Source organism: Toxorhynchites rutilus, chromosome 1 (assembly GCF_029784135.1).
Source record: "Toxorhynchites rutilus septentrionalis strain SRP chromosome 1, ASM2978413v1, whole genome shotgun sequence".
NCBI classification, from domain to species: Eukaryota; Metazoa; Arthropoda; class Insecta; order Diptera; family Culicidae; genus Toxorhynchites; species Toxorhynchites rutilus.
Genome location: NC_073744.1, coordinates 707,200 through 779,288, shown reverse-complemented (window position 1 = coordinate 779,288; position 72,089 = coordinate 707,200). Strand labels below are relative to the sequence as shown.

The 72,089-nt window shown below is 37.0% G+C and overlaps 1 protein-coding gene across 4 annotated transcripts; it reads left to right on the top strand.

Annotated features, from left to right (window-relative positions):
• The first annotated feature begins 12,672 nt into the window (after positions 1–12,672).
• LOC129763476 (homeobox protein abdominal-A homolog) lies at positions 12,673–52,692 on the top strand. 4 transcript variants are annotated; one of them, XM_055762575.1, is made up of 8 exons: positions 12,685–14,071; positions 14,385–14,553; positions 14,656–14,876; positions 19,469–19,504; positions 30,254–30,301; positions 48,958–49,181; positions 49,250–49,537; positions 50,430–52,692. In XM_055762575.1, coding segments are annotated over exons 1-8 (1,005 nt in total). In that variant the 5' UTR covers positions 12,685–14,070; the 3' UTR covers positions 50,448–52,692. The 4 variants fall into 4 exon arrangements, with proteins under 4 accessions (XP_055618552.1, XP_055618550.1, XP_055618551.1 ...); XM_055762576.1 differs by having other exon boundaries at positions 12,690–14,071; positions 14,659–14,876; XM_055762578.1 differs by having other exon boundaries at positions 12,695–14,071; positions 49,250–49,499.
• Positions 52,693–72,089: the final 19,397 nt, after the last annotated feature.

Below are 72,089 nucleotides of genomic sequence, written 5' to 3'. Positions count from 1 at the left end.
TTATAGCTGTTAATATACCAAATATATTGATAATATTTGGCAAAACTATATGCATCACATGTAGCCAAAGTGTTATAAGGATTTGGCAAATTCTCTGTCTCTGTTGATTATTCAATCTCGATTATTTCAGGCAAATGTTTATAGCAGCATTCGTTGATACTATTATTATCTAGTTGCCACTTTTCACAAGATTTCGTCATTTTGTTTTCATTTCTGTATCTCATTCTCGTTTTCCACTGTATGCCTTTAGTGCTTTTGAATGACTGACATAAACTTTTTTACAGTTTTTAAATTGTTTTATGGGCCTATTAATAGTTTCTCGTCATCAGATACTGCCTCGTGACCCACTGCCGTACAAATGTGACGGGTATTCGTGAGGCTACATATCGTTTATAATCTGATTATAATTTACAATCAATGTTGGTCGTAAAACTATACGATTGTTCGGCGTGTGCTTATTGGAAGTATCATCATCACCTTTAATCATTATCATAGTGCATTTGGAAAAAAAATAACCATTACGAACCGATGCGCCATACACCGCGAACACTTTATGGATTACCTGTGGAGAATAATGCAGCATTCAAAGGACCATAATTTGCGATAGCATTTTTTTAAAATTTCTTTGTTCCATGAACCTTCTGATAAAGTTATTCCACAAGTAAGGAAATCATTTCCCATCTTCCTAATAGACAATAGCGCTACCGAATTCTTCCCGTCATCTAACAAAAATCAGCACTTTCGAATATATAGACAAGTGGTATTTAAAAAAAATGCATCTCATTTACTTTCGGCGCGACTTCGGAGTACATAAAGCGGAATCGTTACGAGCTGCAATAAGTGTGAATGAAACGATTATATCTTCGCTATAAAACGAAGTACCCATACAATCGCATACACTATGTTCGCTGAGGTGCTCAGTCTCATCAACAGTCGCGAATCCCAAGAGAAACAGGTTCCTGGACGCGATGCTTACTATGTGTTACACCGTTTCGAACGCGGTGAGGATGCGGAAAATGAAACAGCAATCACTATAGAAAAGAGAAAACTGTATATCATCATGGAGTTCTCTCCGGATCCGTACATTCCGGGAGAGGTTTTCACATCCGACGTTCGACCTGGTGGCGTCGGAAATAAGCATTCATCCTTCCCCGAAGGAGATGGGTTCAGATAAAATAGAATACGAACGGTTTGTTTTCCTTTTCCTACACGATGCTACTAGACGCTTTTATATGGTATTTGGGTCCACTCTCCAGATATGTGCAGGTCTGGTGAAATGGGAAACAAATCAAGAGTCAGTAACATCCAACCGAAAAAAATATGGGAAGAGAGAAAAAAAACTACACGCAAGCAAAAACCACGACACCACATTTCCTTCCTGTAATATTTGATTCAAAATTCAAAACACGACTGAGACGACTGCGGAGGTATTTACAGTTGCTACAATGTAATATTTTGCCTCTAGTGGATCAACTCTGCTTTATTGGCAAAATATTAATAGATTTCATAAAAAAAAGTCTGCCATGTATGCGAAAAGAGCGAATGAAGGAACTTTGAAAACTAATAAACAGTTGTTCAAACGGCTGCGACTCGACCATTGGTTTCAGCTTTCGGGCAATGATTGCTCTCAGTGATTAGCGAAACCATAGCGGCACTGAGTCATCGAAGGTTTGTGGAAACGCTATTGAATCCGTAATGAATGTTCTGCTCTATGAGCTGTTTTCATAAAATATTTACGCGGATTTATGAATTATGCTTTCGTTTCGTTCAATTAGCGATATGTATTGTTTCTGCCGCTAATTGAGGCTTGGATTTCAACAACAAATGATTTACGAGGATCAATCACTCAGTAAATTAATTTCATGTAACACTTCTGAATGGCGATAGTTACTAAACACTTGCGAATGGTTTGATTCTGTGCGCTACATTTGAGAGTGCTTTTTCACTAAGCGCAACCGATTCAACCCACTGTCCATTCTCTGCGTAATAAAAAAAACACAAAACAAAAATATAAGTCATAACACACACCCGCACCACAGATAGACATAACGTTTTAAGTAAGTTTTAAGCATAGTAACTATCTCAACCTCGATAGATAACAAAAATTAAATAGCTATCCAAATAACCAAATAATCATTCAATTTATACTTAAGAACTAATGAATAAAATTTTAATTTCCACAAGGAAACCATATTCAAAACTATGAATTTAAGCATAATATAACATTTCTCATGCTCCGCTATTTACATCTCGTTGGAACTAAATCTCAGAAAGGTGTGAAATATTTGAATGATGATTTAATGAATACTAAACATGATGTTTATAAAAATATTTAGTATGTATTCTAAGCAGAATAACATTCTACAATAAGGTTTCACAATAAAGGGTGTGTCACATCAAATTGCATCACGGAAAAAACGCTGTAGAAATTTAATTTTTAGGAATTATATCTTCAGCTTTCGCTTATAATCAGATAAGAGTGTATAGATCACGTTGGCCATGCTTCACTGTAAATTTTTCGTAAATTTGGAAAAATGTCGTCGAACGAAAAAGAGCGTCGTGAATTAATCCTGTGCACTCATTTCGAGAATCCGGAGTTGTCACATCGGGACATCGGTAAGATGCTGAGAATCGTCCAATCCACGGTCAGCAGAGTACTAAAACGATACTTCGAGAACCTAACCATCGACCGGAAGGTGAAGAACGGCAAAAATGGATGCTCCGTCAGTGAAAAAGATCACAAGCGCGTAGTTAAGCAGTTTAGACGTGATCCGAGAAGTTCGGTCCGGGATGTCGCCAATAAGCTGAATTTGTCAAGTTCATTCGTCCAGCGGACCAAGCAGCGGGAGGGCCTGCGTACATACAAGGTTCAGAAGTCTCCTAACCGCGACGAAAGGCAAAACATGGTGGGGAAGACGCGAGCCCGGAAGCTGTACACCGAAATGCTGACGAAGCCGCATTGCCTGGTAATGGACGACGGAACCTACGTCAAAGCGGACTTTCGTCAGCTGCCGGGCCTGTTGTTCTTCTCCGCAGAGGACAAACTCAGCGTTCCGGAGGAGATTCGCGAGCAGAAACTATCCAAGTTTGCCAAAAAGTACATGGTGTGGCAAGCGATCTGCTCTTGCGGAAAGCGGAGCGCCCCCTTCGTGATGACCGGCACGGTAAACGGGCAGGTTTACCTTAAGGAGTGCCTACAGAAGCGCTTACTACCACTATTGAAGCAGCACGAGGGCCCGACCATCTTCTGGCCGGATCTCGCTTCGTGCCACTATTCAAAGAACGTGTTGGAGTGGTACGAAGCCAACGGGGTCACCTTCGTGCCAAAGGAAATGAACCCGCCTAACGCGCCGGAGCTTCGCCCAATAGAGAAAAATAGGGCGATTATGAAGCAGGCCCTCCGGAAGAACCCAAAAGTTGTCAAATCGGAGGCGGACTTCAAGAGAAAATGGATTTCTGTTCAAAAAAAACTACAACCTGACGTTGTACAGAACCTTATGGACGGGGTAAAGAGGAAGGTGCGAGCATACGGGCTTGGGCTCGAAGTATGAATAAAAAGAAAATGCCAAAAGTTGTTTAATTGTTTCTATTTTACTGTCTAAAATTTTCAAAAGGATCGGTCTGCTGGGCGAATTTCTACAGCGTTTTTTCCGTGATGCAATTTGATGTGACACACCCTTTATGAAGAACGAAACGACATGCGCACCATTCCAGGTTGACTGCAAGGAAATGGTACACGAAAAAAATGAGAAAAAATCGCATGCAAACAAAATAAACTAAATTAAAATGATTGTGACTTGTGAGTAATTATGAATCAAAATTTCAGTATATTTAAAATAATGCAGAAAATATTCTATTCCAAAACACGGAAAATATTTGATTTTTTCAAAATTTATGAGCAAACTAGCTGTACTCTGCCACGCTTTGCTGTGGCACATTGTGATTGCATGGTTAAGTTGAATTTTTCATTTCTATGTTGTAACAAATTATATATATATATATATATATATATATATATATATATATATATATATATATATATATATATATATATATATATATATATATAAATATATATATATATATATATAAATCACTTCGAAACACAATTTTAGTTCATGATTTTGTCAAACACGTGGGAAAAAGATGTTTCCTTCACATAGAAAACATATTCATTACTAAATAGTCGATTTTCATTAAAAGCTCTATTTCAGAAACGCACTCTGGGCATATATAAAATCATTTTTCTTCCAATTTTCCAATTTTTATGCCGTAACAACACTTCTTGAAGTGGATTGTATATTGTGTACAACTTTGAGCTCAATCGGTTCCGTACTTTTCGAGTTTTTGAAGCGTACACAAACGAACAGAACATTTTTATATATATTTTGAGATTGAATCAGTTTCAGTAGAAAATTAATAGTTTTAACATTTAAATATAATGTTGGGGTAGCCATGAGAAGGGCAGATGGTTTATACTGCTTTCTTTTTACGTAACTTCTACGTGATTTTCTTGAAATTAGGCGATTTGTTCAAAATTACTCTTTTTTTTACGCGATTTTCCTGAAACTAAGTGATTTGGCACTGTATATTGTCGCATCGTGGAGATGAGGAATCCTGTGAGTGTGGTTGTGACGAGCGCGCGCCGATGACGGAACAATCTTTTTCTACGCGATTTTCTTCAAATTATGCATGCATCATTTGCGTATAAATATTTCAATTCCAAATTAAATTGACCCAATAAAGCAGATTTTAAAAACATGTATTTTTGATTCAAATGAATGTTTTTAATATGAGTTTTCCACAGCAATTAGGAATATTTTCACTTAAGTGTAATTTTTCAATAGGGCGTATCGATTTTAGTAAGAGAAATATTTGATAATTTATATCTCGAAAACTATGAGTCGTATCGAAACAGTGTCTTAGAAGGAGTTATATTGGATCGATGTTCAAACGTGAAAAAATATACACTGAGGAAAAAAATAGTACTCTTTTTTTATTTACTATAAAATAACTTTAATTTGCAAATTTTTAAAATATGAATTTAATAATTTAAAAAAAATCCAAATAAAATAGAAGTCATATACAAAATTCAAAAAATGAGTCCAAAATGGTATAACTATTTTTGACAAACTTTGTGGAACATCGAATTTTATATGAATCTTCGAAACTTCGAATTTTTGTATGTTTACAAAAATTTTTAGCCACAATTTATAATTCTCGAGATATTTTAAAATATATTTTTAATAAAAAAACATTTGAGGTAAAGTGGTCACCTAGTGGGGGCAAAGTGGTCATTCGCACATATCATGCAAAATGGGATAGATTTATGCGTTTTTGTTTAAATCATAGTTGATATAGTAGGTACATGTATGAAATAAGCTTGGCCTATTCAGCTAGAGTCTCAATTTAATTTTTTTTCATGCATACAAAAACGTAGTAAGAAACACATAACGTCCGCATAATGAGGCTTGGTTTAGTTGGAGTGGCATATTTATCCAGGGTCAAAGCCACAAAAGGATCTTCTTCAAGAGCAGAATGTGATACGGTATATCAGCTTTAGTAAACAGAACATTGTAAGGCGTTATTCACCTATGACCACTTTGCCCCAAAACACCAAAATAATTTATATGCCAATTGACGAAATTTCCATCATCTAAAATTATATAGTATTTCATGGAGAATTATCCATTCTCTTTTTCGAATGGCTACGATGTCGCAATGTATTTAAATTTCAACGATATTTAAAAATTCATATCTCAATTTTGGGGAATTCGCCACAGCACCACTATGCATCAAACTTCGTAAATGAAAACGTTATTTTCATAAGAATGAATGAAAAAAATAATTGTTTTAAGACAAACCAATTTTTGTATTAACACGTTCGTCGCCCCGTCAGGCATATATTAGTGACACTTTTTTCGTTCGATTTAAAACCGATTGTAGAGGAATCAAAATCAAAACTATAAAAATATAATGCTTATCCTTTTTATCAATTTACATTACGGATAGTTTGTACTACTGTTTCATACGAAATCCAAATTATATTATATTGGCATGTGTTATTGTTGTCAATTCGCCTACAAATTGAAAAAAAAAATATTGCGAGATCTGGTAGAGGTTATATACAAACAATGTTTGATCATCATTTCATACTTTATACGCAAGTTAGATCCCGCACAGGGTTGCCAACCATAATTTTCAAAAGTCTGGAAGAATGAAAATAAAAATCGGGAATAAATCAGAATAGCTCATATTCGGCTCGATTTTTGGGAAAACCAAAGCCTCATTTTTTATAGCCAGACTTGCATTTACTCAATTTCTTGTGCACAGTTTTATTCTACAATCTTCCGCAATCTTTCAAGTAACTTAACGGATAATAAAGTGAAAAGTACAAAAATCAGGGTCATTTTTGAGAAATCAGGCAAAATGGTGTGTTTGTCATGATACCAGGGAACGTGCCAAAAAGGCTGGGAAATCCTGAAAAATCAGGAAGGTTGTCATCTCTGGTCCTGCAAGAAACTCAGCCGGATCGCGTTGGACGTTGGATGTTAAGGGGGTATTCTAGAGTAGGGACATGATATGTCGATTTTTTTTGAGCATGAGAATAAATAAAACAAATAATGCATTGTTTATATCCATGATTTTTTGTTTTGTTTATAAATATTGTTGGAACATAGAAATAAATCAACAAAAAATATATTTTTAACAACCATTATATCATTGTTTATTGATCTATCTTTTAACAATAAAACAAAAATTGAACGGAAAATAAATATTCGTAACTAGCTGACCCGGCGGACTTCGTCCCGCCTATAATTAATTTTTTGAATGAATTCTTTCGAACATTCGCATAATAAGGAAACGTACTATGCGAATGGGTTAACGTAGGACTCACCATGGATTGATTGATCTAATTGACCCTTTAAAATTTCATTTTATTATAAGTTTCCTATTATTTCTACCAAAACTCATCATCAATTTATATTATATTCATTTTCAGACACGATTCTCGCGCAAGATTCTTGATTCACTTGCAAATAACATGTCCGTTACATGGAATACATGTTTGATACATTCTTATTTTATATTTTCAAGGCGCTTTATTCCATCTGAGAATTTAATGCCATTCTTTAATACAACTTTTCTGCCATTCTTTAATACAACAATGAAACACGAAGCTTAACAAACGCGAAATACAACTGGGCTAACAAAGATGTCGTTTAGAACACATGAGAATTATTTTTTCCGAACTTTCTCTCAAAGCTTAATAAAGATTTCAACATTTTAACCATAACATAACATCGACCTACGGGAAAAGACGAATACAACAAAATAAAGACGGCTCAAATCGGATCATTCCTTCCTCGGGTTTCCCGCTTACCAACACATTTGGCCTTCCATTTTTATTTATATAGATAGAAGATATAGAAGTGCATTATTTTGCCTGAAAATCCATTTCCACTTTCAAACAAAGATCAATTTCGTTAGTGCAAACATCGAATAGACTAACAAGAACATAGGAGAACATATAGAACATATGGGAATTAAATTTTCCGAATTCTCCGACTTTCCTTCAGAGATTTCTGAAAATTCCGATTATTCTCTCCGCTATATTGATTTACGGGAAGGAACGAATAAAGCAAAATAAGGATGGCTCAAATCGGACTATTCCTTCCTCATGTTTTCCGCTTTTCAACACATTTGGCCGTTCATTTTTATTTATATAGATAGCGGCCCAATTCTATGTTTTAATAAGTTTACCGCAAAGTAATTGGAATAGTTTTGCTGTTACACTCAAACAGACTCTCGCAACTTATTTTCTTTTCTTTTATTCAATGTTTCTTTTTTAGTCCAAATATCTCTATGTCTCGAACATCTACTCTATCTCTGCGATCAATTGTTGCTCTTCCAATTTTTACCTTGAAATTCAACTCTCTACTCTTCATTTCCTACTATCTACTCTGTACTTTGTTCTCTCTTCTCTCCACTCTCTGCTCTTTATTTTAAACTTTCCACTTTCTCTCCACTCTCACTACTCTCTACTCTCTACTTTTTCTACTCTCTATTTTCTCTAATCTCTTTACTCTCTACTCTCTCTATTATCTACTCTCTACTTTCTACTCTCTCTACTCTATCTAATCTATCTACTGTATACTCTATCTACTTTCTACTCTCTCTACTCTCTCTATTCTCTACTCTCTCTACTCTCCCTACTCTCTACTATCTCTACTCTCTCTATTCTCTACTCAGTACTCTCTCTACTCTGTACTCTCTCTACTCTCCCTCTACTCTCTCTCTACTCTCTACTCTCTACTCTCTACTCTCTACTCCCTACTCTCTACTCTCTACTCTCTACTCTTCCTACCCTCTACTCTCTCTACTCTCTACTCTCTCTACTCTCCCTACTTTCTACTCTCTCTACTCTTTACTATCTCTATTCTCTACTCTGTACTCTCTCTACTCTCTACTCTCTCCGCTCTCTCTACTCTCTCTTCACTCCTCATACTCTCCTTACTCTCTACTCTCTCTACTCTCTACTCTCTACTCTCTCTACTCTCTACTCTCTTTACTTTCTACTCTCTACTATCTCTACTCTCTACTCTGTGCTCTCTCTACTCTCCCTACTCTCTCATCTCTCTACTCTCTCTACTCTCCCTATTTTATACTCTCTCTACTCTCTATTCTCTCTACTTTCTACTCATTCTACTCTCCTTACTCTCTACTCTCTCCACTCTCTCTACTCTCTCTTCACTCCTCATACTCTCCCTACTCTCTACTCTCTCTACTCTCTATACTCTCTACTCTCTACTCTCTACTCTCTCTACTCTCTACTCTCTACTCTCTCTACTCTCTACTCTCTACTCTCTCTACTCTTTACTCTCTTTACTCTCTTTACTTTCTACTCTCTACTATCTCTACTCTCGACTCTCTTTACTTTCTACTCTCTACTATCTCTACTCTCTACTCTGTGCTCTCTCTACTCTCCCTACTCTCTCATCTCTCTACTCTCTCTACTCTCCCTATTTTCTACTCTCTCTACTCTCTATTCTCTCTACTTTCTACTCATTCTACTCTCCTTACTCTCTACTCTCTCCACTCTCTCTACTCTCTCTTCACTCCTCATACTCTCCCTAGTCTCTACTCTCTCTACTTTCTCTACTCTCTACTCTCTCTACTCTCTACTCTCTACTCTCTACTCTCTACTCTCTCTACTCTCTACTCTCTCTACTCTCCACTCTATCTACTCTCTTTACTTTCTACTCTCTACTATCTCTACTCTCTACTCTGTGCTCTCTCTACTCTCCCTACTCTCTAATCTCTCTACTCTCTCTACTCTCCCTATTTTCTACTCTCTCTACTCTCTATTCTCTCTACTTTCTACTCATTCTACTCTCCTTACTCTCTACTCTCTCTTCACTCCTCATACTCTCCCTACTCTCTACTCTCTCTACTCTCTACTCTCTACTCTCTACTCTCTACTCTCTACTCTCTACTCTCTAATCTCTCCTCCCTACTCTCTCTACTCTCTACTCTCTCTACTCTCTCTACTCTCTCTACTCTCTACTCTCTCTACTCTCTCCTCTCTCCTTTCTACTCTCTCCTTTCCACTCTCTCTACTCTCTACTCGCTGCTCTAAAAAAACGCACACACAAACACATACACGTACACGTACGTACTTACGTACTTACGTCATACGTACGTACGTATGAGAGAGCACGCACAAATGAACACATGTACACACGCAGACGCGCACAGTCTCACACACAAAAAAACGCATCGCAGCGGCTGACTGCTCACTCTCTCACACTGTTTTTGATTACATCAACCAACCAACTAACCAAAACACACACTCCCGCAAACGCACACGCCCACGTACACGCAAACACACACACGCACACACAAACACATACACGCAAATGTACACGCAAACGAACACACGCAGACGCACACACTCTCTCACACAAAAAACGCATCGCAGCTGCTCACTGCTCACTCTCTCACTATGTTTGTGTTTACGTCAAGAATACGAACATTTACGACCGTTTACGACTGTTCACGACGACCGCGCTTTATTTTTTAGCGATTTTATTTATAGTAAGATTAGAGTAGTATTTTTACGTTTCCACATTTTTAAAAAAATGAAAAATTAAAATATATATATTTTTTTTATTGGTTCATGCGATAGAGAGATGTATACAGGCTGTATTCATATAAATTTGACATGAATCTGTTAAGTTTCGAGAAAAATGCGTTTGAGTTTTGTATCAAGGTCATACTAGATTAGAGCCGCATCACTAAAATGGCTATAATTCTATAAATAATGGGGTTTTCGAAAATTCCTTTCTAGGGTATATTCTTCAACGCCTAAACTTCAGAAATATGGAGAAAAAAAAATGATTTTTTTCAAATTTTTATTTATTTATTCATTAATTTATACTTTCTGGACTAGAATACTCCCTTAAAAGATTTGATTCAATGACATACTAGATTAGACACCGCATCACTAAAATGGGTATACAGTAAACATTCACTAACTGGGAGAAAAGGGAAGACCAGTTATCGACATTCGCGTTTTCACTGGTCCGGCATGTTAAACGTCAAATAAAATCGAGTGGAACTTCAATGAATTGTTTGATTCGCTTTGAAATTGGATAAACAAAAGAATTCCAATGGATGTTTCGCATTGAGTGCGACAACATGTATGAAATATAATTTGAGGAAATTATTTTTCTGTAATTTAATCAATGTTTTTGTCATGCGAAAATAATGTCAATTTTCATAACATTTCAAATTACATTCGAATGCCCCTCACAGCAAATCTTCCATTTGAATATGGCGTCGATTGTTTACGAAATTCTGCTTTTTAACTGGTCTAAGGACCAGTTAACGTTCACCTAGTTAAAAAGCAGACCAGTTAAACCAGGACCAGTTAGCGAACGATTACTGTACCTCAGAAATAATGGGAATCTCGAAAAATCGTATCAAGGGCACATTCTTGAACGTCTTAACTTCAGAAAGAATTTCAACATTTAATTAAAAATGTTATTTTTCCATAGAATTTCATTGATTTAAGAAAAACTGTAAACAAAATGTTAATTGATACATTTAAATTGTGATTTTGGTTAGGTTACGCACAAATTGTGGATATAAATGTGGAATATTGACGATCAAATTTTTTAGTGCACACCACACCACAGGGTGAACGGAAAACATTTCACATGAATGCGTTAGACTTTTTTCTTCCTATTGGATTCACAATGGATGTTAGGGTTATGTTTATTTCTGTAAATAGTTTAACGTACAAATATGATTCCATGTAGTTCCATGGTGTTATATTCATTTATCGACCTTGATGAACCACTTGACATCAACTTGGTATTTGAAAAATGTATATTTAAAACTGATTTTCTGGTATTCACATTCACTATTCAATAAATGAAATAATTTAATAGTTCAATCAAGTGGGGCTCTATTTAAAATATCCCTGCTGATTGTGTGCTTGTTTTATATTATTCTCTGTTTCGATTTGAACAATGATAAAATCTAGAGCGAAACATAAGAAAATATCATAACATATCATAACATAGCTGTTTAGAAAACAACACTGACTTTTATTGATAGTATCGAAACAAATATATATTCAGAATTTTAGACCATGCATGTTATCAAAATAATTACTTAACAATATATGAGCTTAAATATTTATTGAAATAGTAGAGTTAATAATATTGTTCTTTAAAGTTTGTTAGTATCAACAACTTATCAGAGTATTACAAAATTTCAAGGTGGGTTGCGAGAAACTAGTATCAAATTGAATGATTTCCTTTATCTTCCTGAAACGAACTGTTAATTTGGATCAATAAAAAATGGGATTTTCGAAGTTATTGAATTTTTGGAATACAATGTCAAATCTCAGTGCAATAGCAGGAATCAATGTTGCAAATAACACATCATGAGATCAGTAATTGAAGAGAGCTGTGCGAAGTGAACCAAATTATTGTCATTATCATGGTGCTATTTACAGGAATGTTAATCGGAAGCAAAACGAATCAGATGACAGAAGTGAAACAAGTAAATTTATTTCCGATTCCAAAGCAAATCAAATATTAATTCTTTCGTGAACGAATTCTAACTCGATTGCCTGCAGCGCGCATAGTATTCCAGTGGCACTTTTTTCGCATAAGAATTTCAGCACAACCATCTTGCGTTGCATACAGATGATACGAAAATGTTTAGAAACATTCCCATTTGCGAAAGTATTCCTACCCAGCTGAGGACATTCGTTTGAAATGCTTCTTACGTATATATCTCTGTGGTATCTCTCCTGCTGTGGTTTTTCTTCACTCCACACTGCGTTGACTTTTGCTTTTGGTGAACGTTCTGCTCGTACGGTGTGTTCTTATGAGAACACGTACTCCGATGCGTTGTGCAACAGCAGACCACAACACCATGGATCAAGAGGTTGCAAGGGAGAAGGAAAACTCAAGACTCCCCGCTGGTTCCTATCTACAACTCTCAAGCCAAAAACAATCTCAATATAGTGGAACAGAGAGCATAATGATGCGTGATTCAGTGTTCGGTCCTGCTCTGGCACTCAGAAGATTCCTTCACAGCTTTCGGATGCATTGTGCTTTAGTGGAACAAGATCAACCGGTGCTACTCGAAACAAGAGCCAGCCCTCGAGTTGTCCGCAACAGTGGGGCGAGTGAGACGGATAGTTTTCCCCCTTATTGGTTGAACTTTGTGCGTTCGGCTCACTGAACGGAAAGCTGAGTTTTTCCTCGTTCATGGGTCTACTGGCGGTATTCCGCGTTGACGGCTCGCAGTGTGTGCGAAGAAGAGGTACAGCCACTATCACGGTCGTGACCGCGCTCGCGATATAAACGGTTTTACGAAAATCTCGAAATTTTACGAGTTCGATAACCAAATCGCTCGTCAACGCGAATCACGCATTGGAACCACAAATCGCCCGTACCGTCGGTCTAGAGCGGTCCATCAGCTCAGTGATCAAAATCATTAGTAGAATAGCCTACACAAATAATTCGGACTTGGCAGATCAGATGCATCGCAAGGCCCAAGAGTCATTTCGAGCAGTTTACGCGAAGGCTTGAACGTCGCGCGCGCTTCGCGTTGATATTCTCGGAAATCGCGGGTGAGAGCGAGATATTCACGAGCAAGTGAGAGGCCACTGGCCAAGACGAGAGAGAGAGAGAAAGAGATAGATGACACCAGAACGAGACGGTGATAGTGAGCAATACAGAGAGCTTCGGGGCTTTAATGTATATAAAATATAAAATAAACACACAAGGAATATCATTTTTCCTCTTGTATTGCTTGTTATATGCGAAACTTTTGTATTGTGTCATAAACGAACTACTTGTCATAACGTAAACAACTTCGGACTTCTACGATCGAATTTTTATTATTATAATATTAATAACAGTAAAAGTAAAAAAAAGCAAGAGAAGAAAATTCAAAATAATAACTATAAAAATAAAACGATAATAAAAATTAACATTAGTTGACAAGATAAAAAATGAATAAAATAATTTCATAGAGATTCGGCGGGGCTCAAACGAAAATCAACAAACAGTAATAATATCTGCCGCTGTTTTTGTTTTCTTTCGCTGTGGCGATACTTTGTTCATCGTGCCATCGAAGCCACGAGGACAATCGCAGGAGGAAAAGTTTTGCTTTTTGCGAAAGCCGAGCTCAGATTTCGATGTACGTGATAAGTGCTCCGACAAAGAGTGATTATTGTTGACCTGTCATGTCTCGTGTTTGTGAGCCGAAGACGTCGCTGTTTTGAGTGCTACTTAATTGGCGAGTGAAAATAAACATCTGTGAGAAGAATACTGAAACCGGAATCCAGCTTGTTTGTGGTTTGAAATTGTGATCGTAACGTTAGTGATAAGCGAGAAAGTCAAACTCAACTGGTGATAATTAGATGAATTGATCAGAATGGGTCTGTCAAGGTGGTAAAGTTACGATTAGCATAACAATTGTTTGCTCAAGCACTTGATTGAGTGGACACAAAAGTATTAGAAGAGTGGCATTAGGCATTGAAGTGAGTACCAAGTAGTTCTAGCTGTATTACTTCAACTAACCTTCACTAGACAAGAGACAGCTACTAACAAGCGAAAATCTGTGCGTTAAACCTTACAACTAACACAAAGCCCTTGGAAACTGTGCGAAAAATAGACAATTAAAAACTCAAAGTTCCTGTGACGATACTATCAGCTAACACCGTAAACAGGAAACCTGTGATGCGGCCATGTCCAAATTCATAATCGATAGTATGCTACCTAAATACGCACAGTTTCAGCCATTCATTAGCTCACAGATCTCATCACAGTCCATTTCCAATTCGAATTCAACAGTGTCACAGACCCCAAACTCTGAAGGTAGCCCATTAACGACAGGTAGTGAAGGTAGCCCAAACTCTCCACCCACCAGCAAAATGTATCCGTTCGTATCCAACCACCCAACGACACACAGCAGTTATTCGACGATGCCAGGTTTTTCTGGACTCGACGATAAATCGTGCAGGTAACTTGAATTCTCTATTTCGAATCCCCCGGCAAAGAATGTAACACAATTTACTAACACCTGAAACTGTCCCTTTTCGTACCTCTTTGGGAACCCAACCAGCAGCAGATATACCGACAGCGTAATGAACAGTTACCCACCGATGGGAGTTCCCGGAAGTGCCAGTATTGCACAGTTTTACCAGCAAGCGGCCGCAGTGTCCGCAGCATCCGCCGGCGTCGGCGTTGACTCGCTGGGATCCGCCTGCTCACAGCTGTCGTCCTCCGTCGGTGGAGGCCAGTCCGGCCTTCCCGATATCACCCGTCATCCTTGGCTTGTGACCGGTAAGTTGAACTAACTAAAAACGCAATACTTTCAAGAAACAGTCTTCAACAGTCAGTTTTCTTTTTGTGCGGAACGTAGACTCTGTCCCTTTAATTTTTTGTCCACCATTTAAACTACTATTTCTTTATTTTTTGCTTTTTAAAGATTAAGATTAACCTTATCTTACGTTAGAAAACACAAACGAAGCGGAAAGTTCTTATAGAGGGTCGCAACGGTTGCACAGTTTTCGAAATTAGTAACCAAATCGTTATAACGGGAAACCACGCAAGCCTATTCCTGTTAGCTGGCTTCGGATTTCAGAGTTTGGCAACTGGAAAACACTTCGTGGGTAATGAATAGTAAAACTTTTCAGCATCACGGCAAAATAGTGATATAATAATTACAACCTAAACGCATAGTAACAAAAAACGGATCTTTTCTGCAGCTCCTCTTATTTCGGGATTACTAAGAGGTTGAAATTCTCAAATTCAATAACAAATAATTTTAACCTTCCAATGTGGGTGGGTGGGTATGCATTTATGTTCATATTCATCCAGAAAATTTAGTTTTTATTGGTTTAGAGAGATTGGTTAGAGAGATATTCGAATCAGCATTCATTGTACTACTAGAAATAGAGATTGAATCTCAAATGAACCTTTCATCATCGAAGCTGTCTTTGACCACACAATTTACAATAATGTTTGATCCTTTTAGAAGCCTTTAGATAAGTTATAACGATATGAAATAAAGGTAGAACACAAGCACTTCTTCATCAATGGCGCTAACGTTCCTAGAGGAATTTATCCGGCTCAACATAGCCTCAGATACGTCTTTTTTATCAGTACCGTCATCCGGAGGCAAATTGATCACCGGGGTGAAATTGATCACGTACTAATGAAAACAAACTGATATTTTAGAAAGTATTGTGTATTCAAATTTAAAACTTTTTTATATGACACTTTCAATAATCATCTGTAGGATTCTTCGTCAGTGATTTTCATCGATTCTTTTTTATATTGCATAAAAAATTATATTTCTCTGAACAGCATTTTCGTTTCCATTTTTTAGCACGGTAAAGAAACACATTTTCAACACATCAAAACGATATCAATAGATGCTAAACATATTAATTCACACTCAGTTGAGTCTTTACAACTCACTTTAAAACAAGTGAGAAAAATCAATTTTACAGAAAAGCACCATGAAAGATATCATTTTCTAACCAGACAACCAATGTTACAGCTCATATTTCTCGGAAGCGATTGAACCGAATTGGCCACTAGGTTGATTTGAAACCCCAATCCGCTTCATTTGAGAACCCTTCAGAGTTTTATCGGACGGTCTCCGGACGACCTGCAGCTCAAACTTTAGTTCGAGGTATGGGAAAGACACTTTTAGGTGGTTTAAATCGGATTTGGTATCCTCAAACCCTTGAATTATCATTTATATTAACATAGGCAAAGAAATCAGTGAATTTGTATACATTTTTCACTATAATGTAACGAAAAAAAAAACAGATTGATCAATTTCACCTCGAAGGTAAGTTTTGAAATTTTCTGCTGAAAATTTTCCAAACTTTTGGGCAACAAAACATTAAAATATTTAGTGACCTTGGCACCAGTAATGGTTTTGAAAATAATTGTTTAATCTATAACAACAAGTTTCGGAGATATTTTCATTTTTCCGAAAATCGTGATCAATTTGCCCCCGGTTTACGGTATTTGGTTAAGATTTCTATGCCAAATAACACCCTCTGAATGTATTCTGAGTGAATCTATGTATAATCGAAATTTCTACAAATTTTAGCATATATATATTTCGAGTGATCATTAGAAACTCGTTCCTCATTCATTACGCAAAGCGTGACATTATACGCACATATGTTTTAGAACAGAATATCAAATTTCAGGTTTTTTCTATTTTTAAAATGTAGAAAAATATTTTTTTTTATATTTTGAATGGATATTACCGAATGATATAATATCTATAATCAATTTATTCCAACAAACAATTTTGACTCCATATTAAACACTGAAATTCATGTGGAAGAATTCGAGGTGTCACGTCAGTTACGCGAGAATAATTTGAATGACCGAGTTACCTTATACACAACTTCTGGGACTCATTGAGGTTTACAGAGTTTTGCTGGGAAACATAGTCACATCTAAAATACAAACTTTTTTTTTCAAGAAAAGAACTTAACCAAAAAGATAAAGAAATATATTAATACAGCCATTCCATGTCAAACCGATTTAATGATTCTCAGATTTTCAGTTTAGTTTTGTAGGTAGTTTTGTTCCTTGTTGCAAAATATAAGATCCGTGTTTTTTATGTTTTCATTAGGGTGCCCATTTCCATTTTAGGGTGGTTCAAAAAATTATTTTTTTCCCTTTTTTTTTTTTTTTTCCAAAAATGACTTTTTACAAAAATTCATAACTTTTGAACTACTCGACCGGTTCAGATGATCGACATATCAAATTAACGCCATTTAGCTATAAAAAAATAAAACTCTCAAAAAATTTGGAATTTGTATTTGTAATTAATGACTGTATTGTTTTTTTCTGTTTACATGGCTTTGGACTAGAGGGCGCTATATTTTTATATTTTTTCTTGAAAGCTGAGGATAAAAAATTACACAAACACGAAAGAAAAAACCTGTCTGGTTTCAGGATATATTATGTAAAAAAAAACTCAGCCTTCTTAAAAAAAATTAAAATATAGCGCCCTCTATCTTTAACCGAGTAAACTATAAAAAAAAACAAATACGATTTATATAATTACGAAAACAAAATTCATTTTTTTCGCTAGTTTGAATTTTTTTAAAGAAGACTATCTCATAGACTTTTATTTGATATGTCAATTATCTGAATCGGTCCACTAGTTCAAAAATTATGAATTCTTGTGTTGAACAAAGGAGAAAAAGGAAAAAAAGTATTTTTCGGACCATCGGTTAAATAATAAAAAAAAATAAAAAAAATCGGGTCTAATATTTTGCGATAGAGAACAAAACTACCACTTTTCACGAAAATCTGAGAACCACTATATCGGTTTGGCATGGAATGGCTGAATATACAAAACGTACGAATTGCTTTCATAAGAATGAAAATGAAATAATTTGAAATCATAAATAATGACGGAAGTTATTGTGTTACTTTTTTTTGTTCTATTCTAAAAAATGGTTAAACTTCCAGTTGAACTGACATAAAAACACATTTTTTCATACCATCCTCGACTACTTCAGGGCACTGTTAAATATAACAATTTACTCTCTGATTCATCCATTTGTACCAATTACAGAGCGAAGTGTTACTCCTATTCGAAACGAAACCTCGACGAATTACGAAGCCCGATTACTTTGCTAATCACTGTGCCACGCGAAACTGACTGTTCAATGTCGAGGCATGGTGCAATGAAAATTATTTTTTTTGTTTGGATTGTTGGTTTTGAGGAATAATTAATTGAAATTTTGATTTTTATTTGTTGTTTTGTTGGAACTGTTCAGAAGAAATCCACGTGCGATGCATTTGAATTCTAATTGACCTGATTTTTTACTCTTGTTAATTCATATTTGCTATCGCATTTGGTTATGTTTATGAAAACATTATGAAAACATTATGAAAACATTGTTGAAAGCTTTCAACTGTAAGATATATGATACGCGACGTTCACATTTTTCCAATGTATTTGATCGTATCAGAAAATTGTTTGAAAATCATTAAAATGAACTATTGAAAAATGCGTTATAATGCAAAAAACTGAGCTAAACATAATACATCACGTGAAACAACATGTTTTTGTAACACCGTCTGGAGCCAATTAATTTAATTTTAGACTATGTTTACACTCGTTAGGTGTGTACACTGCGATAATAATTCGTTGATGAAAAAAAAAGTTTTAATTAATCTAAATCAAATCGCCGTTCCCGTTCCGTTGGTGAGCGAAAAATTAAAACACGTTAATGAAACCAGTGCACTTTGAACGCGACCCGTCGGTTTTCCGTATCAGAGAGTCCGGGGAGCCTCGGAAGTCGAATTGCGTGTAGAAGCCTCGTAGATTCCACTTGCTGGGGCTCTATTGTGCGTGCAAATGTGATTCTTATGAATTATTGTTGATGGCGCTATAAACAATACACTGTCGTCTCTGGCAGTAGATAGAGAAAATCAGTACACGAAAGACTAGCTGTATTTTATGTAAATTCGCCACTGGTTTGCGAGGGGCATGAGTAACACGGGTCTAATAAGTGCAGACTTCTCACGCTTCGGTTGTTCCACGATGTGGATTCCAAAGCGAAACATGGTCAACTTCAACGGTCGAGCTATGGGGGAAATATGAACCACTTGTAACAGTTGCCCTACTAAATTCATGTTTTTTTCAAATTTTCTTCTAATTTTTAAACCTAGTTTTCCCATTTAAGTTGAGAAAGTAATATGTAGAAAATTTGCTCTCGAGTAGAGTAGAAAAATTTTTTTTTTGTTGATTTGTATTTTGATTAGTTCCATTTGCCATTTTAATTGATAACGTCATGTATACTATTCTAAATGAACTTCCTTTGTCTCTTCCTCCACATGCATTCGTAATGTAATTCCGCCGTCGAAACATTGTGCAATTGCAGCATCCCAATCCGCGCTACAGAAATTTGCCAGCACAGGTTAGTGTAACGTTTTTCAAGCATTTTTTTTTAAATCCTCTTTTAACTTCCAATGGTGTAAGGTGCTCTAAATATCTAACATTAAACTTTTGAAACAAATCGACACACAAAATGGTGTATTTCACCATCCGCCCGGGGTGGCTGCAGAGCAAGCTGGAACAATAAATTATGCGCATTTCTAATTTTTCTATATCGCCAACGCCAAGTGCGCCGGAGGGCTAGGACGAATCGCTCTCTGCCTGTGGCAGTTTTCAGCCAGGATGGGGTGATAACGACTGCAAAGTGAGAGCTTCGTATTTACCCTCAAGCGCAGGGGTGGTTACATTATCATATTGTGTATTCGCTTCGAGAGGGATGTGTTGAATATTACATGTGCTCTCGGTACCTTGGAACATGTTTTATTCCATTCACGTCGCCAAAGCAGCCACTATGTACCGTGTGTTCTATCTTTGATCCCCTTCCAAGATTTTGAATTCGGTTGACTCCCTCTGTTGGCCGCGGTACAGGAAGAAATACGCCACGGCCAGCCAAGATTGAAAGTTAAGCTTAATTTATTCAAATTTATTTCCTAAATTTCGCCCGACTGCTGGAGAATAGAATTTTAATTCCTTTATTTATGGTGATTTTGATTCTAATATTGGAATGGCTCTGCGGTGCGTGAAGGCAAGGATTCCCAGCACACGAGACCCATCCCTGAACGTAGAGATTAGAAAGCCAATATAAAGCTGTGAAAATTGAACGTTTTCCAAGTTTTTCTCCAACTAATCTAAAGGGAAAGAAAGGCCAATTTCTTAAAATTTCATTAGTTTTCATTCGGCAAACTCCCAGCAGCACTGGAGTGAACAAAGAGGCTTTCCAATCAGTAGCAGCCAACGGCTCTCAGTGTGGGTGAAACGACTCCGGTCGAAGGTTGCCATAGCAGCGCCGTAATGGGAAAAATCGCCCCCTATAAAAATCTTCTCGCAGAAATAAAACAAACGCCATCTGAGATGGCAGAACTGGATATCGTATCACCTTTTCACCGGGAAAAGATAAGCTGGGAAATCATGCTGCTGTCATTTTGCTGGCAGCATCAAAAGAGAAACGTTGCCTATTCAAATGAGAGTGGCCCACAAATGGCCTTGACTGTATCAAATTCCTAACCGCATTTATACGCTTTTTTATTTTTTCCTAACCGACTACGACGGCTACGTAACGAGCGACGGGTGCGTGTTTGTAAGAGGATATCTGTTCGTTTTTTTCCGGAGGTCGCCCTGAATGGCTGTCTATATAGACACTCCATAAAAATAATCATAACACCAGCTGAAAAAGGAGTACGCTACCCGGCGAGGGATTGGCTTTCCTATGCAATCGAGCGCCATTGTGGCTTTTCGTTGTGTTCCATTCAATCGGCGAACAAAACGAAACCACTCCGAACGAGAATACAACTTTTTTATATGTAATTACTCGTATTATATTTTTAGCTGTTTCCACCGTAAAGCATATTTTTAACCCGAACACAAACTCACACCACGCCATGCTCTCACATATGTACCACTTTTGGTTGTGGGTAGCGGGAAGTGCGGGAGCGAAATTTAATCATTATCATTTTAATTAGTCGTAGAAACGATACAAATATGCACATAAAAATAGACCGTTTTATTGAACAATAAAAAATGATGGCAAAAGCCCCGGTCAGAGCGCTCTCGGGTCTATGGATATGGTTTCGTTATGGTGCGATTTGTTGTGACTTCACGTTGTGAGCGTGAAGTTTAAAAATACTGTCAGAACAAAATGAAAAAGACGTTTTGTCTGTACATACTCTAAAAATTGTGATGAACATCGATAAATCTTGTACTAAAATTTATTTTTATATTCACACCATAATAAACATTAATCTATCATTTCTAGATAGTGTATTAATACATACCATTGAATAGGAACAACGACAAAAATGCATGTTAGAGACTAGTAAGAGAATTCCACAGGACCGGACAACAGTGGCACATTTTAATCACACTCGTGAGCTGAATAAATTATGATCAGCCGAAATTTTCAACGATGATTCTAAGTGGCCATTTGCAAGCATCAAGCATCCTACAACTTTGAGGCGCGTCGTCGGTCGTCGCGAGCTAACAAATGTTAATATCCTGACAGTGGCAGTAACAGTAAAGAAGTGATTTTGCACGAATTTTCACTTGAGTTATAACAAAGCGCTGTGCTGCAGTGCGAAAAATTATTGTTGGACTGTCGGTGTCCGGATTGCCGGGCAGAGTGCGTCCGTATGTGTGTGTGTATGTGTGTGTGTTTTGCCACGGTCTGTGATCGATCCTGATTTTAAACTCACCGATGGCGATGAAAACGTGGCGAGAAAGACGAAAAATTCGTAAACATCACGTTAAAGTTATCGCTTTTATTAATTCCGCGTACAATGTGTCTAGCTAATGGCCAACCGAGTGCAATAACAATTATCTTGATGAGAGTTTATGGCCTGATTCTGACTACCGATGAGAAAGAATATTAATGCGATCGTTTCACTTGCACTTCCTCTATCTCTAGGATTGAACTGAATAGATAGTGTGCATCGGTGACCAAGCGACTAAAAATTAATCTATCGTATGTGCATTGTAATATAATTGCGATCATCGTAAGCGCAGTACTTGTCAATCATCCTCGTGGTAGGTTGATAGAATCCGTCTTCGGCAAGAAACTGTTCTCATTCTGACACATTAACAATGCGAAATTCGAAAATCTTTCCTGTTCAAGGCAGCTTGTTTGTTGAACTTTTCCTGCGCGCCTGAATTATGTAACAATTGCTAAATTACCACATTTCTTTTGCATAAATGTTCTGCTCGTTCAAGCGTGGCGGCAGAATGCCATGTTATGCTAACGTCGTGGATCGTGTTTCAAATCATAATTCCCAGGTCTTGGCTAGCATGGATTGTGTTCCTCGAGAGCGGAGTTTTCTCGTGTTTTCAAAATAAGACAAAGTTTTCACGTACTTGCGGGAACTCGTGATCACGACTGGGAGTTGTTTTGAAATCGAGAATCGGATGAAAAGTTAGAATGTTTATATTGTTTCGAACGTACAAACAACATTCCGGTTATGATTGGTGTTTAAAGGAAAATATTGCTACTGGTATGAGAAAACACTTGAAACTTTTTTGAAATAACTATTGAGCATGATTCAATCAATGTTGTGTATTTGGCTTTGTTAGCAAATATAAATACATAATACGACTCATGATTTTGTCATATAAAACTAGGAGAATACTATAAAATACAAGAAAATTTTAAAAAGTATAACAATTCAAGGGTTAATGAACTTGTGGCTTGGAAAAAGATTATAGATCATGCATAAATAATTCAATTTAGATAGGTTTTTATGAAAGTTCAACATATGTAATAATGTATAATCATTGTTCACAACATTGAAGGAAATTTAGATCATACACAAAAATGTTCTCCGAAATGACATTACTAAACACTTCTTATACAACTAAAGTGCTTCATTAACTAGGTGCGGCAATATTGAGGACAAATGACTTGAGTGTTCTAGGGTATCAGTGAGTAAGTTCGTCATCTGAACTCAGCAAATATCAAATCCACTTCGACAGTATCATACCCAGATGCGCATATTGAAATGGTCCTTCCAAATGATACAAAAATCTAGGGAAACATCCAAAGTCAAGGTTAATTATAGACTTTATGTGCAGCAACTTGATATTGAAAGACGGGTTTTCAGAGATACAATGATTTAAAAACGAAAGGTGGATTTTAAATATATTCGATAATTCTTGAACATTTATGTTCAGCTTTTTTACGTTTGAATTGAAGTACAATTGAGGTGCCATCTATCAGGCCTATGCAAATGAAACCGGAATACACACATACATTATTACACATGCTAATGAAAATGGGTCAAAGTCATATCGATCATCATTTTTTATGTTTTTGACAACAATATCCAATTCAAAATATCAGAAGTTTCGAACAGCCACAAAAATTGATTTTGGTGTGATAAATAGTGGATTTTGTGCCTAAAAACTACGATCTGTCGGATTCATTGATTCTTTACTATTTACTAAAAAAAATGCGCTTCTAATTCGCATTAGATGTTGGTAAAAGCTTACGTCGAGCACGCTCTCGCCAATTCGCAACTTTATAAGTGATTCGAAAAAATTTAAAGTGGTAATTTTGGGTTGTGTAACATTTCCCCGAATACTATTCAATCGAAACACGTTTATCCGAAGCACATTTAAAAGAGTGTAATGAATACTCGAATGAATTTTACCCGAATGTAATGAATATTCGAATGCAACACTTATCCGAATATAACGTTCACGCGGATAAAGAAGAAAAAATTCCAACAAATCAGGATATGTGTTCAGTCGAATCTTCTGATAATAAATAAGATTAAATACAACATGGGAGAGCAACAAAAAAATATGGATTAAAATGAAACATTTTAATGCGAAAATTTCAAATGCGGGGGACTTCGCTGGTTCATTTTATGAAATTTCTTGCAAAATGTTTCTCAGATTTCCGCGAAAATTGGTAGTTTTGTTCCTTATCGCAAAATATTAGACGTATTTTCTTATTTTCATTTCATTTTTCATTATTATTTTTAATATTCATTTCGATGCTAGGGTGTTCCAAAAACAACATTAACTTTTTTTTTAAATTATTTTTTTTAAATTCATAGCTTTTGAACTACTGAACCGATTTGATGATTAACATATTAAATTGAAGCCAATGCCAAAAGGCCAAAAAAGGTTACACTTGCGGAAAAATTGGATTCTTGACCCATAGACCAAGTCAAAACGCAACGCTTTGGTATTTTATGTAGAAAAAACTCAGCTTTCAAGAAAAAATATAAAAATATATAGCGTCCTTTAGCCAAAGCCATGAAAACAACAAAACAAAAATACGTTCAATAATTTCCCAAAAAATTTATGAAAAATATAAGTGTAATACATTTACAGAAAAGACTACCCAATTTGATTTAGTTTGATACGTCGAGCATCTATATCAATCCAGTAGTTCAAAAGTTAATTTTTTTTGAAGTAATTATTGTGAAAAAGAGGAAAAGTTCAATTTTCGAACCACCCCAATGAAAAAAATTGGGTCTAATATTTTGCGATTAGGAACAAGACTACAACTTCTCACGAAAATCTGAGAATCACTATATCGGTTCGACATGGAATGGCTTTGTAGCTTAATACCCAGGTAATCAGTAAGCATTAAAAACTGGTCTTAAATCAGTACTTTATCCACATATAGAATACTGAATAAATGCTTATCACACTCTATAAACATATATAGGCTGAATATCATGCTAAAAGGGCGAAATATAGGGTTTTTTTAAATGCTTCAGTTATAGCCTTAAAAGAGCATTACTAAAGCTTACTTAGGGTTAACTGAAAACGTCACTTGTGATGGCGGCCTTTACCAAGCAGCATTATTGTTTATATAGGGTTCCATAGAAACGTCAAGTTTATTTTCTTCCGTTTTTTTCTAGGTTTCGAATCAATCGGGACTCGACAAAAAATCAAAAAAAAAAATCATGCATTTAATGATTTAATTATTTCAACATTTCGTGGATGATATTTATATATATTTATTTTAATTTACTGCGCACCTCGGGAATGGGAAATGATTATTATATGAAAATTACCTTATGAGATTCGAACCGAAGTACTTCTGCAACATGTGTGAAAATAGTCATATTTCAATAACCTATTTCAATATACCTGCTCAAAAATATCACGTTTGAGTGGGTCTGGAAATTAACAAAACAATCCTGTCGCAATTCAATAATAATTCAAAGGGTTATGTTATGTTTATTTCGAGGCAAATACTTGCAGCCAGATACCCAAATCCTAATGTATAAATGTTTTGTCATAACGCTTGTGAGCATTATATGGTAGCACAAAATGCGCATATAGAGTCTTTATTAATGCTTATTTTCATTAATATTTATATACATTAAAAATGTTAATATAAAGCCTATAAGCATATAAAAGCAGATATACTTCCATTTCGTATTAGAGAAGTTATGAATTAGTGCTATAATAGAGCTAAAAGTTAAGGCTTATGGTTACTTGGGTATGACTTTTTCTTTCCTTTCCGTATTGCTCTTTAAGACTATGACATTTATAAATTAACGCGGGCCTTGGAACATTTTTTTCTAAAATGTGGCCGGGCTTTTGATATACAATACAAAGCTTAAATGTTTGAAAAGTGTGAAAAAAATTACAAAAAACAACACGTAATATCTCGTGATATTTTTTCCTTCTTTATACTGCTGTTTTTTCCTTTTTTAATTCTTCCGTTCAACATGTTTCAATTGGTTCCACTAAATGTAAATACCTAAAATCGATAATTACAAAAAAATGCTTTCTTTCACAAATAAGCTTCTTCGTCATCATCGGTTGCACAGATTCATGGGAAATGGGAAAGATCCTAAAGGTGGTAATATGGGTCCACATGATTTGCCATACAGATAACGAAAAGCCCGAAAATGCATTTGCAAATTTTTGCTTGTCATATATGAAGAAAGTTCATTTCTGCATCAGATCATGTCCGTGGAAGAAATCTGGATATATTGCAAAAATCCCATGCCCACAAAAATTGTATGTTGACTTCGGCCAACCGGACACACCGACCTTGGTACCTGGTACTACCTTTTGAAAACCGGCGAAACTGTTAATAGAACTGATCGAATTGAACCGTGTTCTGCTTCAAGAATGGCTGGAATATCAGAAAGGGCAACCCAATGTGATTATTCTTGATGTCAATGCTCCGTCACACCGAGCAAGACCGGCCAGGAAAACGGTTGAGCTATTCAATTTAGATCATCTACAGCATTTGTTTTTATCGATTTGAGACACACTCTTTTTTTTCATTATTTTTTTATTTATTTATGTATTATACTCTTGCAGCGTAAGACAATTATCTTGTAATGCTACACAGTTCTTCTCTTTTTTTTATGGAATACAGTGAAATCTTATTCTACATTACATAAGTAAAAAAACCTATGTAATCAACTAATAATATAATTTGCATTGCTTCTTAAACATACCCAGTGTGTTGATATTTTTCAGTGAATTTGGCAGAGAATTCCAATAAACTACACCCCTTACAAAAAATGTTTGGCAGTGTGATGTGAAGGTATAACATATTGTTTCGCTCTGATGCTTCTAAATGGTTTTAAATTTTCAAATAAATATTTTGGGCATTTCTTAGATATCAAGTTGTACATAATTATGTTAGAACGGTACTTAAATAAGTTGTAAAAAGAACATCCAAGCAACGAACTTTGGTGACGAGTAACGTGGTCGTATCGATTGAGATTATAAACAAACACATGCACATGTATTCAAAGCAACTCTTAATTTTTCTTGAGTTCTCACTGATGTGTTAAAGAAGAGAGTGTGAGATGAAATGAGATGAAATATGGTAATGAGATGAAATATGGTAATAGGAAACATTTGAGATGAAATATGGTAATAGGAAACATTTGAAAAGTTTGAGCTTAGTCACACTGCTTAACAATTCTGCTTTAAGGTACAGTGTACGCAGGATTCCATAAATTTTACCACATTGACTCAGTACATGCTTATCCCACTCAAACGTATTTGTCACTATGTATCCAAAGCTAGTGGCGAAATCAACGTAATTAACTGGTTGTCTTCCAACGAAAAGTTCAGGCTTAATTTCCGAGCCTTGGCGTGAAACTATTAAAGCATTCGTTTTGCTTGCGTTTAACTTTAATGAGTTATCGTTGGACCATACTCGAATTGCTTCCAAATCTTCATTGATGTGATTAGCTACAGATTCAGCGCAAGTTTTTACAATTAAAATAAAGTTGTACATCATCAACAAATAAATGTACCGAGCAATGTTGAATTGGCTACGTAATTTATCACAAAGTTTTACGTGGGATATTCTTCAAACGCCTTCGAGAAATCTAGAAACATCATCACGACCTTACCACCACTATCTAAGGGTGGGTTTAGACTAGTGATATATTCATGTGAAGAAATATGATGAGATTTATAGAAATCACATCAACCGTTTACAACAACTTGAACTTCTATAATGAATATATTCATATCTTAGGTGAATTTATTCACCTGAAGTAGAACTGCATCCAACTTTAGTGATTTCTCTCCAGTGAGAAGCGTTTACAAATGCTGAATTTATTCAAGTTATATATACCTCGAATAAGTGTATCATATTTATTCTCACCCGTTTACACCTATTTTCACGTGAATAAATCCATCTATAGCTATAGATCTCTCTAATGTAAACCCGCCATAACACTATCCCAACATCATCATATATTTTCAACATTGCCGTCTTCGTGCTATATCCAGGCCGATATCCAGATTGATTGATGTTAAGCATTTCGTTGGCTTGCAAGTACATACATATTTGCAAAAGCAAAATGTACATGATCGTTGATATTTTTTTTTTCATATTTTTAAGTCATCGTCGTTTAAGACATCGATTTTTTTCAGTTCTCCTGATTTCATGTATTTTCGAGGGCCATAGAATCAAAACTTTGAGCGCTTTGAGGCACCCCTTAATCATGTCCGATTGGGTTGAATTTTTCACAGGTCATTTTTTTTTGGCCAATAAACAAAATGTACATAGTTGGTTTTTGAATTTGATACGACCATTTTCAAGGCCACCCTAATGTATATACAAATGTTTATGATTTACTGGGGAGATGCAATCCTATAGGTGACTACTATTATCGATTGTGCTACACATATCGCCTCGTGTTCGTTTCCCGTTCTGACGCTTTTTTTCGTCAAAGATATGTTGATTTGCCAGCTTTTCCGTGCTATTAACGACGACAGCGAAAATGGGTTTGGATTGTTCTGAAATCACAACACAAAGCCATTAAATATTCTCCGTGATGGACGTTTCATTCAAACTAAATTTCGGTAATGATAATTTGAAAAAGAATCTGAGATCTAATGAACAGCGTTCCATTTCATTGGATATTTTGGTTAACTGCTTGAAATTATTGTGACTTCAGAAATATTTGATCGTTCAATCCCTAATTTACTGACAATGCCTCTTCAAAGGTCGCATTTTATTATTCACTAATGATCGATAGGAACATCTGACCATCGAAAATCAGTTCCGTGGATTGCGATATGACGATTACTGGGAATTCAGTATGCCGTAGAAAAGCAAGGGTGGTAAAATCTATAATTTGCTCCTTAAGGGTGAATACATTGCTGACAACCGACAAGTCAGCAATTGAGCAATTTAAATGTGCATATGTTCAGTCAGCACTTTTGATGCTCAGTCCTCATCATATGTTTATTCGAATATTACAGTTGAGACGGCCTTCATCTTAAATTCAAACTCAGCCATAAAAATCTCGAAATTATACATTAGCTTGTACTATCCTTTTAAATAATGTCATACGCAGTCAAAATTTTGCTAACGCAACATCACAACAAATTCCTCGCTAACCTTGAACATTTTTGTTCCTCGAAAAAATAGAACCCGTTTGTTCCATGACGCATAGAACCCGTTGAGATGAAACTTATTCCTTTCACGCTACCTAACTTTCTCTTCTCCAAGGCTAGCAAGCTGCTAAAGTGACTGTAGAAACCGAAGGCGCTGAAAAAAAAATTAGAAAGCGCCCACCAGGAGTTGAATGTCGTTTGCGGAAGGCTTGAAAAAGTACGTTTCGTAACCCTTCGAGAACCAGCTGTGAGGGTTCTTGCTCCGAGCTGCATTACTGTTCGATTGGAACACACCGTTGCGTAACGAACCCACGCCACGAGGTGAAAAGTTGATTTTTTCGCAGCGGGGAAGTTTAGGTGAAATCAATATTTGTTTTCGTCTATTTGGACAGGTTCTGTCGTAGAAATAATTGCAAAAAAGTGTGACGCAAAAATGAAAAAAAAGAAAAATTCTGAACGTATGTTCAGTGTGCATTGAACCTCGTCGTGAGTAATTTAAATCCGCAAAAATGGTCCTTCCAGTTCATCTCGCGTCTTTCGAGTGATAAAAAAAATGCTCAACATGCAGACCCTGTTTCATTTGGCTGATTGAAATAACTTGAATTTTATGAATTTCCTTTTGCTCTGTTGTCTCCCGGCTGCCTCCCGAGTGCTTTCGAGATTGGCAGGGGTCTGTAATTGGTTTCGCTGAAAGAAGAAAAAATCAAATTGAAATCGAACTTATTTCTTTCGTTGATCGTTATTGCGATGATTAAAGCGATTGCCAATGACGATAATGGGACCGGAAAAGGCATTCGCGAAGAGCAGAAGCCGCATTGCCAAGACGATTTAATCCACTTAAGTGCGTAACAGAAGTGGTTTCGAGCACGGATCATAAGCCGACATTTTAATTCAAACTGGGGCTGCGGGGTAAAAGGTTATTTCTCTATCGACATATTTGCCTCCGAAGATCATCGAAGTAGAACGGCAGCATAGCGGAGATAAATCACTCTCAGACAATTGATTGCTATTGGGCGAAGGAATATACAGCAGAAGAGAAAGGAAAATCAAAATGGTTTCCTACCAGAGCTTCGCTCAACGATGTTTTGCTCATTATGCTTTGCTTGACCTGTGGAGAAGTTTTAGAGGAAACATGCAAATGCGAATGCAAATCAATCATTGGTGATCTGTACATAAATCATAAAACCATGATGTTATATAGGGTTCCTAATTCTTATGAAAATAGATTTCAATTTTCTCGAGGTTTCACTAACATTTTTTATTTATTTCTTCTCAGATTGGATGAGCAACCCCTTCGATCGAGTGGTATGCGGTGATTTCGCAGGTAAGTGTCTTGATATAAACAACCAATTGGCGTCATATATATATATATAAACTTTTTCGAGGATACCCTGCTGTGGTATTGTCTGAGGTTGGTTTGTTTCAACCATGGCTCGAGTCAGCTCGAGAGGTGACCACTGGCATGCATACAAAGCGAAACCGAATTACAGTGTTATAAATTAACGTCAAAAGAGAATATGATTAAACGAAAGCCGATATGCCGCCGCCATGTTTTTCCCTCAGGCCAGGTTTTCTCGTTCATGGCCACCAACTTGAGACTATTGGACACAATCAGCCGTCGGTTGGGTTCGGCGCGAACCATCGAGGGAAACTCGTTTCGCACACCACATTGTAATATTTTTTTTCGTGCTTTGACATATGCACTGATTTATGCTGCCTATGCCCTCTTATACAAAAAAAAAGGCTTCGGCGTTCGTGGAGAAGGGGAAAAAGGCCATGCTCTTAATTCGATAATGGAACGAATGAAAAAAGTGCCTGTTTTATTTAGAACCAACCAGACCAACATATGGTACCTTCTCACTCGAGACTTCACTTTGTTTCTGGGGGTTCAGCCATGGTTGAATGAAAAGAAAATTTATGCTGATTGTGATGAGGAAGAATCTGAATCTGACGCAGCATCCAGTCAGGATTTGTTGGTGTCTGTGCTTGACGGAAGATTTGAATTCCAAATGAAATTGAGGAGAGTTTTTTTTTTGTTCATTCTTACTTTTCTTGGAAACCACAGCTTGCGGATCTCGAGCCGTGAGACACCTTTGCGCGAGAGCAATTGTGTCGTATCTAATACTTTACGACTTTGCGCACACTTGGAAGAAACTTCGGACAGGAGATGCAATCTCTATCCGCGAGCTAGTCCAGTTTTACCTTCGTTTACAGCGGCTGCATTTGAATGCAGGAGAGTATTCTTTGCTTTCTTCATCTGGTTCCTGCCCTGTGCCTTCATGACATGAGTTATAGTCCGGAGCGGTTTTCATTAATTCTTTTTGATCTCAAGAGCAGTAAGTCCAGTGACAATCTTCATTTGCTTTGGAGTCACGTCACAGACCTAGACATGGAAAAGCCAGAAATGACTTGAGGAAAATTACAATTTCATGTTTTTTTTCAATTCCAATGATGGTTTACTCGCGACATCCAGAGACACCGCGAGTGGAATAAATTATGGTCGTTTCCATGGGTTAACGCACTCAAAACTCCTTATGATGATAATTAATTTTGTTCATTGCCATGTGGTTATGTACTGGAGATAGATTACTATATTTGGTAATAATGAAGGAGTTACGAAGAGATTCTTCGTCAAAGAAATTTCCTCCAACTTGCACTGTGGTCACGCGTGTTTTAGAGCTTGCTACTTGAAAAAGTTACTTGACAATAGCTTTTGATTGATTGACACGATTACACACATTCCTGAAACCCACATTTCCAATCTTGAAAAATTACTGATTTCCAATTGCAACTAACAATGGTAACAACTTTAATTGAACGTTAAATTGTTTGGATAGATTTAGCGTTCAATTAAAGTCCTGATTTATTTGCAACACGAGCGATGGCCGCCACTGGGCAAAAAAAGTCATTTTCCTGTGCATTCTCTTAGATAAGTGAACGCATTAATTCGATTGAAGAAATTGTTTCGTGGCTCCTCAGCCTCCATGCCGCGCCGTGAGTCCCCTCCCACATGCCAGAGCTAATCAATTCAATTATTTCCCCTAGTTTATGGCCACATACGCAGCCAACGCTGCACTGATTATCTTGGTTGTCGTCTTGGTCTCCATGAGAGATTCATGTACTTCTTTCTTTCACGTACAGTTACACACTTTATTAGCCAATTAAAGCGAAACCTACGCGAATGCAGAGATTCTTGCCAGGCTTGGCGGCACGAGTTGAAATGGCTCAATTTCCTTGGTGGCCGTCTTTCGTTCAGATTCACTTGGCCTCGCTGCTCTTCATCTTAGCTTCTCTGGCAGTGTCGCAAAAGTTGATGGCCTTCGACAAACGTTCCGAACGAGGCGTGGTTAATGGCCTATTTCGCATAATTTAAGCACATTTGCCCGATAAGGTTCAATAATAGATACTCCATCCAATGGAACAGAGAACACACCAAAATTCGGCAAACTATCTGCTGTCGACAGCAATCAAAGAAGTGTGCAATAAAAACATATTCATTCTATTTAAAGCCCATCACGAACGCGATCGTTTTGTTCGCCATGGAGCTAAACCGATAAATAGAGGCTCATTGTGATGACGAGAATAACGAGCTTCGCTTTGACCGTTTTGCCCGCCCATTTAAATGTCAAATCAACGATTGCGTTTATTACTAAACAAATCGTTACCTTAATTGTTATAACATCAGCTGGAATAATTCGGAGATTTGCCAAAGGTTAATCAACTATCGGAAATTGAATAGATCATTGCATTTGTGTTTTGCTTACGAACCGCGAGAGGATCGCCTCGCAAATCATTTCCCACAGCTTATATTGGCTTGAATTCCGATTCTTCAGTCTGTCATGAATTCTGGTTCGGAAAATTAATTTTTCTCGTTTTTCCCATTCATTTGCTCTTGCGGAAAAGTCGTAAAAGGCTGCTGTCTCAAATATTATTTAAAAGTCATAAAATTATGTTCGCTTTTACGACCGAAGAAAGAACTTTTCTCCGGCTGCGCGGAACGCGAACGCACGGAAAACGCGACGACTTTTGGGGTCATCGCCGGATACGAACAGCAGCACCAACAACAGAGTGCCTCATTGTATAGTTTGGTGCTGTGCAATTTTTATTGCCTCTTATGACCAGCCTCGAAGAGAGTTGGTATTGAAACTATGAACACCAGTGGATTCGCCGGCTCAAATGGTCGTAAAGCTAAGATTTATGCACGCTGGAGTGAGGCTTAAGCACTCCTTGACACGATGGCAAAATACGATAAATCAATTGCACTAACAACTACCGTCGAGGGTGGAATCAAGTGTAAAATCGGGTCGTGGCCTCAGATTTTATGGTGGTAAATAATGGACGATGAGTGTTATTTCCCGTTCATTAGAAATCTTGTCGTTTGGGATAAGATATAACGGATTCCGTTTAACCTAAGAAATTGCTCCCGAAGAACAAAACTCGTAGCCCAAACTTCAAACATTACTAAAATCAAAAATTATCATCCCATTTGCTGCTCCGGCGCAATTTGACGGATCCCTCTAGGGAAATATACTTTTTGAATTCGAAATAAGCATTTGCCAATATTGGAAGCTGTGCCTGAGTCAACAACGAGTGAGAGTAAGGGGAATTCCGTATGCAATCGTTGAGGGAAATTTTTGCTGACGATAGCAAAGGGAGCGCCACGTTCCCTTCGTCACATGAGCCTCGGCGTCCAGGGACTCTTTTTTCAGGCCGTAAATTGCAGACAATTTTTGATTAAAAATCAGACCGTTCAATGCAATACGAAGCCATGCAGAGTGAAGTTGGGTGATGTGAGTGGAAGATGTATGAAGTGTCAGGTGTTGTGTTTTTTTTCCTCAAAAGTTAATCTTTGTTGTTGACCATGACCGTTTGATTTAGTTCGATGTACATTTGGAACGAAGAAATAAGCCATTTTAAACTTAGGAGGATCTTCTCAAAAACTCCTCCACTGCTTGCGGCTCTTCTTTGTCGAAAAAAAATATGGAGACTCACATAAATTCAGACTTAGGCTAAGCTTTCTTTCAATTTTTTTTCCGAAATGTATGCTGTAATCTCGATTCCTCAATAAATTATTACCTTTCATACTATTTGCCTCGAAAAAGAAGAAAATGTTCTTAACGAACAACAAAAGAACCTGACTCACAACTGCTACATTTCACCATAACTTAAGTGGGCATAGGGAGCGAAAAAAAAACGCCGGTGAAAATAAAATGGAGACCGCGTCACAGATGGTGAATCGAAGTTGGAAAGGTAAAAGAGGGTGAAATGGGCTATGGACAAAAAATCAATAAATTATCCGCCGTATCGAAACACTTTTCGATGCCTTTTCTTCTCTCGATTGCTTATCTCGTCCGAATCGCAGAGAATCGAGGTACAAACTTTCTTCTCGCCGAGTGTCTGTTTTGTTTTCCTCATGGCTTCGATGGAGATAAATTTCCACCGGACTGTGAAACTCGATCTCTGTTTGTGGTCAATAGTTTAATGTTTATAATCGGAAACCTTTCTTCAGAGATCCCATTCCTCGATCGTCTAGTCTCGTCTCTACTTGTGCTCCAGAGATAGATTTTCGTTCCCAATGCTGACCACAGCCGGAACATATATTTACGGCTTTTATTATCCCATTTGACACTTTGGTCTCGCTAGGTGTATACAAATAGAGTGGGTTCGACGGGTAAAATGCGGACGGAATGTCAGCCAGCGGCTATTTTAAATATAGAAAACAATTTAGTTATTCTGGGGGAATGTTATATTCACTGCTGGAATTAGTATTACACCATTTGTAAGCTCGTAGCTGGTGGGTGGAAACGTCTTATTTTTGTAATACATGTGTGTGTGGGGTTTGGGAGCCAAAATAAACTGGTATATTATTATTTTCAGTTTTTTTTTCTATTTTCATGTTTCACTCTTCCTTCCTTACGTTTTCAGACATATTTCCCACAAGCAAAGCTTTCTATCTTGGAAAACATTTCTCTCAACGTTATCCACAAAACCTTATCTAATCGCCCGATTTCACGACGGTAGAGAGCAAAGATTAAGCCACCAACCATTCTTACACCTGCTAACTCAATTCGCTCAATGGCATAGTCGTTGCCTTTGTCATTTCCAGCCCGGAACGACCGGAATGAAGTGAGTGGAATTTTATTTAATCGCATGCGCATAAAATGCAATCAATAAAATCCCATCCCCAGCCTCACAATGTCCGCAGAATCTCTCCCTCTGGCAGCGAAACAATCTCTGTGATATCGTGAGCTTCCCGCTAGCTTTTCATAGTGTGAGTGTTCGTACCAACACCTTTTCGGTGGGAAAATCTATGCACACGCTGATGCTGCGATGCTATTTCCCTGTAGTGCCAGGCACATCCACACGCTATAATAATAGCACATAAAAAGAACGCAGCCATCGTAAATGGCACCATAAGATGCTCATTCATCTTCTCCGGCGAAGGAAAAACTCATCACCGAAGCGAAGAATGCGTGAGGAATTTTCCATTTCCTCGGTAATTATTTCTTCTCTATTGATTAATTCCTACGTGAACAGCACATTTCTTTAAGATTCGGAAACCTCAGACTTGCAGCAGGGCTGGAAAAAGAGAAACGCTTCTGCTGCTGTTGGCTGCTGGTGATGCTCGAGTCGTAAAATTTTGCTATTGCGCATAAACAGCGTGGTAACGAATTCCTCTTCTGGCTGTCGCTCTTTTCCGCGTGCTCATAAAATCGATTTCTTCTCTGGCAATGTGACGAGCTGCAAACCCAGCATCGTCATTCAACCACGCCCTGCACAGCATAGATACATAGCATTTGGAATGGCATTTCCTGGGGATTGACGATCGATAACAGGCAGGCGTCTCAATCTCCCGTCTATCCATTGGGATTGTCCGGGAGAAGTGCTGATATTAGCTGGATTTTCTTTAAGCTCTTGACGTTAGTCTCACAAAGCTTAGATGGAAAGTCGTAAATTTCAACACAAATTGAGGCCCGAGATACACAGAAAAGAGACCGGCTTCCGCGAGAGGAAAATCCTTACACAACAGATTTCGCTTCTGTTTTATTTATTATACAGTGTCATACGATAAATTTCCGTCAGGAAGCGATACATTTCCATAAATTTACATCACGAAACTCTAAATTAAATTCAAAGAAAAAATACCAGCGATGTCGCCTGCTGAATTTCCAGAAGACGTGGCTTTGCATCAAGTTACTAATTACTATCACTTACATCAGACCTTGATTGAATGAAACAATAAAGCAAATTTTTATTCCAGGTAATTGCATTGTTTTATGGTTGCTTTGTGTTTCTACCGACCGACGCCTCGTTAAGGTCTTCCGTGATTGTCTTGACTCTGGAAAGTCTCCTACATACTGGAACTCTCCCGCCTTCCTGGTCCCGTAATCGCCAAGAGCGTGATGGTCCAGGTGGAACGCAACGAGAAGAAAACACCTTAATATGATTATTTATACAATTATCTTGTTTTTATTGCGCTTTATTACCACTGTGTCTAAAAAAGTATGTGTTAAAAATAATATTTATTGCCTTTTTGGCAACAGTTGAAATGGTGAAGATGGAAAACTCTAGAATCGATGCGTTTCACTAGCAGATGATGAATAAATAAATGAATAGTTATGGTAAGCATTTTTTGCTTCCCTTCTCAAGCCTTATGGAAAAAATCGTCGGCACTTTGTCTATGCTGGTACGCGTAGTGGTGCAACGAGTATGTGTAGAATCACTTTATAAATATTTAGATGAACGTTTTCGAAACTGATTCATACGAGACTGGCTGGCACTTTTCGAATTATATGCCGAATCGTTCTCCCTCGATAAAAGACAATGGTCGACCGTATACTGTGCATTTATCAAAATTAACAAGGAAATTAGTTTTTCATTAACGTGACCCATTAGACAAGTGTGATTTTTTTTTCCTGGAAAAGACAACGAAGAACCTTGCGAGAAATTTATGGTCATTTTAATCAGCAGTTCTCTGCTATGGTTCACTGATATTGGTGCAAAACTAAGAGCTGAATTGCGTAACAAGCAATTCGTAACCCAATGTTGCCACCTGATTGTGATTTATGAGCGATGGGACCATTGCATTGCAAAATATTATAATTTTTCATGTTATAGCTCAAGATGACTAACTGCTCGTAATGTTATTGTGCCAAAATAAGATGTCTATTTACCATCGAACGTGTCGCAACGAGATCAAATGAATTTTTTTTAATCTATTAAAATAAGTTGAAGTTTCCCTTTATTCCATGATGTCACAGATAGGGGCCGGTGGTATTGTGGGCTTGGGCTCCTCTCACGACACTCTAAATGCAAATGAAAAGCACTTACATGAAGCACAGCTTCGAACTAATTACTCGTTTGATGTGCTCAGAACAGTTGATATTTTTTTTTCAATTGAGTTTTGATGAAGTTACTGTTGAGACTAACATCGGTTCATCTTGAGATGATTTTGGACGAAAAACATCAATTCGAACCATTGGATCTGTGTGAAATTTACGTTCTGCTCCACTTCAAAATTTATGTTTCACCATAATCCCTGAAAATGGCTCTGAAAATTTTTGTCTAATTCGGCTAAGGCAGCAACGAATAAGTTAACATAATATAATATAATTGAAAACATGAAACATGATTCGTTTCCGAGCAGCACGATATGGATTCGATTTGTGGCAGCCAGACGAAAAAAAACTATATGTGGTGTGGAATATTCTACAGTAGCAAACGAATGCCCCGGCTGCTGAATCGGAAGCGAAAGGCGAAATATCTGTTTCCGTATTCTTGACACGTTTTCCTTCCCTTCTCCGTACCACGCGTTGATGAGGGAAATGAGGGATGGTTTATGTTTAATAAAATGAAAGGTTTTCCTCAACGCCGTTGTCACATTTGGGCTAGGGAACGCATGGGGGTGGACGGAAAATGGGAAATGTAGTTCCATAACTCTCGACACCACGTGCTGCTGACATTTATTTATTACGACGTTTCTGTACAAATTTCCCCATTCCACGGACTGTTGCATGAACTCATTAGGGACCACATTTGAGGCGACTTTCAGTATAGTTTTGGAGACAGTAAACGGACATTTGTTCCCGTGAGTGACTAAAAATGTGCAATACACATCGATCCCATCCTGGAAACTTTCTACTTCAGACAATTTATCGATACATTTTATAATTGTTCTCCTGAGAATTATTCGGAAAGACCGGGCGCTTTCCAAGAAGATTAATTTCTGGATACAAAATGGCACACGCCAGAAGGGATCGAGACTTCATTTCAATTTCGACCATCTGCAGTGTATCCGTCGAGATTTACGACTTGTTTGCCAATTTTCCCGTGTTTTTTTCCGCCTCACCTCAAAAGGGGTGAAACAATGTCTAAAGTTTAATCTCTTCATCGTCGATTTTAGTATAGTAAAAAATTCTTGTTTATTTTGTGAAAGGTTATTAAATCACTCATCGATCGAATTTACGACTCAGAGGGAATTGATTGAACAGCTGTTTTGATAGTACCTATTCAGGATATTAAATCGAATCCAATCGACGCATTTGGAACGAGGGAAAGGCAAGTTTCATCGCAACGGAATGGAAATTTAATTTTAGTTAAATATCCCCTACCTGGGTGATTTGTATACTCTCCGCTCGGCAGATGTTGTAACTTTCTCAATCCTTGACTACACTTTTTTTTTGTTCGCACAGGTCGATGTAACCTTTACTTGTTTTCATCATCTCGCGAGATTGGGGAAATGATGGAGGGCTGCCGCTAAAAAGGGTTTTTATGTCATGTCAAATTAACATTTCCCTCTGGCACAACTCTGACCGATAGCATCTGTGAAGCATCCATCTTTCTCTCGTCTTGTATTTTTTCAGTGTTCTGTTGATCGAAAGGGATGTTTGGTAAAATGGAAGTGTAAATATTCACCGCAGGTATTTATAAATATGCATTCTTAAGTTGTTTAACTTTTTCCCAATATCTCACGTTCGGCCTGAAATAAACATGAAAGTATTGATGGATTCCTTCGTCTGTATCTTTAAGCATGGAAGATGGTTGTTTACTTTGCGTTCCGTTGACGGCCTAATTTCGAGTGCCGGAGTAAGTAAACCATTTGCTTGCTGGAAGTTGATTGAAAGAGATAGATTCCCGATGTGGCCATCGCGTAGGCATTCGGCGCTTCCGCCGTGTCTGTATCAAAACCAGTAAGTTGGGTCGTTTCGGAGCTGTGAACCATGATCACAGTATTGAACCTTTCATAGTTGTTAGGTGACGAGGAACGTTTGGATGAAGATAAGTAGATCGACAGCATGGGGCTTTCACTGAACATAGAGAAATTTACTCTTAATTGTAATTGAAATTGAAGTAATTGATTTATTCGCCTGTTACGTCATTACATTTTTTCTCTAACACCATGATTGGCCTTCATTAGGTTAATGCTTGATTTCAAAACTCGCTTCATTGTCGACAAACACTATTCTTGTTTTTCTCAGATGGACCTAGCGTTTCTAGAGGGAATTTGCCGTTTCGACGTTGTATTACGCATTTTTTATTTAGTGCATATTTGATATTTTTTACCCATTAACATGGATTGACTATACTTTGGGAATGGGAATCTGTCCCGGATCCCCCGCCATGATCGGTTTGGCTCCTTCACTCCTTCATTGGAGCCAATCTTATTGTTTAGAATATGTTACTAGAATTACAAACAAATAGTCATCACTAAGGTTCAAATCGGAGAAATACTTAGGAGTTTCTTCTTGAACGATTCACATCTTAAAAACGAAGATCCTATATTTTAACATTGTCACATACCGCATGGAAAAACTGTTTCATTGCACCTTCACTTGATGTTTCAAACATTACTCTAAATCATTAACGCCTTTTTGTTCATGCTCGACTCGACGTTTTATCTTCACATGAAATTTAGACTTTCGAACTGTTTAGAGTTAATTAACAATTTTTTTGACGCAATTGAGTAAAAAGTGTGGTCTTTCGAAGATTCTTATTAAAGGCTCACCAGGAATGCTTTTCAAATGCTATTGCAACGGAATCATAAAAGAAAGACGTTGGTGTGAAAGAACGAATTAGAGTGATTTACAGCAGGTTCAGAGTTGTTACTCTGAACCTGCTGTAAATCACTCTACAATTCGTTCTTTCACACCAACGTCTATTTTTTTTTTGATTCCGTTGCAATCATGCAATCATGTTCATCATGCATTTTTGGGAGAAAATGTTTAAAAACGCCTACCAAAACTCAAACTTTTAAGGTCCAAAATGTTATTCAATTTCACTAGTTCAAATGTTTTACAACTGTCTGCAGTACCTACTTTTATTACTTTCAAATGGAAGCAATGACGGCGCCAGTGGTTGTATGGTTAGCGTAACAGCCTCACAATCCGATCGGCCTGGGTTCAATCCCAGCTGGCGTCGTTGGGATTTTCTGAGGCGAAAAATCTCTGGTTACGTCTTCCTTTGGAGCGGAAGTAAAAGAAGTTGGCCCGGCTCATGAGTTGTTGAGTCTGATAGGTAGGAACAGGTGGAGTCGCCTCCCTGATGTCGGTGATTGGCACTAAAGTGGCGGAAATAGGCCGACGAAAAATAAGCGAAGTTAAAAAAAAAAAAAATGGAAGCAACAGAATCGTTCTAAGTAGCACCCTTTGAGAATTAGAGGCAGTTTGTTTGACATAAAAGCCCAATACAAGAAAAGTTCGATAACAACTTTTTTTCATCAGATGCACCTGACATAAAATTACAGGAACAGAGTGCAAGGTTGAATTTATCTAGTTGGGTTTTCAAATGCTGTAATCAACGCATGAAGATGAAATGGTCACAATACAGTTTTGGAATATGCGACGAATGTGTTCAGATGTAGTGACATCAGCTTTCAAGAAAAAATATAAGAGAATAAAGGCGCTGTGTTCTGTGTTCTTTTTTTCTTGAAAGCTTAGGGTTTTTAAATAACATTTCCTAAAATCAGAGAGGTGTTTCTTTTGTTTTTGAGTGAAGATTTTGCAAAGTTAACCAATGGTTTGAAAAACCAATCTTCCGCCTTTTTTGCACTACAAAAATTTATAAATTTTGAAATACTGGGCCGATTCAGATGGTCGATACATCAAATTGAAGCTTATGAGTTAGTTTTTCATAGTTTTCTCGGTTAATGATAGAGGTCGCAATATTTTTTTTAAATATTTTTTTGAAAAGCTGCGATTTTTTTTACATATATCCGAAAATCAGAAAGGTGCTTCTTTGCTTCTCTTATATCGAGATATATTATGTAGCGCAGTCTAGTCCTAAGTCATGAAAATAATAAAAAACGACTACAATTAATAATTACGAAAATAACATCCATTTTTTTTTGTAAGAAAGTCATCTAAGTCAACTAAGTCAACTAAATTGGTTCGATGGTTTTTGAAAAAAAATTGAAAAAAGTCATTTTTGGGAAAAAGTAAAAAAAAATATTTTAGCAAACCACCCTAAAATGAAAATGGGCACCCATATTAAAAAAATAAAAAAATGCTGTCTAATGTTTTGCTATGAAGAACAAAATACCGCTTTTGACGAAAATCTGAGAACCATTATATCGGTTTGGCATGGAATTGCTGTATATTTAAAATAAACTAAACACACGCTAAATCCCATGTTTTAATGGATTCAATTTTTGTTCAACAAGTTTTGCCGTCTAAAAGAAGCAAGTAAAGTAACACCTAAGCACAATTTGAAAATATTCTTACCATTGTGAAAACAATTGTTGCTGCCATCTAGTATCATTCTATCTAAGGGAAAAACAGAATTTTAATAAATATTATATATTATTATTTATTAATAGTTATTAGTTGGCTATCGTGCTGAGCGGATATGCAAAGTTATTAGCCTCTGAATGCATTCTCAGAATATGCACAGCGGAAACTGTACAATACTAAGCTTGCATTGGCGTGCGAAAGCAAAGCAGAAAAGAAATTTGAAGTTAACTATTAACTTAGTCTTCACTTTTGCTTTGATTTTTATACTAGTCTCGGTTCAGTCAGCGAGACGACTTAAGAGGTAACTTGAATTTTCAAACTGTCACTCTAGGTATAGATCTTCTATTTTATTTATGTATTCGTAAGCATGTGTGTCGATGTTTGATATGTGCTCACATCAACGAACGATTTCAGTGTTCAGTTTATGATTCATGTGCAGTTGGTTAATATACATCCGAGAGTAATCCATTGCGAAATAAAATCGCACCGAAGAATCTTTTTTTTGCGGATGTGCATATCGATCACTTACATACAATATTGCTCCATGCGTCAGTGTTAACGCATACTTCAGGTTCCGCTGCGGTTTATATCAAAAGGTGCTGTATAGCAGAATTTGTGGATTTTGTGACTTGTGACTTTCAACATTTTTGGCTGGTTCGTCACTTTTTACTTCCATTTTTGGAAGAATGTTGGGAGTGAGAATTGAACTCGTGACCTTCAGCGTGATAGGTATGGATGTTACCACTACGCCAGATCGCCTCCTCATAATTTGGGGACTATTTATTTGAGAATATCTTCGGGAGCGATGGAGATGCCATTTTGCTAAGAATTACTGAAAAACTACTTCGATATTCAATGCGTTCAGTGTTTCAGTGTCGCTCGACGCAATCGGCATGTTAATGTTGAGTCTGAGAGTTAATTTGCAAATTTTATTGCTTCGATGCATTGAGAAGGGTTTGCGCTGCTCAATGCAGACATTTAATTTACTTCCATTACATTTGTGCTGAAAAATGAATAATAAACAATCGGGCCAGAACGGGAATCAAATACGAAGATCCGTCATGATGTGTGATACGCTTACTACTCAGCCACGGAAGTTAGGAACCTGGGAACTATACATTAGATTATCATTAATTGTAGGATGCGTTGTTCATCGTGTCATTATCATAGGGGCTATTGAGATCACGAATAGCCAAGACATCTCGAACAGATGTGTAGCCCTCGATCTTGATAATAGGCTATCATTTAAGTTCTTACTTGACATAATTCAATGCTTACCCAATTAACATGCTCAATGTCATAGTAAACTTCACTATTAGGAAGATAAACACGTAATGATTAGTCATCTTACTAATAAATTTCGATCTACGTTCAGTTTTTAATCAATCTCTCACAAAAACAATAATGCATTCCCATCATTCAAGATAATTCCCATTTCCAAATATCTCTGAATTGGAAAGTCCCTGCAACCTGAAAATAGTGTCAAACTAAATCTATATAAGTAGGATTCCATATAAATGGGACTCAAGATTCTTAATGCACTTGCAAATAATATATTTCTCCGTTACATTGAATACATGTTTGATACGGGAAAGCAAATTTTCAATCATAACTTTTATTTTCAAAGCGCGTTATTCCACCTGAAAATTTATTGCCATTTACGCGAAATGCAACTGGGGTAAAAACAATGTCATTTATACAATATCATATGGGAAATATTTTTTTTTCGAACTTTCTCTCAAAAGTTTCTCAGAGATTTCATAATTTCAACCATAACATAACATTGAACTACAGAGACGTTGTATTCGTTAAATAAAAACGGCTCAAATCGAACCATCCCTTTTCCGGGGTTTGCGCTTAACAAAACATTTGGCCTTTCATTTTTATCTAAAGGGTGTGTCACATCAAATTGCATCACGGAAAAAACGCTGTAGAAATTCGCCCAGTAGACCGATCCTTTTGAAAATTTTAGACAGTAAAATAAAAACTATTAAACAACTTTTGGCATTTTCTTTTTATTCATACAAGCCCGTATGCTCGTACCTTCTACTTTACCCCGTCCTAAGGTTCTGTACAACGTCAGGTTGTAGTTTTTTTTTAACAGAAATCCATTTTCTCTTAAAGTCCGCCTCCGATTTGACAACTTTTGGGTTCTTCCGGAGGACCTGCTTCATAATCGCCCAATATTTCTCTATTGGGCGAAGCTCCGGTGCGTTGGGCGGGTTCATTTCCTTTGGCACGAAGGTGACCCCGTTGGCTTCGTACCACTCCAACACGTCCTTTGAATAGTGGCACGAAGCGAGATCCGGCCAGAAGATGGTCGGGCCCTCGTGCTGCTTCAATAGTGGTAGTAAGCGCTTCTGTAGGCACTCCTTAAGGTAAACCTGCCCGTTTACCGTGCCGGTCATCACGAAGGGGGCACTCCGCTTTCCGCAAGAGCAGATCGCTTGCCACACCATGTACTTTTTGGCAAACTTGGATAGTTTCTGCTCGCGAATCTCCTCCGGAACGCTGAATTTGTCCTGTGCGGAGAAGAACAACAGGCCCGGCAGCTGACGAAAGTCCGCTTTGGCGTAGCTTTCGTCGTCCATTACCAGGCAATGCGGCTTCGTCAGCATTTCGGTGTACAGCTTCCGGGCTCGCGTCTTCCCCACCATGTTTTGCCTTTCGTCGCGGTTAGGAGCCTTCTGAACCTTGTATGTACGCAGGCCCTCCCGCTGCTTGGTCCGCTGGACGAATGAACTTGACAAATTCAGCTTATTGGCAACATCCCGGACCGAACTTCTCGGATCACGTCTAAACTGCTTAACTACGCGCTTGTGATCTTTTTCACTGACGGAGCATCCATTTTTGCCGTTCTTCACCTTCCGGTCGATGGTTAGGTTCTCGAAGTATCGTTTTAGTACTCTGCTGACCGTGGATTGGACGATTCCCAGCATCTTACCGATGTCCCGATGTGACAACTCCAGATTCTCGAAATGAGTGTGCAGGATTAATTCACGACGCTCTTTTTCGTTCGACGACATTTTTCCAAATTTACGAAAAATTGACAGTGAAGCATGGCCAATCTATACACTCTTATCTGATTATAAGCGAAAGCTGAAGATATAATTCCTAAAAATTAAATTTCTACAGCGTTTTTTCCGTGATGCAATTTGATGTGACACACCCTTTATATAGATAGTGCGTTGTTTCGATTGACAATCCATTTCCACTTTTGAACAAAGATCAATTTCGTTAGCGCGAATATCGAATGAACTTACAACGCTTAACAAGATGTGATTTCAGAACATATGGGAATCCAATTTTCCGACCTTCATCCATATTTTTTCGATTTTCTATACTGATTTACGGGAAGAGACAAACACAACAAAATAAAGACTGCTCATATCGGACCATCTCTTCTTAGGGTTTTGCGCTTACCAACTCATTTGGCCTTAAATTTTTATTCATTTAGAATCTTTGAATAAAGGCAAACTTGTACCATAAGAAAAGATTATTAAAGATTTGAGATCAATGCATTAACGTTGTAGGTGAAATACATTGAGCGTGTAATTTTAACAAAACGAACTCATAGCATTTTTTTCAAAACTTAAAATAGATCAGCTCGGTGAACTGTAAAAAATAATATGAAGAGGGACGTTGAGGACGTTAAAATGAATTTCTCCGTTTCATAATTAGTCACTACAATACTAATGTATCGAATAAATAGTGCGTGTATCATCAATTTCTAAATATAAAACACATTCAACGCACTCTTCTAAATTTGAACCAATATAAATAAACCATTGCCGGATGACTAGGTTTTGATCCATCATCAGACACGTTCCGCGAAATTCACGTATTGTACATTTTTATACTGCCTCTACGTTTACCGTTAATTTTTGCGAAACTAAATTTGAAAAGGGGCTTTTTGCACTCCATTTCACGTATCGCTCCGGAGCATCTCCCTCTTTTTTCGCAAGTTCCTGAGAATCTTCGTCTTCGCAATGTGGAATCACTTGGGTCTTTTTTTTTATTAAAACAATATATTTTTTATTTTTTATTAAAACTACTTGACATTCCGTAGCCCAACAATATTTGTTGATTGTTACTTTAAGAATCAAGTTCAAACTACGTGTCAAAGTACCAGTGAAGGTAGGCTAAAGTTTCTTTGTCGTAAATTGACCGACCTTAACTGCTATCGAACGGTAGCTAGTGCTAGCGTCGCTAGCCATTCGGAAACATGGCTTCAATATTATCAATGAATACGATTCGAAATGCAAAACACAGCTCTGAGAATAACGTAACGAATCGAGAAAAAATAAATTAAGGTTTGATGTGTGATTGTTGATTCAATAACATATGAAAACCAAGCATCCAACACCAGGATGAAACTCGCAATTGTGGATCCATTGCCAAAAAGAGCTATGAAATTATGAAATAAATTCGTTGAGTTGAACAGGCTTTAAAAAACGTCAACACTGTTAGACCAAGTTTTTTTTCGAACTAATCATCTACAAATCAAATCTTTATTAGTCCGCGAATTCAAAGCTACTTCCGTCACTGACCTACCTCCAAACGGAGCATCGAATTCGCTTGTCTCGCGCTCGAATTCAAACGGTCTTCGGGGCCATTCGTCGGGTGATCATTTCGATTGAGTGTAGTGTAGAAGTATCATAAAAAAGATTGACCACTCTCCAACAGATCCACCCCGATCTCGTTTCGCCACCCAATGAGTTGCATGTTCCGCTTGGAATTTGTCGTTATGAGTTTTTATTTATTATGCACTCACTGCAATGGCGGCGGGCAACGACAACGACGGTACCGTTGACGATCCAATTCACGGTCGGTCAGCGACGACAAGAGTATTGTACACACTGTCTCATGAGGCACATCGAGGCCGCGTCGAGGGATGGTGACCGCAAAAAGTTATCTCCATAAATAGAAAGTGGTAAAACGGCTATAAAACTGTGTGTTCACAATGTATTTTTATTATCAACTCGCCTAGTAAAACTACTAATAAAAGCGATTATTTCCCCTGTTATTTTGCCTGCCATCGTTTCCATATGAGTCCGCTCCGGGACGTCAACATGAGTACCCCCTTCGGTTCTGTCGACCGTATGTTTGTGTATGCTCTTTGTATGCAGACTCATACTGGCACGCAGATAGAGACAGAGAGGGAGCTTCATTTAGGCAATCAATGTGTAGAGCGACGGAATTGCATTGACACGCAAACGTGGCGGCGAGAAATGCATTTCCACTCGATGTCACTCGCTGAAGCGTAATCAATTTTAATTCCATGCCGTTTGGTAAATGGGTAGACTCTCGATTAGAAATTGTTTCAATTTGCAGCAATTTTGTGCTCTCGATGTGGTCAAATAAAATATCTAGAGCATGCTTACCGAAAGCTAAACAAGTTGCGCAGCACGATGTCCTGGCGCAGCGTGAAACGATAAATTACCGAATCGTTGCGCTCTGCACAGCCATATGGAGCCTATCAGAAATGTCTAGCATTACAAATTGGAGAAGGAAAAAATGCTCGACAAATTTCCTCCTCACCTGTTCGAAGTGCGAATGAAATTGTTTTCCACTAACGACTCGAAAAGCGATTTGTTGTGCGAATTAATATGAACTGACCATGAGTGGATTTTCCCGGAGAAGAACGATTGAACAGAAGTCATTGTCGAACCAATGGTTCACCTCTGAAATGTTATACCTTGTTCTACACGTTTGATTTGCCAGCGAACATTTTCCTGTCCGGCCATAACGATGGGGCATTATTGTACCAAACATACATGATATTGGTATTGTTATTGCGTTTAATGTGCGCTTGAGGTTTATTATTACTACTTCATATTTGCATTTTCTTCAATTCCGTTTGCTGCTGGTGTAAAGCGGAGATTTTACGGAGGAGAGAAACGCAATGAATGTAATTACAAGTACACATACAACGCAATAATAACAAATAATAAATACATACTCGGTACGGCAAAACGTACCACATTAGTAATTTACCCACGTCTTCTTCACGTCGGAGATGGGCTTAGCGACGATGCAAATTGAAGAAGAAAAAAAAAACACCGGTAGAAGAAAATAAACATCCACACCATTGTTGATCCATGATCCTATTACCAATTTGTTTGATTATTTTAATGATGGAATCACTAGTACATGCACAATTTGGTTTCGTAAAACTCATGAATCTGTCGTTCGTTAATTTCAATCGATTTATGTGTGTAATGGTTTGAATAATCCGTTTTTTAGAGCGATGTCAAGACATATATCCAGGTTCAGGAGGGGTGTCTTATCGGTAAACTGAAAACAAAAATCCAAGATTCCATAAATTAAATACAATCTCCACACGAAAGTGAGAGTTTAATATCTATGCTGAACGTTTAACCCCCGAAGGGTAGCATTCTTCACTTCTACCATCAATTAGTTCGTTGGAACGATGGAAGCATGAATGCCTCCTTCGGGATTCGTTGTTACGAAACATTTCTGCGGAGCAATGCCAGAGAGTTACACAGCATGAAGACAATGGCTTCATTACAATTCTTCACCATGGCGGCACAAGCAAACAGCGAGGATCAACGTGGCTCTAGAATTTAATATCAAAGCCCATAAATAATCATCCCTCGCCCTCAGTATGAATTTCCCCCACATCGTATAGCTTTGGAGAAAAGTAATGGAAAAACTTGATATCAACCGAAGGGAGATGGGCAAACAAGAATTATTTTCCTTCTTCTCGCGCAGCGGAATCGAAAATTTACGAGCATTATATTTTATCATCAATACGGACGGTCCCTTTGAGGCCCGATGAATGCACGGAAAAAGGGTGTGAAAGCGGCCATCTTAAGTCAATTAACTGGTCGTTCGACGAAGCATTCCCCCAAAGGGCGCTCATGGATCGCGAGTATTCTGTTTCTGAATACATTTCGTTCTTCCGGAAACTCATCCCCAATCAGAATGGTTTGTTTGGGAAGACGCAGTTTGTTATAAACGGTGTAAAACGAGTTTTGAAAACATTTACAAAAGAAATTTATCCTTTTCTCAAATAGACAACCCCTTTCTACTTTCGAGAAGCGAATTTCTCTTCTTTTGTTCCCGTAACTTTCTCGAGATATCCCTTGGATTCTGTTGGAAGCAATCTGACGCAATAGAATGTTTTTAGCACCCTTCTCCTTTCGTCACACTTCGCTCTGAACAAAACTGCAACAAAAACACGTCTAAAAGTGCACCTTTTTTTGCAATCCTTTCTTCCTCTCACCAGGTCCAAACGGATGTCCCCGTCGACGAGGCCGGCAGACATACACCCGTTTCCAAACGCTAGAGCTCGAGAAAGAGTTCCATTTCAACCACTACCTGACTCGCCGGCGAAGGATCGAAATCGCTCACGCCCTGTGTCTGACCGAACGACAGATCAAAATTTGGTTCCAGAATCGTCGGATGAAGCTAAAGAAAGAGCTTCGGGCGGTGAAGGAAATCAACGAACAGGTATGTCACGAATGATTGATTTGATGTGAATTCCGGGCAGCAAACCATGTACCGTTTGTCCATTCCAGGCACGACGTGAACGTGAAGAACAAGACAAAATGAAGAACGAATCGTTGAAATCCGCCCAGCAGCACCACAACCAGAAGCAGCAGGAACAAACAATCGTTGCCTCCCAGCAGACCAGCGCTGGCGGTGGCGGCAGCAGTTCCAGCCTCGGAAGCCACCTGCACCATCCGTCGATAGTGGCCCAGAATGACCTGAAGCTCGGGCTCGGTAGCATGGGTGTCGGCGTCGGAGGGAATCTCAGTATGATGGGAGGTCTGGATAATAAAACCAATCAGGATATACTGAAAGCAGTTAGTAAAGTTCATTCTTAAAGCATAGTTTTCATTTTTTGGATTCCCTCACTTTATTGCACTTTTTCCCACAAGTTGATTCTAGATCTCTTTCTTTCAATTTTCGTTAGTTTTCTTAAACCGTTTCACAATCCATATAATCGTGAATCGTTCTCATAGAACGATCACAGTTTTTTTTTCGTTTCCTTCATCATTATTCAATTCTGATAGATTTCTAGAGGCTGATAGTTACAATTCAGTTCAGTTGCGTGTTCATCCAAATATGAGAGAATGTGCTGTTGTTGCTTTCGTCTACTTTATCGCATACGAACGAGCTGTTGGAATTCGCGGTTAATGAACCTTCTTTGCATGATGATTGAGAATTTTATTTTTTTTTCATTTATTGGCGTTTTGATTCTTCAATCTGTATGTTTTGTCCCCCCCGAGTATTGACCGAAAGAGGAAATATGCAGATTAGCACGCCGTAACATTTCTGATGTGCACTCGACAGCGATTCAACGCTAGACTATATTTATTCCGTTACATTCTACCGCTTCGGACTTTCCTTTGTTCAACTATCAACAGTTAAGAAATATGTATTTTTAAACCAAAAACTTCTCTTTTTCTTTCCTTCCTCTAACGAAACAATTTCCAGGTGATGCAACATAACAAAAGGTGGGAATGAGTTGAGATAGATTGAAAAACTACGCTTTTAGACTGAACTGGATTTGAAAAGAGCACCTTACACACCGTCCCGGTTCCCCTCATCATTCCCTCCCTCGAAAGAGTCCTCTTATTTTCCACCATTCCATGTCCCATCATTGCGTCCGTGGCGATTTTCCAATAAATTCTTATGTTTTTTTTTTCTTTTCTCTCTTGCCAATTTATTTTTATGTCATCTTCCATCGAGTAGCGCAAACCTGAGTACTAGAGACATCGTTGGTTCAATTTAACCGAGATCGTAAATAAGTCACGACATACCCACAAAAACATCCACACCGACATACGTAATTACACACAAAAATAAATTCTGAACCGAGATCGTACGCAGCAGCAAATGGAGCAGAGACATCAGTGGAAAGTGTTACAATCAAGCCTCAGACAGAGCCGATTAGGCAGGCATGCTCTGGAGGCTGATTTGCGACTGAGAATGATGGCAAAGACAGCAACAAAAATGGCCGCTGATCCGATGCGTTAATACAAGATACTGTTTAAGATATGAAGCAAAAAAAAATAGCGTTAAGATTAAAACAAAATCTGAAGAAGTAAAAATAATAACAAATATACGTACTAGTACTAAGGAGCTATTTTTTCTAAAAAATCTAAACATGATTTGTAATCATATTCGAAAATTATACATTAATACATCAACTTTTAAGTGAATATGATCAATGGAAATCTCAAACTCCTCGGTTTGAATTCGCCGCGCTTTCACTCGTTCTTAGGTGAGAGTGCTTGAAACGATACAAAACAAAAACAAAATGAAGAAAAAAACAACTGTGTTAGGTGAAATTTAGTTAAGTAAAATGGTCGTACTCATTAACTGTAGCGTTTCGTTCGTTAAAGTTTCGAAAGGAAAGTAAACTACATTATGCAGTCGAGAGTGCGAACTGCACAAAGGCTGGTTCAAATACGTAATTAAAATAGTTATTAACTCATCTAATTAAAACAAAACATAAAGATTGAAACAAAACAGAAATGATCACAAATCTGTCCAGTGGTTAGATTTAATGCTAGGCATAGAGCAACAACGATTGCAACCAAGCAAAGTTTGGCAAGGCGAACACGTCGTCTTTTCAAGTGCGCGTCTCGAACTTATCGCTAGAAACAATTTTAATTCTTTTGTTGATTTTCACTCGTGTAAATTTGTTACTATTTTAAATTAACAGTACTAAGATCGTAAGTTTAGTTAGCAAGATAATAAAATCTATAAATAAAATTCTGATTTGTAATAAAACTTTTTTTTCTCTTGTTTTCTTTATCGGAGTTATTTTGATTTGAGGAACTATTTCTGTAAATCCTTCGTCTTCCATCGAATCATGTGTTTTCGCATATTTTCTGTTGATTGTTTTTTTCATTCCACGTGACACTTTGTTCAAGGAGGAACCGCGGCTCAAACCAATTTATTTCACATATCAATTGACCTAGCAACTAGCTGCCCCTGTTTTAGTTAATGCAAAACTTTTTGCTTTTGCCGTTCCTCAAATCGTGTTTGTTCGTTTATATTTGTTATTATTCACCAAGTTTCTTAAAGCATTCGTAAGCGAGGAACATTTGTTCAGAAGATCCATAATCTATACCATTACCTCCAACCAGCGAGAAAAAAAACGACACAAGCGAAACGGTTTTATTTCACATAAACCAAACTCAGTTTCAATGCGATTTTTCCCAAGGAACTTGTAAATATCGCTTAAAGATTGTCACTAGAAACAAGAAGAAAAACTAAATACGTAATTATAGTCAGGGTAGAATAGAGAATGTAACAAAATGTTTATAAACAGTTCATTCCATCGTCTAGAGAGAAGTTTGTTTGACACTCGATATTCTTGCCATAGGAATGATGGAAAATCAATGTTTGATCTCAAACAGAATGGTGAAACAAGAACAACTTAGTCAGTCACGCAAACCCCCTTCTCGGTCCTTTTAACCGAACCAGAAAATATGGAAGAGATGTTTGAAACAAATTAAACCATAAAATACGTAACTCTTGGTGAACATAAAATTCAGTAAAAAAATCTAGCAACTGATACAAAAATTGTAAATTATGAAACTATTAATGATATTATTATAACTATACTAAAACTAGAGATTATACCGTAAATGTTAATGCGAAAACAGATTGTGAGCGAAACAAAACAAAAAAAAATGTGAGAAACGCAAATTTATTCAGCCATAGTCAGAAGTGGACGAATCGTGTAATTAACATTTTTCCGAGACTTCACCTCTGGCAAAGCAGCACAGCGTTTATGACGAGGTGAAAGCAAACCGCAAGTACTACATATATAATGTGTGTAAAACATATGAAAATGACGTAATTAAAATTTGTTTTATCGAACGAATACAACAAGCTGTGTAAAATTAATTGACAAAGCAAGGCAATATGCAAATAGATTTGAAAACTGAAGCCCACAAGCGAACACGAATTGGACTAATAAAGGTGAAATGTGAAGAATGAATTCCATATTTATTTATTATTGCTACTAAAGAAAAACGAAAAAGAGGCGAACAGAAGAAGCATAATTACAATGCCACGGATAGTCCGTAAGTGCAGAATGACATATTGATATAAATTATGAAAATAAAAAAAATATTAAAATTCAGATGCAGTTTCATTTCTACGTTTCATCGTTTTGTTTTTGGTTTAGTGGCCCAAATATGCGAATTTTAAAAGTATCCATTGCTATAAAAATTCTTCTACTATTTAGTGAAAAATGAAGTTTTTTTAAGCATAAATGTATGGAAATATGTAATGCCGAGTGGATCATGTAACATTTTCCGTTACTTCTGTAAGCCATTTATTATCTATAAAGATGAAACGAAATAAAGTTTCCTTAATTTTTGAATTACGCAATGCTACTCGTTCCATTACGCAACATGAACTTGCGATGACCCTCTGGGAGGTAATTTTTTATGTTGCCGCGTTTGATTTTGAAAAAAAAATGTAGCTAGTGTCAAATCGAATGGTGAGTGTAATCAAAAAACAATTATGACGACGAAAATTCCCTATTTTACTGTAGAGAGATAAAATCCTAGGATCAATACTTCAACAATATTAGTTTGGAAAAAAGACACATGGTGATGGAACTTAAAGACTTACAAGCAAGATTCCCATTAAGTATAAAATATCCTAAAAACAGAAATACACTTACCACTTACAACAAGCCATAACTCCGCTTATTTTATTAGGTGTACAAGTATGATAGTGTATTATTAGATGATATTTGAAGACAATTTTCAATATTTGATCGATTCGAATATCAGAAAAGTTGATAAGTAATGTGGCTCCCAGAATAAAGCGAGAAACTTTGTAATCACGTACCTCGCGACTCTAAATAAAGGAGAATATGTGGCGAATGTCATACTGTTGTTATTAAAGGGTGTGTCACATCAAATTGCATCACGGAAAAAACGCTGTAGAAATTTAATTTTTAGGAATTATATCTTCAGCTTTCGCTTATAATCAGATAAGAGTGTATAGATGACGTTGGCCATTCTTCACTGTCAATTTTTCGTAAATTTGGAAAAATGTCGTCGAACGAAAAAGAGCGTCGTGAATTAATCCTGTGCACTCATTTCGAGAATCCGGAGTTGTCACATCGGGACATCGGTAAGATGCTGGGAATCGTCCAATCCACGGTCAGCATAGTACTAAAACGTTACTTCGAGAACCTAACCATCGACCGGAAGGTGAAGAACGGCAAAAATGGATGCTCCGTCAGTGAAAAAGATCACAAGCGCGTAGTTAAGCAGTTTAGACGTGATCCGAGAAGTTCGGTCCGGGATGTCGCCAATAAGCTGAATTTGTCAAGTTCATTCGTTCAGCGGACCACGCAGCGGGAGGGCCTGCGTACATACAAGGTTCAGAAGGCTCCTAACCACGACGAAAGGCAAAACATGGTGGGGAAGACGCGAGCCCGGAAGCTGTACACCGAAATGCTGACGAAGCCGCATTGCCTGGTAATGGACGACGAAACCTACGTCAAAGCGGACTTTCGTCAGCTGCCGGGCCTGTTGTTCTTCTCCGCAGAGGACAAATTCAGCGTTCCGGAGGAGATTCGCAAGCAGAAACTATCCAAGTTTGCCAAAAAGTACATGGTGTGGCAAGCGATCTGCTCTTGCGGAAAGCGGAGCGCCCCCTTCGTGATCACCGGCACGGTAAACGGGCAGGTTTACCTTAATGAGTGCCTACAGAAGCGCTTACTACCACTATTGAAGCAGCACGAGGGCCCGACCATCTTCTGGCCGGATCTCGCTTCGTGCCACTATTCAAAGGACGTGTTGGAGTGGTACGAAGCCAACGGGGTCACCTTCGTGCCAAAGGAAATGAACCCGCCCAACGCGCCGGAGCTTCGCCCAATAGAGAAATATTGGGCGATTATGAAGCAGGCCCTCCGGAAGAACCCAAAAGTTGTCAAATCGGAGGCGGACTTCAAGAGAAAATGGATTTCTGTTCAAGAAAAACTACAACCTGACGTTGTACAGAACCTTATGGACGGGGTAAAGAGGAAGGTGCGAGCATACGGGCTTGGGCTCGAAGTATGGATAAAAAGAAAATGCCAAAAGTTGTTTAATAGTTTTTATTTTACTGTCTAAAATTTTCAAAAGGATCGGTCTACTGGGCGAATTTCTACAGCGTTTTTTCCGTGATGCAATTTGATGTGACACACCCTTTAAGTTGATGTTGGTCACTTTAAAGGGATGTACTTCAGCTTTAGAGCGTAGTACAATTCCTTGTCAACTACAAAAAAAATATGTTCCATTCGTGAGGCGAACGATTAATTCGTGAGGTGAACGATTCAGAAGCATTGGTTTTGATTTTAACACAAAGAACATGGAAAACCCCCGAAAAAATCTAAAAACGTACAATTGGATGAAAGCATCTACCGTCTGGAACTATCACTGATGAACGGACTACAATTAATACGATTGGACAGAACTCTGAAGGAAACGACCGAAATGGATGAAAAACTGTCAAGAATTAGCTAGGAAAAGTTAATTGGGATTACACCTTCAGATTGCTATTTGTTCCGGTCCATGGTGTCAGCCTTTTTTGAGAGCAGTTTCGGTTATATGAAATAAAAAACAAAAATTCGCTTCTAAAAAACCAGACTTCTATTTACCAGGGTTAAATTCGTATACTCATATGTGATTGTCCGGGAAGAAAGGGGGCTTAGGGTAAAAACAAGTTTCTGAGAAACATACGTTTAAAGTTTACACTACGAAAACATTCGTCGTGTTACTCGTGTTTCAGATTTTGACATAGCAAAGACGTGATTTAATTCATTTTTTTCAATTTAAAACACTTTTCAGTCGTAATTTTGTTCTAAACAATTGTTACCGGTGTGCAAAGTGATAGATTCGTATGCGTCATTGAAAGAATCGATGAGTATGGAGCAATGTATCTTGCTTCGTATGAGAAATAATTTGACGATTATATTTTTAGTTTTTTTTAATGTTACGCGCCTTCACACAACAATAAAGTTCAAATGGCCAGTCTTATAATTATATCCTACACTATATACTTCAATTCAACCGACTTCTTACATATCTCTAGAAGCTCAGAAAAATTGAGTGGTTCTATAGTTGTGAAACGCAGTGTATATAATTTTGAATTCGATTATATACAGTTTGAAAAAAAATATTTTTTTGAAATATTTCATATACGATTTATTTCAAGGAAAAATGTAATATGTCAACGTTAAGGTGAAATTTAATTGGCTCTTAAAAATACAGTAAAGTAAAAATCGTGATTTTTGAAGATTTTAAGTGAATTTCACCAAGAATTGTTTATAACGATATTGCAGCGAAATTAAGATATTTATTATTAAAGAACAAATTGTGGAGCAGTTGAAAACCTTTGATGAAAACAATCAAGTTTATTATGAATTTTTGAAATAAAATTAATAATAAATCCTTCAAAACCATTATCTTTTGAGTTTTTCATTTCTAAAATGTTATTTGAATTCACTAATTTAAATGTTTCACAACTATATACTGCACTTAACTCTGTCATATTTCAAATAGAAGTAACAGAATCGTCTTACGTAGCATACTTTTTAATATAGATCCAGTTGGAGGCAAGTAGAGCCCAAAACAAAAAAAAAAGTTTTATAACTCTGTCATTGTTGAAATTCGACCATATGCGTAGAAAGATTTTTTTCATCAAATATGATCTTCTATTACTTCCTGAGAGATTCTGGATAAATTAATTTTCTTATGTGAGAGAGGGGTGAAAAAAAATTTTTTTTTTATTCAAGAAACGGAAAATATTTGTATAAAAAACAAATTTTGAAAAAGGATTTTTAACTCGATTATTTACAGTGACAAGAAATCAGAGGCTATACATAATCGATTCCTGTTTTCGAAAAAATAATTTGAATTATCAATTTTATTTATTTATTTATTTATTTATTTATTTATTTATTTATTTAGTTATTTATTTATTTATTTATTTATTTATTTATTTATTTATTTATTTATTTATTTATTTATTTATTTATTTATTTATTTATTTATTTATTTATTTATTTCTTTTAAGTATCAAACAGATTACATTAAATCCTACAGATACATATATATCTAAACTAATCTAAACTTACACATGAACACATTCAAACTTGTTTAGACCATTACAGAAACAATCAAGTAACTAGAAGATTATCATAAAACAAATTCTTAAGTCTAACACGGGACACATTGAAATCATAACAACGATAACATCTATTGAACGTTCTGCACATGTTAAGTAACGGTTCATTTGCGCCGTAGTTCGTTCGAGAGGCCGGGACGGTAAAAAAATAATGAGAACGTAAGTTCACGCGTCTGATGTTGATGTCCAACTGTTGCAACAGTGCACCACAATCGATATCAGATCGCAACAGATCAACAATAAATATCGATTTGGAAACGTCACGGCGAACACTTAATAATTGTAGGCTCATCAAGATGCATCTACATTTATATTCTGGCAGATTGAAACGATCCCTCCATGGTAACCAACGAAGAGCAAAGCGTACGAATCTCCGTTGGATAGATTCGATGCGATTCACACCGTTGCTGTAGAAAGGTGCCCATACTACAGAACAGTATTCTAAAGTTGATCGAACCAAAGACGAATAGAGCGCCTTCAAGCAAGAAACATCTCTGAATTCTCCGGCGAACCGAAATATGAAGCCGAGTTGTTTTGACGCCTTAGCGGAAACGTAAGCAACCTGATCCTTGAAGGTCAGTTTAGAGTCAAGTATGACCCCCAAGTCTTTAATATTCGACTCGCGGTTTAGGATATGATCCTGCAAGCAGTATGTAAAACAGATTGGTGATTTTTTCCTACAGAACGTGATAACTGAACATTTTGAGGCGTTTAGCACAATTCTATTTCTATGACACCAATCAGCAAAAACGTCCAACTGCTTCTGAAGAAATAATGCGTCGCCTTGGTCCTTTATAACAAAATAAAGTTTAAAATCGTCGGCGTATGATAGCTTCATGCACTTAATAGAAAAATGAACGTCGTTCAAATATAGTAAAAAGATGAAAGGACCAAGGTGACTTCCTTGAGGTACGCCAGAAGATACAGAAAACGATTCAGAAATATGATCACCAATTTTTACAGCCATATATCGACCGGTAAGGTATGAGCGTAGCCAATTGAGGAGAGAACCGTGGAAGCCAAGTAGCTCTAATTTGGCATTCGCAATATTATGATTGATTTTATCAAAAGCAGCCGAAAGATCGGTGTAAATAGCGTCGACTTATCAATTTATTTTTGTTTCAGCATATATTTAAAATTTTTATTTTTTTTTGTATTTTTTGTGAAAATTTAAATAATTACCTACAATTTATTCGTTGACCATAATTGTTTATGTATTATAGTTTCTGAGATTTAAATTTTTGTAAAAAATTAGGAAAAAAAACTTTGGTCCTTTCCAAAAAATAGTATTTTTTTATTATTCCAAGAATGCAAATTTGCTTATTATCTGTTATTTTCAAATGATCTTTCAAACCAGTATGGATGTATCAGGAATTTTTTGTTCACTTCAAAGCTACATCGATAAAATTTTTGTTTTTATACATGTATTCTCGACATAATGTCGTAATGCTCTGTGATGGCAAAGAACAGTAAAACCATGTTTTTGTGTGTGTTTTTTTTTGATGCAATATTTTTTTGTGCGATTTCTTTTGAGCGACTTTTTTGTGCAGCGTTTCAACAAAATTAAGTCGTCGGTCTGTTTTTTTTCTATCTTCGATATGTATTTCATCGCTTAACAATGGGGCTGTGTCAGCTAATTCCCATTCTCAAGTTTTGTTTTTTTTTTTGTTTTAAGTGTCAGTAGGCAAAGAGCAAAGAGTTGATTTTATGATCTGCGAAGTTAGTAGGCCGCTTATTAAAGTGAAAAAAGGAATTCGAATGTTGATAAGGAATGGAATCATTAGGATTTGAGTTATTTTCTTAAGGAAACTTTTTTATGCGGTCTCTATCCACCGCATGAAAAAAGTTTTTTTTTCAAATTGTGTAGCGAACACTATTTTTTAAAGCTACTTGTGAAGTTTAGTACGATTTTTTTGTGCGGTTCCTATCCCCCGCACAAAAACGGGTTTGCCTGTAATACAAAATATGAATAATCTTGAAGTTCACGAGAAATTACAATAGACAGTCAAAGTCAAGTCATTGATCGTTGGACCTTGAACTAAAGTTAGGTTTTGCTCACACTCATGATCAGTGTTGCCAGATTTAAATCTGTACCGAAGGGGTCAAAAATCTTACTCATCTGTACTTTTTTTTTCTAAAAATCTGTACCATCGAAAATATTCGTTGTAAAGAAAAAAATAATTTATTAGCATTTAAAAATATTCATTTATTTACTACAAATACTACATTCATATTTACAAGTCATTCGTGTGTTGTATGATGCTTATACATAGTTTTTTTTGAATCTAGATTGCATACTATCATTTTTTAAAATTATCGAGCTGCCACCACGATGTTCGACCTAATCCTTTGATCTCAAAATAACGCTCATCGTATCGTTGCTAAATCGATTTCAAAGCTTATTTTTGTTCTGATTATATGCAGAAAAGATCGCTCGACAGTTGCTGAGGAGTGGGGCATAGTGAGAACGATATAAACAAGCATCGAAGCGCCGAAAAGCCGAGCGATCCGTCAATTCTTCTTAGGTCAAATTGGAAAAGTTTCGGGGATTTAACATTGCCGTAGACTTGAGCGTCATCAAAATATTTTTCTCATTTGTTTGATCAGCTCCACGAAAAAATTGGCAACGAATATTCTTTGAAATGAGCAGCCTTTCGCTGTCCATTGTTCTGATAATTTCTTCTGCTGCTATTCTAATCCTAAATTCTTGTAGCTTTTCAAATGACCTTCATATTTAATAGCTTTGGACATTGAAACAACGTAAGATTCCTCGCAGATATTAGTGAGAATGATCAAATGAAAATCTTTCAGCTCTTCATGTGGCATCGTGAATTCAGGTTTTTCAGTCTGCAACAAACGATTCAATCTGTTGATCTGGGACAAAACATACGTCGTATCGTCCGACGCGAACCCTTTCAGACGATCCTTGTAAGGAATTTCGTCCTTATGAAACAATCATTGCATTGTAAATGCTTTTATGATCAGCAGCACCAAATGATACTGCGGCGTAAAATCCGTCATGTATCTTTGTACCTGTTGTTTTGTGCAAATGTAAGAAATTTCACAAATGGGAAAAAATCTGTACCAATCTGTTCTTTTTGGCGGAAATTTGTACTCTGTACCGCACAGAATCTGTACCAAAAATAACGAAAAATTCTGTACCATTCCGAATAAATCTAAACGCAACGTCCGCAAGTCCGTTGGGCAACCATCGCACAAATGTAATTTGTAATTTTTTTTTTATTCCAATGGATTTTGTTTGAAAAAAAATTGGTCACTCCGATCAAAATATTGTGAATAAAAAACAAAGAAATAGAAGTAAAAAGTATCATAACTTCACACCGTCTATTGCTTTAGGCAAGTTTGTATTACTCATGGAATTTGACACTAATAAGTGACATAAAAAATGATTTCGGGCAATCAACCTCCGGTCGACCGCCCAGTGACTCTGAGCCGTCGCAATCAAGCGACCAATTAACCACAAAAAAAAACTCATTTTAAAGAATGGCATGGCATTATACCATTTTCCGTTGGTACGATCTACTGTGAAACTATGTCCACTGTGTGAATAATTACGCTCCGATTAGATTCAACCCGTGGAAGCAAAAAATAAAAACCCCGAAGGTGTTCGGAGCCAGATTCATACCCAGCTAGATAAGATTAACCATTTGGGTAACAAAAAGTTCTGCGTCGCATATTTCACTCACGAAGGGTCCCTTCCGCCTCGATAGCGAAAATCGTGCCGATGCCGACCTTTGGCTCTATGCCAGTGCTATTTTAAATTTCGCTGATACCCTCCCTTCCGATTGCTATACATCTCTCACCAGCATCAGCCTTCTCCTGGAGGCGATATGCCCTCATAGAAATTGGTTGAATCCCCTGGAATTTGTTTGCGCAATAAATTGATCTAGATAATAGCTATTTACATCTTGTGCACACCGAACGAGGGAGGCTTGTACATAGCAGCCACCTTTGGCAACCACTGAGCGGGCGATGGAAGTAAATGAATCGAGGGTTGCTTCGGTTCTCCTGCACTTCGGAAACTGTAGGCTTCTGGGATGCCTCCCGGCTGAGGTAACCCCATTCACTCTCGTATCGAAGCGTATCCCGAGCCGTTGCTGTCTCTATCTACGGCTTCGATGTGGCAGTCAACCGATAAGTTTCCACCGGCAGACGAAGGGAGTCAGGTGCAGAGGGTGGTAGTGTGGGATAGCGTCAAGTGTAATTTATATCAATGATTATGGCTTTTTATCAAAAAAGAACCATCGACTGCACGGGCGAACGAACACTGCGTTGAGAAGAAAAAAAAAGGTTAATGCCGGCTCCTGAGCGGAGAGGAGGAAAAGCAAAGCTCTAATGCTTTTCGGTGTTTCTCTCCTTTTCCTCACCCCCTTTTGAAGCTGGTGGTTTTTGATTGTGTGGTGTGGCAGATTCTAAAGTAAAGTATTCTGCCGCACTGTCGCTCTCTTTCCACACATCGATCGGTGGTGGTCGCAGAGTCAGGACCAGAGCCCATCAGTGTGCCTGGGAAACGGCTACAGGGTGTTAGGGGGAGAAAGAGTGAGCGAACGGTGCGACGAGGTTGACAGTGGTGTGGTTCACATTTGGTTTTGCAGCAACAGACACCGCAGTCAGCGGCAGCATATACGAAACACCGACGACGCTAAGCTCTCTGCAACAACCGAGTGCTGTTGTTTCTCAATGCTTAGCCTTGTTCTGCCTTTGCTTGACTCCTTTTGCCCGACCATTTTTGACATTTCGAAAACGTTTCAGTTCACTCGCGGAGGTTCCTTGATTCCTCGCAGTATTCTGGCCGCAGTTAGCCTGCGATTCGCGTGTGTATTCCCAGAATCCGTCAAAAAAATCCTAGGCCCAACGTGAGTTCGTCGTCGAGTGTAATAACAGCTGTTTGCGTGTGTATCCCTATTTTCTGGAGAAATTCATCAAAGCATGGCAAGTTGTGAAAGGAAGATATCGGCTATGCTCGCAATTTGGCCTCTCAGAAACCGCGTTCGGAAGCGTGAAAAATCAATGCTGGCATTCGATGGTTCGTGATGCGTATTTATCAGTGCGCTAGTGATAGTGTGTTAGTGTATTATTCTTCACCGAGAAGATGTGTCATAGTCTCCGTCAGAAATCGAGACAATCACCGATCGCAGTCAGAGGTAAACTGATTTCCCAAACCATGTTTTCAATGCTGTCATTAGAAAGTTTTCAGAATTTTCTTTTCCCGTTTTTTTCATCCGTATCGACCGACTGACGTATGAGGGAAGAAGGGATATCAATAAAAAACTTCAACCCATAAAACAGCAAAGGAAGAATTATTCAAAAAAAGAAAAGAACAAAGATCACAGTGCGTAAGGGATGACCAAACTTTCTACTTATTTATGATTTTACGACTTGTTTTTGCAATTTTTTTTGCACCGGGTCACCCTTTTTCGCAATGTAATCGTTGTCTGCCTTTTGTTGGATGTTTTCTACTCGGAAAGTCTCATCATAGCGTTTGATGAGCTATTTGTTTCTTGTAATTTTCTATCGAGTTATTTTGCTGGTTTCGGGCAATAAAAATCTGCTCATATAGGCGAATATGAATGGGTTATGGCTGAGAAAGACCTTGGATCAGCTTCGGGGAGGACAGTTAGAGTGCAGTTCGAGCACTCCGCTAAAGGTCATCTTTTCTGCCAAAACAAACCGTTAACCAAATGTTCCCTAAATTAATGAACTAAGATGACTGGCTCGAGATGATGGCTTGGCATTGGAAACATATGATGGATATGTTCGATATGGGTAATTTACGTCGAAAGGGGGTTTCGCATTGCCTGAATTCTTATTATAATAGTTCCCAGAGGGGGTATTCTACATTGTACTAATGGTTTGTTTCTCTTTCCTTCTTTCAGGTAAGCAATTCCACTTTGTGACAGGAACAAACAATTCTTGTAAGTGTATATTTTGGCAGAATTATCACATGATAAATTTCAAAGCTTAAACCACGACTCATTCGTAAAACGAATAGCTCTCTTTTTCCCCTAATTATAAAAAGAGATACTTTGAAAAATCTCAAAACATCCATTATAACAGCAAAGTATTTATTTTTTTGAATAGTAAACGTTGTTGTACACGATAGTTTGAATATTACTAATGATACTTTTGTCATCCTAAACGATACCTTCGAAAAATTAATCTAAATCATCGTACGTAATATTAAACCTAATTAGATTAGGATTTTGTAACATTTTCCCGAATACCAGTCACCTAGAACATGTTTACCCAAAGTACATTTACCCTGATGTAACAAGTACCCGAATGACGTTCACCCGAATACAGCATTCACACGAATGCAACTTTTATCCAAATGCTACATTTACCCGAATGTAACGAATATCCGAATGGAGAAGAAACAATGTCAAACTAATAATTGAGATTATTTTAATACAAAATGCAAGCGAAATAGGAAGTAAAATGAAAAGTTGTAATGACGAAATTTAAAATAACGCGGGAGACTTCACTGATTCATTTATAGAAATATTTGTAGGCACTATCAATATAGCTCCTCCTTTTCTTTCCGTATTGCTATTCAAGGCTAATTGACCATTTATACATTAACAAGGGCTTTGGAACTTTTTTTTCGAAAACGTAGCAGTTGATTTTACCATAAAAAACATTAATGTTTTGGAAATGTGAAATGAATTGGCAAGAAAACAAAGTGTAATATTTAATTTTTCTTTCTCTTTGAGCTTCTCTTCTTTGTGGAGTTAAACGGATTTCAATTTATCAAAGCTTTGATCTGTTTAATTATTCCTTTCATACTCATCCAGGATTCTTTAACTTTCGGGTGATTGTTCTATTCGGATAAATGGTAATTGGGTGGAGCTTATTTCTTGTTCTAGAATATCCTCATATTGTACTGTTCTCTTATCTCTGATTGATCGAGTTTAAACTATTGGGAGATTGAAGTGTAAGAGATATAGTCATTCCAGTTTAAAGAGGTAATAGATCTAGTTGCGTGCTTTGCTAATTACCATGATTATCCGCTAGAGTGATTAAAACAGAAAATATTTTTTTCATCATGATGATCATATCAGAAAAATTTGCTCGAATTTATTTTTATTCTACGCGTATAGGCGCTCGAAATGCATCAATAATGTGTAGAAACAAACTTGAAAAACCATCATTTATATAAAGCTTTTGATTGATTTTATATAATAGTGAAACTTTATTGCCAGTATTATTTGTGAAGAACGTAATATGCAACGCTGTTTTTTCTTGGTATTACTCTACTACCCACATAATATACGAGTTTTTGGATTGCGATGAATATACAACGTAGCGCTTATCAAAATTAAATATAATACCTTATACTTAAAAAAAATTGTAAATAGTACATTCGAGTAAATTTTACATTAGGGTATGTTTTAAATTGAAAAATTCGGATGAATGTCTTTCGAGTAAATATTACATAATAATAATTGGAGTTGATTGAGAACATAAATTCACAAGGTTCCGCTATTCTTGAGTTAGTTCTGAATTCATATTTTATTCTCGCTATTTGAAAATCTCATTTTTGCAGAGAATCATGAAATAATTAAACTGTTATTAGTTCAAGAATTTCCTTTAGTGAAAACATTTTCAACAAGTTGTGAATTTACTGATATCGTTTTACTTGGCCATGAGAACAACTATAAACATATATTGGACACACTCTTGGCCTTAAAGAAAAATAAAGAATTTACTTCGAATTTTTGTGCTCTCTCATTTTGTATTAAAATAATATTTTTATTATACGATATTTAACATTGTTCCATTGTTATAGGATATTTAACATTGTTCCATTATAAGGCTAAATTTTCTAGTTTTTAAACATTTCAGTAAACACATTTTTTATTTGATGTGAGCATGTGTATTTGACAAAGATGTCTGGGAAGGGAAATATTTTTTTTAATATTATTCAATTTATGCGGAGAATTTCTGTGACCAAAGCAACAACGAATTCAACCAGTCTGATCGATCTTTTTTCAGTTGGTTCATAAAACGTTCTAATTAGACCTTTTACTACGGACAAACTCTTAATTGAATGAAAAATTACCATATTTCACAGCCACAGCCAATCGATAGACAATTTTGAAAACTTAGAAAAATACTATGCGAAGAACAATGTTTCGATGAAACAAAATTTATTTATATTTTCAACATCAAATTTAAAAAAGGACTAAAAAACAAATTGTTATAGTGTTTTAGAAAATCTACTATAATTTTGCAACTATATCAGTAAGTACTAATGTTAGACGGTAATTTTTAGCCCAGTGTACCCCCAAAACCTCTGCCAAATTTTATATTGATGAATTAAGTTACATTTAAACCAGACATCTGGGTTTTGAGCCAGAATTTTTTGAAAGAAAGTTCAATGATTTTGAAAACGCTCTTTTCAAAAATCAATCGTAATTTTAATTGATCATATAATAATGAAAATAATGATTTTGGATAGTTTCCATTATAAGTACCAAATACCAAAAAATTAGGAGACAGTCGGGTCAGCGGCCGGTCTATTCGGCGTGGAATTGCTCTATAGGAAACCTTAATTAAGATCGGATTTGACTATGTTAGTCTTCCGAACCTTTTTCCAATCACAACTATTCTTGGTTTTCTATCCTAAATATTAATAGCCTAAACTAGTGATTTCACTTTGCTGTTTCCAATATAACATTCGAATAAGTGAACATCGTAACAATATTATTCTTGAAGTGTGGAATTTATTTATATATCTACTAGCTGACCCGGCGAGCTTCGTCACGTCCAAAACTATTTTTTTGATATGAATTCTTTCGAGCATCCATGTTTTCTTACCGAGCGAACCTTCGTGGTTTCAATCGCAGACCTTTTCATTGATTGATCTTTACCATTTCCATTTACTATAAATTTCCTATTATTTCTACCAAGACTCACCAGAGACGAATACAACAAAATAAAAATGACTCGAATCGGACCATTCTCGGGTTTTGCGCTTAGCAACACATTTGACCTTCCATTTCTATTTATATAGATAGGAGATATAGGAGTGCATTATTTCGTCTAAAAATTCGTCTGTCAGGCAAGTTAATTTGATGATTCCAACCTGATCTCTTTGGACTCTTAACTGTTTCTTAGAAATTATTGTTTTCCGTGCTTTTTTTGTCATGCTCTAAATGAGATATCTGGGGCCGCAGATATCTGAAATTTCTCGAAACGCTAAGTCTCCCCTTCAACTGAGCGAAAGAGAAATTTTGTGCAAGACCAAACTACATGCTTAATATTATTTTAAGGAGTATTGAGTTTAGTTAAACAAAACAAATCAACTTCTATAAAATTCACAGGCCTAAACTCGAATTAGACCCTACTTATCATGTAATCGAAGCTGATACAACAATTCTTGCAAACAACAAGCATGTTTTGTTGCAATACATTTAAACAGCTATTTTTGTCGTGACTTTTTTATACACTCAACAACAAAATTAGAGGAACAGAGTACGAAGTCGAATATTTTAGGAGAATTTTGAACTGCTGTAACTTCGTAAAAAATCAACGCATGAAGATGGGATGTACCTCACTTTGATGCTTCAACTTTTAAGTTTTGGAATATTCCACGAATATATTTTTATCTGGATGTGTGTAGATGTAGTGGACAAAAATATCGGGAAGAAATAAAAAATCGATTTCTTTCTGGTTTTTCAAATTGTTTGTAGACCAACACATTTTTTTGCTAACCAACTCAATAGCGAAACTAATTAACCTTATCAAATAACTTGCATTTCGTTTCGTTCCTACAATGTACCTGTAGGACCACTCCATACAGAGATATTTCTGTTTGAATGAGAAATTAACCCTTCGCCTTTTAAGAAAAACAAAAACAAAACAAAAACACTTAAGCTTTGTTGACCATTAAGGAGCATCTTATTACTCAAAATAGTACTGTTTCGCGAAAATAATTTGATATATGGACAGAATAAAGTTTTTTTCACTTTACTACAAGAATTTTTTTTTTATAAAAACATATTCATGGTAAAAAACTAAAAATATGTTTAATAAAGACAAATGCCTCAAATTCCGAACAGCAAAAATACAATTTAAACTAAATCATAACTCTTGAACTACTGTACCGATCTAGATCATCGATATATTAAAGACAATAAGCTAGTCTTTGAATATTATATAGGGTTGGGGAAATAGAAATGTCGTATTTCTGATCGAAATTTTACGCTTTATTTAACATACTTAAAATTATCCAATTTAAGTCTAATATGCGTCGTTTTGTTCGCAAACTTGTTGCCATTTAGAAGGCAAATTCATTATCTCCCCCCCCCCTCCCACTCTTATGAAACCACCCCTCCTTATTTGCAAAAAAAAACTCAGACAGCCAGTTTTCGCAAGCCTCTTTTGAGGCTTCACCTATCACCAAGAGCGTTTTGCATGGACCGGAAGAGATGATAATCACTTGGAGCCAAGTCCGGACTATAAGGTGGGTGCAATAGGACATCCCACCCGAGCTCCCGTAGCTTCTGGCGGGTCATCAAAGATGTGTGAGGCCGAGCGTTGTCCTGGTGCTATTGATCATTTCTGGCCGCTTCTGGTCAAACGGTCAAGCTGCTCACAGTAGAGAACCGAATTGAGGGTCTGGCCATAGTTGAGCAGCTCATAGTAGATGATTCCCTTCCAATCCCACCAAACACACAGCAAAACCCCTCCTGGCCGTCAATCCGGGCTTGGCGATGGTTTGGGCCAGCTCACCGCGCTTGGACCACGAGTTTTTTGGTTAAGGTTGTCGTACGTGATCCACTTTTCATCGCCAGTCACCATCTTCTCCAAAGATGTGCGAATAGTTACAGTATCAGGTCCATAAACTACACGATTTTTTTTCGGCCGCCTTCGTTGCTGTTTTACCTCGCAGGTAATAAAAACGTTAAATATGGCGAATTTCTTGCTTGGTGGACTCCATCTTTGACGCGCTATAACTTGAGACTGAAAAGTACAATCACAACACTGTCAAAACGACACTTGTAGCACATATTGTCGTCTTTAAATAGCCGTATAGTATGACCCGATGCGATAAGTACAACACAAGATATGTTTAAGTGTTGCCATATATTGACAATATACGACATTTCTTTTTCCCCAACCCAATACTTGCAAATTTGAAAAACCAGGAAATTTTGAAAAAGAAAACAATATTATTGATGTTGTTTGTTTTTATAGTTAAGATGTTTTCGGAACCAAGAGCGCTATATTTTTTTTTCTTGAAAGCTGAGTTTTTTTTACATGAGATATCAAAACATCAGAAATGTGATTTTTATCGTTTTTGAGTTATGATTTTTAAAAGGATGGTACGATGAGTCAAATTTTTCTCTTTTTCCATGAATGATTTTTTTAAGAAAGAAGAAGCTTTGTCAATGCCATTGTCAAAAATATAATGCCCTTGGTTTTGAAACCATGTAAACTATGAAAAACATACAGTCAATAATTACGAAAACTTGGCAAAATTGGCTATACATCAAAAAGTACGCTATGTAAGACGATTCTGTTACTTCCGTTTTAAAAATGAAAAGAAATTATATTTTATGTTTCTATAATTTATATTTCTATATTATATTTAAACCACCTAAATTGGTAGATTTAGGTAACATATTAAGAGTAGAAAACTGAAAAGTTAGGGCTTTATTTATTGTTAATTTTATCTAAAAAAATGTATAATAAACGTGATTATTTCTATAAACTAAATTGAAGCTCTCTAAACGCTCTACAATTTGTTTTTCGACATCTAACTTCTATATTTTCTAATTCCGCTTCAAAAACCACAATTTTCCCCCCTTGTACTAATAACCAATTAAGTTTCACTTCAAATATAACGTTTTATTTTTTTTAATTGAAATAATTTTTTTCTCAAACTGTAATAGAGTCCAAAATTATATACAATCGAGTCAGTATATAATCGAATGTATTGGCTGTATTTGCCTGAAAATAGAGTGTTCAAACATCCACTGTTCGGACCTTACCTGCAAACATCAGAAATTACTGAAATTTTTTTTTTATCTGTATTATAGTGACTTTCAACTCATTTGGTTGGTTCGTCACTTTTACTTCCATTTTTGGAAGAATGTCGGGAGTGAGAATTGAACTCGTGACCTATAGCGTGAGAGGCATGGATGTTACCATAAACTGTTTTCTAAAACACTTCAGAAAGCGTGTTTTGGTGCTTTTTCTAAATCGTCGCAAAAAAAATCAAATTTATTTTTTTTTAATTTTTTTTCGGCAACTGTTGCTTTCAGCCTTGTAAAAAATTTATTAGAATTTTCAAAACTATTTTCCGATTTGCGGTGCCATCAATATTTATTGGATTATTCATCATCTAAGACGAAAGGGTATTTTTCATTCAAACAGAAATATCTCTGTATAGAAAGGTCCTACAGGAATGTTCTATGAATGAAACTAAAACTGTTTGTTTATTTTAGATATGCTATTGCTAATAGCAATAGATTTGCTATTGAGTTGATTAGCAAAAAATTGTGTGGGTCTACAGAAAGAAATCTATTTTTCATTTCTTCCCGATATTTTTATCCACTCCATTTTAACACACTCGAAAAAAATATGCACGTAAGATTATCCAAAAAAAAATTGTAACTTCAAAATGAGGTATATCCCATCTTCGTGCGTTGATTTTTCACGAAGTTACAGCATTTCAAAATGCCCCTAAAATAGTCGACTTCGCACTTTGTTTCTTGAATTGTTTTGTCGAGTGTGGTTATTTTTCAGATTCATATTTTTTTCAACTAGCATCAATCGGTAACACAATATCGGTATTGCGAAAAACATTATGAAAAATTGAAAACATTCACTTTTCCATAATTACGGATGAAAAGTACAATTGATTTGAAACAATAGTTCTGAAAATAGTAACAGCATAGTTACTGTTTGCGAAGCTGCGGTTTATTTCCGAAATTTTCCTTCAGTGGAACTTGAATTATAGCCGATAAAATGGAAATACTGGAAAATACTGCAGGCTACTGGTGATTTGTTCACATCATACACAAATAACGTTAAACACTACATATTTGAACAATTTCTGAAAATAAATATTTCATTGAACACTGATCGCAAATCTATTACGAATTTCCTAAAATCCTCCGACGGAACGTTTCCGAAGTAACATTTTGAAGCCTAGTTGATACGTTAGAACTTACATAGCGAGAGCGAAAATCAAAATGAGACGCACCCTGCGAAGTGATGGTTCACCATCACTGCCGACCATATACGAGAAGGAGAAAGACTTATTCGAACAGAGCGAACAGGCTAGCTATTGTCTCATGCCTTATAATGCCACCCCGTTCAGTTCCATGGCGCTGCCTCATCCAGCCATGCTCGTAAAAACATGGCCGTCGTAAAGCTGTGTTATTATCACACCCATAAAGGGCGGATTTTACGATCGTCGCTCGGCGCCGGTAGCCTCTCTGCGGAAACTCTTGCATTTTTCTCTTTCTCATTATTCTCGTTTGGTCGCCGCCATGTTGCCATCTCTGTTGCACTGGGAGAGTCAGGTGCACCGCACTCTCTGCAATAGAGGAATTCTTTCACCGTCTGAGCGAGAAAGCACAAAAACAAAACATTTCGAGAGCAGTAAAAAGAGAGATAGGTACAGGATAAACCGCCCGGAAGAAAAATTTTGTGAAGCGTGAACGGTTATATGAAATTGTAGTCTATATTGCGTCTAGTGCGAATAAAAATCCAATACTTCTCGCTCGTCTCGCTATTTCGGGCTTTGGTTCGTGTTGAGAAAAGAGAGAAAGAGAGCATCAGCTTGGAAACGCTTCCAAGTTTTGTCTCTCGAGAGTAAATAAGCTTTCGGTTTGCTTTTCGGTCGGTTTCTATTGAATATGACCAAGAAAATGCTCTGCTTCTAAACTACATAAGGGTGTAGTGAGAGGACCCGCTCATTGGCAATTGAGGCGAATAAAATTGGAACGGTTTGTGCAATTTTTACATCGTCCTTCCCAGAGAGATGAGGAAACAGCATCTCAAGCGTTTTCCCTGCTATTTTCGGATCGTGTGCGAAAACTTCTACGATAATCTTATTGGAATTTCATTAATCCTCTGCGACGCGATGTTGGGAGCTTACCTTTATTGAAACTTCTCGCCCTGTTCTCATCGCAGCCGGTGGTCTCAGAGAAATCTGGAAATATCACACTTCTAGTGCTATTTCTGCAAATACCTTATCAGTACATGATTTTTTTTTGCTGCAGAAAATGTTCCCAGAAGCGATTTGTTGAAGCCATTTAGTTAAACTGTTTTCATATAGGACAATTACTGATGACCCTTTCCTATGTCCTCAATATCGTTTAGATCGGAATGTGTTATCAAGGCTTCTTCTACAATTAGGCCTCAGGGTTTTAAGTTACTCTTCCAATGAAGTTTTACTTGTGTTACTGCGCTTGTTCTTGGTCGTATGTAAAATTTTAGGTCCTACTTTATTTGCAGGTCAAGTTATGGAAACTACTTAGGCGCAATTACGAACCTCATTTATCACATATCAATGAATCGCGGTATTTATCTCTGGTTCAAATCAAATATTCGATGCTATTCATCAACATTAGAAACCGGTGAAGGATCCTTATGATAAGCGGTGCCAGTTTCAATCTCACAAATGTGTATGAGTATCACTGATTTCCTGTCAAACTGAGGCAACAGACTAACATGAAAGCGAATTCTTACTGATTTAAAATTTACTATTTTTAGAATAATCAGGAAATTCGTCATAAAAAACGATAATCTGTCGATAAATAAAAAAAAGATTTTAACGAAAGATATGTTGAATTATCATCTCGTTGAAATATGCTTTTCCTTCGATCACTTCATCTCATCCATCGTGGCAACATGAAATGAAAGCATCCGAGCGAAAAGCTCAAAAAGTTCAATTTTCTCGTTATTTTACGAGCCACCTGATTGCGACTAGCGGAAGCTATAAAACTTTTCGCCCTTTTTTGTCTCTCATCTTCGGTATCTGAGACGATTTCTCTTGATTCAACGAGCCAAAGGCAGACAAGTGGGAGTGAAGCTTGTTCTCTTTCTCTTTCTCTGTTATTCGCGCTAATTTTCATCAAAAATGTTCCAAACGGCAGGGAGTAAAAGAAATGAAGCTCATAAAACGTTTTATTGCCTTGTTCAAGTTATTATTGAGCCACTTCA

Excerpts from the sequence above, each read along its gene's own strand:
- LOC129763476 (XM_055762575.1), top strand. Across the intron at positions 14,877-19,468 it reads TCATCCTTGGCTTGTGACCG|CATCCCAATCCGCGCTACAG; the intron begins GTAAGTTGAACT and ends GTGCAATTGCAG. Across the intron at positions 49,182-49,249 it reads TGAAGGAAATCAACGAACAG|GCACGACGTGAACGTGAAGA; the intron begins GTATGTCACGAA and ends TGTCCATTCCAG.